Raw genomic sequence first — 72,089 nt, 5'->3', positions numbered from 1 at the left:
ATGGCAAAAGCAGAGGCAGTAATAAGGCAGAGAAAACATGCAGAAACTAAAAGGTAACAAACACGGGAACTCTTCTTACCAGATCTAATGTTGTTATTGACCGGTTTTCCTTTAAAGCATCTGCAATTTTTTCTGCTCCCTGACAATTATACACAATACACAATCAATATAATGACTATAATCATAATTTGTATTGTCCTCTTAAATATCTACCTTTGCCAATCTATTAATTTTGTTGTAGTAATTGTCACTGTGAATACAAAGTGAAAATGCATTTTCTCAAGTGTGACAATATGGACCTTTACTACCAGCTATTTATCATCCCCTACCTCTTGGTACACTTACATGAGAGAATGGAATAGGGCACGCATGGTTATGTCTGATTATAAATTTACTATTAAACTTTCTTTTTGCAGATACACAAAATATACATAATGCACTTGTAGTTTTGACAGTATACAAGGCAATTTATATTGGACAGTTGCGGAAAAAAATAATTTCACGAATCTCCAATATCATATATCAGTACAATACTTAAAACATCTTAAGGATCCTATTCATTGCGAGACCTCATGATGTAACACAATTTTGACAATATTGATGATACTCGTGAAATAGGTGAAAACTATAATAAAGAATACCTCATCACCAATGTCATTCATGTAAAGGTTCAACCATAACAAGCTTCTGCTCTTTCTAATATATTCAGCAACATGGAGCGCACCTTTAGATGTTAATGAGTTGTTGCTGATGTCTAATAGTGTAAGTTTCCCTAGAGAATAAATATTGCTCGTCAGTTAATTGTAAAATATTAAAGTGGAATCGTTGAAGAATAAATGACATATAGTCAATATCAGAAATTGGTACAAGCGAAGTTAACCTTTATGTAAAGATAGTCCTGTCATCAAAGAGCGGATTCCTTCATCTCCAATAGAATTTCCATGCAAATGAAGTTCCTGTCCATACAGTCAGAGGAAATCATGCTTGTTAAATGCAGCATATAGCTAGATAAGGTTCATGTGGATGCAGCAATATTTTGTCATTGTGATAAGAGTATACATGTAGAAGGATTAGCAAAGGGTAGCACTCAATCTTTCTTAGATATGCTTTGAAATTTGTGATTTTCTGCTAGGCAATTCATAGTAAAATCATGTGCTATCATAAGACAGATGTTTTGGATCAGGCGGCCAAGGCGGGAATTCTGAAAGCTATGCCAATAATAACTTGAACAGCATGAGTGTAAGAATAGTCATTTAATCCAAAAGAAAATAGGAATAGTACCCTTAAAGATTTGTTGCTCTCAAGTGCTTTAGCCAATGCATTAGCCCCCAAAGCACCACCGTAATTGCCACTTGAATATGATGATGTCAAAAGAATTCATAAAAGGAGGAAAAGAAAAAGAAATGGGCTGTTAAAACTTTACTTGTGAAACAGATCCAGGGAAAATTACAATATCAAAAGCATGAAGATTATAAATCAAACAGTCATTCCCTCAAAATTTCCAGCAGGGTGGATTGGGGAGGAAAATTTTCAGAAGACAATGTGACAATTTTTACTTACTTGAGATGAATATTTCGTATAGTGTTATGCTCAAGAAGTGCTCCAGCCAGACTTGAAAATCCCTACCTCCATTTCCAAGAAACATTAGAATAAGATTTGGACACTCAGGCATCTATAGCCTTAGAATAAGCTTAGATAAATTTCATACAGAATATTCAATCAAGTTGTTGTTAAGTTCAAGAACCCGCAAACTTGAATTTTTCTTCAACATTTCAGCAATAGCTTTTGCACCCTGCATAACACAGCAACCATTTTTTAGTGCAATGTAGGGGCATTCTTTGAATAATACTTATCACCAAGCTAACCTCATCACCCAAGTCAGCACTGTTTAGTTGGAGCTTCTCGATGCTGGAGTTATTCACCAATATGTCACACAAACACTGTAAAGTGTGAACAAGAATATCAATTGTCAATACTTTAATACAATATTTAAACCTAAGTGTATGACAATGATCAACAATACTCGCCAACAAATTTATTTTCCTTTTTCTGTTTGAGAGAGGATGGAGCCATGGAGGTGGGTAATAAACATATCTCAAACAGAGTCCTAATAATCATCATGGTGAGTTAAGTAAGCCATAAGCTTCTTGATCTATAGTCCAAGGTTCTTTAAGGCGTAAAGAGAAATGAAAATATAGTAGCAAATACAGTATTATAGAGGAAGATTCTGTCATAGGCTATTCCTGTTATCCTGTGTATGCTTGAAATAGGATCGCAGATAATCCAAGCTCAAACAGTAAGTAAATAGGATGGACGTCAACTTTAAAATGATCCATTGTATTCCTCATTTGCACTTGAATGGACTATTAACTTAACTAGCCATAACAAGACACGATGGATTGAATTTATACCAAAAGTGTTATAGTAACTTAAACAAACCAGTGAACGAACCTATTCAACAATCAAGCTTCCATAAAATATGTCACTTTTTTTTGGATAGTATACAATACCATATTTGATTGCAAACAGCCTAAAAAACTTGAGCAAAATAGCAAATACAGAGAGGTTACTTATAAGTGTCAAATTCAATTTACTGCACTATGCAATGATTATGAAACATTAGGAGGTAATATTGTGGTTAATTACTGAACATGTAACATAATGATAGATCAGTTGAAAACAAGGCTTAAGTATGATCTGGCAGAAGGAAGATATTTCAGGTACAGGATTATCATTGACTGAGCAGGTGTTCCTAGAAATGATGCCAACAAATTTAGGTGATTGTTTCAGGAAAGATGCTTCATGCTCTAGAATTAAGAAAGCAAAGGCATTGCTATCCTTAATTATCCAATTTATCCTGTTATGCCTACATGCGTACCTTCACTCAAATTATTATTAGGTTGGAAATTGAATAGTGCATTCAGAACCTAAACTAAGAGAGCACTTTAAGCAAACAGAGAGCAGGATGCTTCATAAGTGCTCCATGTCAAAAGAAGTATGTAAGAAGGAGCAACATCATTTTTATTATTAATAATAATACTGAGGAAATAAGTGTGTTCGCCATAAATAAATACACGAGCATAAGCATTCATCTAAATCTTCAGAATTTCATCATGAACAATGTATCAAAGCCTAACTAACTAAGTGGTAAGGAGTTTAGCCCCAAATTTAAAATAAAAGTTGAATTTCTACATAAGGTGGCCAGTCAGAAACAAAACCATTCATAAGATTTCACCTAACAATATAAAATTTTACATGAGTTAGTTCTTAATGTAAGTGTATGAGGGCACAGAACTTTTATAACAATTATCCAAAAATATGAAGACCTTTAAAATAAAAGGAACTGTAACAGTAATTAATCCAAATCCTGAATTAGGCAAGGTTATTAATAAATCAGAACAAGGACTAACCTTAGCCCCTTCGTCTCCAACAAGGTTTCCAGAAAGATCAAGAGTTTTCAATGTGGTGTTTGTTTGAAGAACACCGTCAAAAGCTTTCAATCCAGCTGTGGTTATTCCATTTGCAGCAAAACTCACTTCCTCTGCAATCTATATAACAAAATATAGTTAGCACATGCTCACGCAGACAGCACCAAATGCATCTTTCATTGCATTATTTTCTTATGAATCTAAACTCAACTTCCACCCAGTAAATTTCACTGTAAGCAAGATTTGGCTTATACAAATCATAATGGCAGTACAATTTTCCGAGCAATCTTATATTGTATCTGTTGAGATATTACATAGATTATTAAAATATACTAGGAGATATTGTTTGATTATGATTTTTTTTTCCTTGGCTGTCTTCATTTTCTTTCTTAGGATATCTCAATAATCTACGTAATATCTCAACAAATAATCTACGTAATATCTCAACAGTATCAAACTGATAATTTACATGCCTCTCGATTAATCAACCATACATGACTCTAATTAACTAATTATAAGTTATAACGTGTTTCATCCGGAAGAAATATAATGATATTCTAATATGTGTTCTACCCAATGTGTTGATCAGTTCTCTGTTTGGTTCATAGACAAAAAATGTGAACCTGTGTCCAATTTTACAAAGCGGGGCTCTGCATATGCTAATATAACTAACCATCTAACCGAATACATTCATAAAAACCCCTGGCCTAAAAGATTACAAGGTTAGATCAGTAATAAAAGAAAAGGTTAAGTAATTTAGGAAGCATAATTCATTTTTAGAAAGAATAGATGCCATGTTCAGCCTGTAAGTTACATAGTTTTAAAGGGTTTCACTGACTGATATCTCAACTTTCAAGATGACTTTTTGGACTTAGACCATCTCAACTGAAGTTGGTTGCTCAATTCAAATTTTTATTATATTTATCTGGGTTTTGTTATTACACATCACTTTATATTATTTTATGTAATTTTTGGCATATTTTTGCTTTAATCATGCAGCTCTCTCAATCCTTGCATCAGAAAGGAGTTTCACTCTCTCTCAGTTTCGGTGCATGTTCTGGGTTTTCCTGCTTTTACTCCCTATAGTACAAATTGGGGCCCGCTTTTTTTGTAGTCAACCATTGCTTAGACAGGAAATGGTTCTTGACACTTGGTCTCTCATATCAGTCTAGTGGTGCACCCATGTTATGATGCATTGATTAATAGTAAAAAATAAGTAAAGGAATGCTGATAGAGTTGCTCTTAGACCCAGTGACACTACTTACAGACGCACACATGCACATGCACACACAATCTAATCAAATCCCTTTCTTTCATATAATCTGTAACTGACTAGTCAAAGGTTGTGGATGGATAATTAAAGTAAATATTGAAATACTCCACTGTTAATTACATGGACTAAGCCGTGATGACATTCGGATTTAAGTTATAATTTAGGAATAAGTATGCATAATAATATCATTGCCTTAAAAGGATCAACATAAACTTAAGTTTTGGGTTTTCCATCATTTCATTGTGTAAATGTGCCATTTTGAAAGCAAGTTATTCCCCACATATTCATATTTGCACTTCATAGCCAACAGCTGATAATCAAACATTTAAAATCACAACTAACAACTACATACTGCCAGTAATATTATGTTTCAATGAAGGAAAAAAATTAGTTACATTAATGCTTATGTTTGGCTTTCAACAATGTTAACAGTAATTCAGCTGTTTAGCATATTTCTTCCTTTAAATAACTAAAGCAATGGATGCTCTAAATAATTCTGGCATGAGCCTGTCCAGAAGATAACATCATCGCATCACTTCCAAATTTCCAATAACAGTACTAAAACTGGAAGTGAATCTATAAGTAATAAATACACAAGCAACGATAAATGAAGTTGTTACCTGGTTGAACGCTAAGCTCTCAGCAAGGAAGAATAACCCTTCATCTCCAAAGTTGCGCCCTGCCAAATTAAATGTATGATAAATTAATTTTTGTTTTATTTATTCATTCATTTTGATAGTACCCACACTCTAAAATAATCATGTCAATGAGTCAACTGCAATAAAACAACAAATATCAAATGTGTTAGGAATGATTAAAATATGGAATTGCTTTGCTTCGAATTGAATTAATTTGATTTAGAAATCAATTCATATGTCTTGATCTTAATATAAAATTAAAAATATGGTTCAAATTTATTTTCCAATCAAATGTCATATTTGGAATACTTGAAAAATGAATGGAATTCATTTATTTAAGGGATTTACTTTGTTATCCTTATGAGAATATGAGGTAAAGTGGGTAAACTACTAGGAGCAAGACTGTGAATCAAATAATTAAAACTAAAATGAAATCAGATCCAATCAAATTTGAGTGGATTTCTGAATTGACACAAATCAAAAGGATTTCAAAATAAATCATGTTTTATTTCATAACTTTCCATACAAAGAATTTGATTCATAAATACAATCAATTTCTTAAAAATAAATTGGAAAGACAGAAAACAAAATCAGGAGACATGAATATTCAATTGAAAGGATGTTATTAATCAATAGAAGTCCAAAATCAACTAGGTTAGCCTGTGAAATTTTTTGGTATTCATGAAAATAAGGATCAAATTCAGTCCATGAATGGTATAATAACTAAGTTTAAAAAATTATCAATGAAGAATCTTCATTTATTGAACACAAAGGATATTATAAACCATAAACATATTTTTCATTTATCAACTTATCAATCCAGAGAGCATACCTGACATATCAATGCTTGGAAATGACCTCAGTTCTCGAGCAAATTCATTGAGCTTCTGTTTAGATTGTCTCTCAATCTTCGCGCCAAGCTGGGATAACAAATTCGTACCAGCAGCAAAAGACCATTTCACTCCTTGTGAAGTGGATTGACTTTCTGCAGTTGAAGATTTTAATTGCTTCTGAGTTGGACCAAGAAGCTTCTCCACTACTTTCCAGATAACTGTACGCTGAAAACAAATTAGTATCACCCCTATTATGAATCTAAAAAATAATGCATGCTTGTGATCACAACAAAAACAACCAAAAAGAGAAGAACCAAACTAATAGCAGTGAAATGCCGCTTAAATAATTAACATGAATATTTCAAAATGTCCACCTAACTAGAGTCAGATTGATACTTGAACGGAAAGAAGACATTAGAACTTTCTGTGTTTGAGAGGGGTCTGTGGATTAAGGGAAAAAAATGTTAAGGAAAAGTAAATTTGTCAGCAAAATTAACAGTGTTAGAAAACTTTAAGGACAATGCCACTCTAGGGATATACAAGGCCCCACACCTATGGATACCATATTAGATACTTCTCAAATGCATCGCTTACTACTTTTTACTCTTATGAATTTTGTGCCAATGCAAATGAAATAAGAACTTGATAATGTTAGCCTTCTATTATGTGTACAATGACCACTTTTAATTGCACAACAAATTAACTACTACTTTTCATTCATAATGCCTCATGATGGTTGTGTGTGTGTTGTTAAACTCAAGAGTTGAGTAAAAATAAATGAGTTCCAACTTCCACAATTCCAGGGTGAAAAACCAAGTCGCCACTTGTAAACTCAGACCGGATAAAATTAAACTAGACTCAGACAAACTCGCATAGACTCGGTCATAATCACGAGTCTGTATCCAAATTAGTGTTTATGTGAAGGGCAGAAATAAGCCCCCAAATGCCCAAATCGGCACAGTTTTGCTAGGGTTCATCCATTTTGTGTTTTCCCCGTCTCCTTCACGATACTTCTCTCATCTGCCTACCTCCCAATAAGCCTCCTCAATTATTCTTCTGCAGTTGCTCCCTCTGACCAGCCTCCAGTGACAACAGCTGCTCCTCCAATGAGCCTCCAGCCTGAGAAGAACCTAAGCCGACCATACCAGCAAAAGCTGCTTGGCTGCCACAAACCTGCAAGACTGCAACTGCTTGTGACGTCTGAAACTACAAGCAATGAACAAGGTAGCCTTTTTGTCTGAAATTGCAATGCTGGTTGAGAACTTCAGAATTTGAGATCTTTGCAAATTGAAATAATTGATCACTACGAAGGCAGAATGTTGGATATTTATTATTTTATGGTATTACAGCAGGATGTTATGATTAAGTTCTTTCAATAATAATTTTTATTAGGTAAGGTCTTATGAGTTTCCAAGATTGGGTCTGTAGATCTCCACGAGTTTACATAAGACTCTTGAGTATGAAAACCACGTATATGATATTGGATTGCATTTCCCTATCCTGAGCTGAATGATGCTTAAATTACACTACCCTTCCCTCTTATTTAAAAAATTACACGTCTTTCCCAAGAGAGAGGAATATATGCTACCCTTTAATTCATTTTAATGTCAATGAGCCTTCCAGGGAGTTTTTTTTAACTCTTGTTATAATTATTGGTATTAAGGACAGTTGATTTTGAACCTCGTCAACCAAATTTTGTAGATGATGAAATAAAGGATACGGGTAAAGAGTTCTAAAGCTGATAGCATTGGTGCATAAACCTCCAGTTAATCTTTCTAAAGCTCTAAAATTGATAATTTAGAGCTTCATATTCGCTGTTGGTGATATTGAAAGTAACAGATAAAATATTCTAGAAAAGCAAGTAGCTCACCACCATTAAGAGAAAGTGTACTACGAGGCGTAATAATAAAGAGAGTACTAAACGCTGTACCTCAGTTGTAACCGACACTAGTATGTAAACATATCCACGCGTCATAGATTAAAATGCAGGCAACGACATAAACAAATAAAGAACCATCAAATTCAAAACCAAAAAAGCGAAAATATGCAATGGATACCAAAAGTAAGGGCGAAGAACGCGCCAACGGAAGCAACAAAGTTGCCAATCTGTTTCACCGGAGCATTGGACAGTGGCGCATTAGTCTGAGACTGGCGATAGACTCTACGAGAAGCGGTGGCACGTGCCGGAGTTCCTTCGACGCTGGAAGAAGCCCTAACCACGAAGCTCCTGAACTTGGCGCCCGAAGAACACGCTCTCCGGCTCTTGAGAGTTGGAAGCCGTACTAATTGAGCGACGCCGGCGGCGGTTATGGCGAGCGATTGCAACCGCTGGTGATGGAGACGAACCTGCAGCGAAAGAGAGAAAGCGATAGGGTTCGAAAGAAGAAGAAGAGAAAAGAGGAACGGTTAGTTAGTTATTATTGATGGAGTTGGTCACCTGCGGATGAGAGTAGAGAGAAAGAGTGGAAGCGAAGGCCATAGGTTATGACAAATGAAGGAGCATAGAACAATAGAAGAATGGAAGAACCAATCACAGATATAATTAATGGAAATGCTTGGTATTGGGAATTTGGCAGAGAATGAAGAGAAGAAAGCGAGAGGCAGGAAGGTCTCACTAGCTATGACTATAATGAACCATGTCTCGCTCGTTCTATTCCGCTCTATTCTATCAACTCTACTCTCCCAGTCACAGTAAGTGAGTGTTTGTGTCTCACTCTGAGGGTGTTAATGGGCTAGTGGGCCACTATTTTAAGGTCCAAAACCAACTAGGCCGAGAATCCTCAGTTGTCCAGATAATAGTTTCATTTACATATCTGGCCTTATTCCTCTGGTATGTTGGCTGGATTTTTGTATCAATAAGTTGTGTACTGAATGTTATCAATAATACATAAGCTGGATTTTTCATTGTTCATATGAGAATCTACTTGTGATTATGAAGGTTCATATATTTACTAATTGGAAGAGTGCATGGAATGTTCGTATAATAAATGTGGGGAATTGTTCTTGTGAATATGGCTCTTCCAAATTCATCGTCATGATTGGGTGATTGGATACATTTTTGAAAATGTTAGGCCCAATTATTTTCTTCGTTTGAAACTGAACTTACAGCAATATCTCACTTTTAAATTATGTTCACATTCAAAATCGTAATACGTATATTCTAAACATAATTACTGATTGAGTTTAGCATAATCTTGATAAATAATTATGATAAAAAGTCTAAAAACATATAAGAACAGTTTACTATCAATTTATTTTAGATTTCAATAGAACTGATCTTGAATCATTAAAGGCAATTGAAATGCGCATCTAAATTAATTTTAAACATGACTAAGAACTTTTAATTTAAGACTAAGAACTTTTAATTTAAACGAGCTAAATTATAACAAAATTAATGTAAACTAAACTTTCATTTACAATCATATCCTATCAATGACATTTAGGGTTTCTAACTTGCCCTTCTGGCCACAGGCTGTTTTGGGCTTCATAATAGCTTTGTATATTATAACAGGGTATCCTTTGTCCTTATTATATATCAATCACTCGATGATAGTGTGATGTTGCCTTGTTAATCATTTTTGTTGGGCCACCTAATACTCTGTGTCCAAGCATGCATTAATAAATTCTGAATTATAAGGTATAGTACACATTTTTTAATATATTCTGAATTATTGTTTAAAAATTATTACGAAGTATAAAAGTATGAATGAGATTTATTAAAAAGTATATTGCTAACATTTTCATGATCATGAACCTGTGTCTTCAATTTGTTACTTTTTTCTTTACCCAGAAAGATGAGTGCTAAATGAATCAAAATAAGCATGTATAACGACCAAAACAAAGCATTTCTTTGTCGAATTTACTTTATTTAAATATACATGTCTAAATTTAAACAAGAAATATCATAGCAACTAAATCCTCGACCTTCACGTACAAGAAGCTGCAACCTTTGTTAGCTCTTGTTTGTTCTGTGTAAAACCAACTGGCATAAGCAATGCACCCTTCACTATTTATGTAACTAACGTTGGTTCAGAAAACAAAACAAGTCTCCAACTTCAATCAACAAATAGTATTATTAGTAGATATGGCTTCACCACTCAAATTCACCATGTTCTCAACTTGTCTTTTGGTTTTGGTTGCGGTTGTTGCCTCTCAATATGGAGATGGCGGGTCTAACTATGGCTCTGACATGCCTAGCAACATGCCAATGGGTCCTGCACCACACTCCTCTGCTAGCCTTAATTTTCCTACAGTGATGACTGTGTTCCTTTCTTTTATGCTTAGCTTTTTTGTAACCAAGGAGAGAATTTAATTTACTATCCTTATAGTTTCTCTTGGCTTATGGTTTTTTATGTTCTCGTTTTAGTGGGCATGTGTTGTGTTCATGTCATATGTTGGTTTCATTTATCTGTCAATTATGTTTGTGTACTTGAAACTATACTCATGTAATAATACAACTCTGTATCTTGCTTGCTATGCTATATCTGTTATCCAATAATGGTATTACTATACGTTTTCTAATGTCCCGGCCTTGGGGTTTTTGTAAGCAATTAATTGAATCGATACTAAAACTAGAACATCTGATTTATTATTAATGAAATTACTGTCATTTAAAATTAATCTTTAAAATCATAATCTCTGATGAAGCTGTAAGTAATCAGAATATCCAAGGTTAAGTGGAAATTTTATTCCTATTACACGTAATCCAATCTCTATTTATTATAAATGTTAAGCCTGTTAAGCCTTACCTGCAATTTTAACACACTTGTTAATTGAGTTTGAATCAAATAAATATACACGTGTTTCTCAAAATCTATAATCAATTACAAAATAAAGTAATCGAGAAAACTCTTAACAGTTTAGCCTTTTGCATGATAAAAGGGTATTTATGATAGCACTAATCAAATTTAAAAGATTAATTTTGTTATTTAACTTATTTTGTACATTCAAACAAACTTCCTCCTTACCGATATGCTTAGGTCGGTGTGATAAGCAAGTCACAGTTGCCTGAAGTTCAAATTCTGCACCAGAGTACAATTATTTGATGGAAATCAAAGACCAAAAGAAAAATTATCCATATTGTGGCCCGCAAAACATATTCAATACAGCAAGTGTTTTCATTTATCTATTTATTTTTTAAACTGCATATAGCAAGAGTTGACAGTAATCAAGTACACTTAATTTATAATCATTTTCGCCTTTGCATTTGCATCATACATATTGCAAAGCAAATAGAGGGGTTAGCTACAGTTTCAATTTGCACCACAAAATCTTACTCGCTTGTCTACACAACACTCCAAAAAATAACCATCACCTCACTGTGTGCAATGTGAATTCTTTCTTTTCCACCGTTTCACCATGACATGTGTCCCTTACCCTCCAATTCTTAAGAGAACCTTCAATATTACCGTTTCATCATTCATCCTCTTAGCTTTGAGTAACATCTTCTGCACAAAAATGTAACTATAAAGCATGCTCTTTTTTTTAATCTCAAATTTGGAGTAGATTTTTGGTACTCTGGTAGTATATATTCTCTAACAGTTACATTTTCTTATTTGATAACTTCTTTATTTTCAATTGAAAAAAGTTTTAAATCATGGAAAACTATCCTGTGAGCGTTCCTATAAAAGAAAATGAGAGGACTGAGTTTTTTTTTTTTCTTTCCAAATTTAACTATCTACCCAAGCACACGTTACTCACAATGACAATGGTCCAATTCATAGCCAACTTCAAGTGAACACACCATTGGGTTTTCTCACCCCAAACATATATAAGTGGACCTTCGTATAACTAAGAGTGGGAAAATGCACCCCTTCTCACTTAGAACAGAATTATAAGTGATATAAATCTCTAAAATAATGTTTTTTTGTACTATTGTAGGAGATATTTTTAGTTGTTTTCTTTATATGTAAGATGTATTGTTAGAACATGTATATATAAAATAGATAAAAATATAAGTATGAAATAAAGATGATACACAAAATCAAATTTTAATCATTCAAACACTGAAACTGAATAATTTATATTTTAACCTCCTTCCAAACTCAAATGGATTTTTATAGTCAATAATAAATATGTATTATTGGAACTTGCGGAGAAGGCTGAGAGTGCCGTTGGCCACAGACAATGCGTTGTGGGTATGGATACCGGATTGGAGGACAAGGCACTGTGGTTGTATAAGATTACATTTTTTTTAATGTTTTTCTTTTCATTTTTCTGTTACATCAATCATTTTACTTTATACTTCTTTCTTCTTATACAAAATATTGTACACACTTATCATTTCTCGAAAATGTTTGTTGAGAATGTGAACATATTGTTTTGTATTTACTCATGCCATGCACAAAGTTACTTAGGCTTGCAAGGTTGGGTAGGAGAGGTGAGGTAAGGCACAAATGCAAATTTTTCACCAAAGTAAATATTCTTTTTAGTTTAAAGTACATGCATCGTTTGAGTCAATCATATTTTCCTATTTGAGTTTAAAAAAACTATTTTTCAATATATATATATATATATATATAGAGAGAGAGAGAGAGAGAGAGAGAGAGAAATCTGATTGAAATAAAATAAAACATGTATCATTGAAACGAATCATTTGTAAGTAATAATCTTAATAACTGATTTGTTAAAATTGATCAAACATCGTGTTAACACTGCGGTTATATCAAGATCTCTTGCTCATGTCTCAAACAACAGCGACTATATCACTCGGACTCAACTTGGTTGATGCTGTATAAATACAAGCAAACCTTCCCATCTTGGACTAGCTCACCTCGACTAAATTGAGGATCAATGATGCTTGATGATGCAAAAGAAATATTAGTAACATAGTGTTAACACATTTTTAATTATTTACTAAAATTGATTAAAAATTATAAAAATATAAGAAAGAAACATTAATTTAAGAGTGAAAAAAATTAGATTGAAATAATTTTTGTAATTTTTAATAAATTTTAATTAATATTTAAAAGTATGTTAGAGAATATAGTATTAGCATTTTTTACTATGCAATAAATAAGAATTTGCAAGACCTATCCAACCAATTAGTACAAATCATACACCTAACTCCTAATTATCAAAGGGTTTAGCCATTTAAACTCTCATGTCCCGTTAGGTAACTTTTACTGCACGATATTAATCCAACAACTAATGTTAAAAATAATGATGAGAGCCTAAGACTTCAAGAAATCGCCATCTTTATAAGGGAAAGGGCACTAAGAAAGTACGTTACTCTCTCTAAGCTACACTCAGAACTTCCTTGCCCAAACGCGGTCTAATTTGAGCATTTGATTGTTTTTTTGTAAGAACTCCCCCATCATCCTCCTGCATTTGACATTAGAGTATCAAACCTTGTGTTTATAAAATACCCTCTACCCTCGAATTGAACAAAAATGAAGCTTTAATTTATTTTAAAGGTGCTAACAAAAATCAGGGGATACTAAGATTGTGAAAATAAAAGTAGCAATTAACAAAGATGACAATTATAAGGAAGGAGTATCAAGTTCCTTCTATGGAAGTATTAGTCCTTTTCTTTACATTTATGATTATAGGCATACATAATCATACTTGCCAGCACAATTTAATTTATAAAAGGGAAAAAAATTGCAACTAAGTCACACTGTTTAATGGCCCCCTCTTTAAATTTGAAACAACAAATTGTATCAATTAAGAAAAACCTTTGCCAGCTAATGATTTGGCTCCTAGTAGCGGGTATTTAAGTCTCTTTAATTGTCCCATCCAGATTGGCTGCATCTTTACTAAAGTATCAAATGAAGGGTCCAAATAACACAACACCTTTTATATTGTTGCATTAGGTTGATTCTACACCTCATAGATATTAAAAACGGATTGGTTGTGAAAAGAAATTTTAAATAACCAAGAACAATACCATAAACCCAACTTCAATTTCAACATTTAGTTAGACTACCATCTCACTACTTGTTTTGTCGCAATTTTTCTATGGTTGGACGGCAGCATCACTTTTCACTTTGTTGGCTGTAAATTATCTTCATACATCATTAGAGCTTTTGTGCAACGCTTGGAGATCCATATTTAACTTATGCCATCTTTCGGGCATTAAATAACTATTGAGATCAAACCACAAATGTTCCAGCTTGGCAACCCTAAATCAAAATAAATGTATACACAAGCCTCAACTGCCAATCATTGCCGCTGGTAATGATAATTTTCCGCAAAAAAGTCATGGTTCTAGGGAAGAATCGAATGACTTAATTAAATATATGAGATTAATCATTATGCAAATTGGTGACGGCAGGGGCAAAAAATAATGTAAAATAAAAAGCTAAACGTGAGAGATGCTTAAGGGTGAAAAGGTGTGCTGCAATAATTACACTTAGCCCAATTCCAGCTATTATAAATTTGACTTCCTGGCCCTATCCTCCAATACTTTGCCATTACAGCTAAACAAAATTACAACCCGCGCAGAGAGTTGATAATGCTTCATCAATAAATCAAACAATTTACAAGTACGAATCTGAAGATGGCTACTGAGACAAATTAAAAGGAAAGGAGGGAAGGGATTATACAAAAACAATGAGTTGTTGTCATCCTTGACACACTTGAGTGACAGATATTAACCAAACCATCCATCGACATTTGGTTGTTGCTTGGCAAAGCCTTCCTCTTAACTTGCACAGGTGCTGAACAATCAAAAGGGTGCAGGATCAACTGATTATAGTTTTACCGTGGCATTCAGAATTGACAACCAAATGATAAAATAATTCATTACTTATCAATACATGAGTGATAGAAGAACAACTTAATTCTCCAATTCTCACATTAGCAAGCCTTTCTCTTATCAACTCTTAAGTGGAGGTTATACCATTTCTTCTTATTTGGCCGATCTCTTGAACTCCTTTTTTCCCTTGCTTGGCCATCTTCTTTTGCCTCCTTGGAAGAACTTTTACTTCTGCTCTTACTAGCACTCCGTTTTAAAGGAGTAGTAGTGTATGATGCATGTATTTCATTTCTTTGCTTCAGTAGCTCATCAATCTGCACAAGAATAGATAGCACAAATTCAGTGGCTTCCATTTGATGAAAAAATTTTGTCTGAAGGAGGGGAATGTGATGCTGTATATAAACCCTTGTAATAGAAGAACTCACTGCTTGCATTTCATGTGCATATCTGCTTGTCATCTCTGTGAATTGTGCCAGAACCTACAAAGACTCAGCGTGAGATTTGATGAAAAATAATGTTATTACAACCATATGGAAGCTTGTATCAAAGTGCAAACCTCTCGATATTCTGCTTCAAACTTTGATATTTCTGCCCTTTTAGACAAAATTTGAGCTTCTATACTTCTTAAATTTTCTTTTTCTTCACTAAAAGGTGCAGCACACAGAGCTTCTATTGTATAGTTTGCACTTTTGAAAAAGTTGTCACCTAGAAGATATTTGATAGTCAATTCCTATAAAGCAAAATTATAGCCAGCAAACATAACAAGCAGCACTTGTCCACTGGGCATAAAAGTATGCATTTACCATAGACAGCAAATACATGTGTGCCAGCCTTCAATTCTGTTAATTCACATGGCTGGAACCCATCCAGCTTTCTGAAAAATGATGTATCTGGATCCTTAGCAGCAGCTATCTGTAGAGAAATAATTCAAGAACCAAATTTTAAAATGAAAAATGATAGATGGAATTTAGATTAAATTGTATCCTTTTACAGTAGCTACTCACAGAGGTCATTGTTTGATCCAACCGATAAACAGGAAACCCAAGAAAATACATTCCAGCAGAAGTAACCTTCCCTGTTTTTGCACTGTCTTCCTACAACAAGAAATGTCATAGAATGTTCAGAAGTCAATATGAAAAAAAATGCATGAAATAATTACAAGAGGCCACTAACATGCAGATCCAATGAATAAAACATCACATCAGAAATGATTAGTTCCTCAGGGGAAAACCATACATTATGTTGACACCCATACAGGAGAAAATGTATAATACCTGGAGTGCAAGACTTAAACCACCATTGTCTTCCTGATCGAAATATAATAACTGTGGAAAGAAAATTAATCAACACCACTGGAAAATATTATTTATAAACCTAACAGATTAATTTTTGAAATAATAAGAAATTATATGAAATCAAGTAAAACAGTAGTATACAGTATACACACACACATCAATGTTTTACAATGTAGAAGGAAAAAAGAAAATCTTTGAAAATGTAAAATCAGAGCACAAAAATTAATTACAGATGTAAGAGATAGTTCACTATTTTCCTGTGAAGATAGAGAATTATCCTCTCAAAAGTTCCCTTAGTAGGAATCATTCTAGTGCAACAGAATCAATCAGACCTTCCATATCAAGAACATCTTACAATCCCAAGTAAATCTTGGCTCATTAACATGCACTAAATTAGAAACAACTCCCAAGACCAATTTGTCTTCTAGTTGCATAGATTTTTTTTAAAACTCTTGGATAACATTATGATTTAACTTCCAATTCTCTCTTCTTCTTTTTTTTAAAAAAAGAAGCTTTCATGTATTTAGACTGATGACACCCCCCCCCCCAAAAAACCCCAACCATAAAACTATCTTAAATCTTAATATCATCAGGTTGAGCATAACTTATAAAATTTATTGAATCGCAGTGATGTAAATTCCAACCTTGAACTTGCTTTTGTCTGACGATTGAACTCGACAAACAAATCCAGCTCGCGCTTCCTCTTCTGTAATTGTAACTGAATAGAAGTGCGCACATTGCTTCTCAACCTGTCAGACAAAGGCACCAAAACAAAAATAAACAAAAGAAAAACATGACTAAAAAGGAATCAATGAATTAAAAAAACAAAGCAGCTCACCCTTTTAGATATAAACTGTCCCAATAGAAGTGGACGAATGGTCACTAAACCATTGAGTGCCTCTTCCAAAACAGTTGCAGATACAGTTGTCTTGATTGGCACACCAAGTTTGCTGTCATGAATGGAGAAAGATAACAATGAAGGTGAGGGAAAAGCAGAGAAGGGGTGGACTGAAAACGAGGAAATATTCTGTCTTCCTACCTAAAAAGTGCAGCAAACATTGTATTGACAGCACCCAAACTTGAAAGATCTAATTCCAACTCTTGGTTATCTGTTTCAACAGCCTACACTCAAACATGAAATATTTCATTACCAATTATCCATGTGAAGAGATTCAAGGCTACTTTTTTGGTATAAAAAGTTTTGAAACAAAGACAGTACAAAGTTGGAATCTTTAAAAGGCAATGAAAAATGTAAATCTGGAAGATGGATGATTCCCTAAACATTTAATGGCTCATAACAATAACAAATCTTATATTACCTCAAAGCCAGCTGAGTCGTACTGACGCCGTTTGTCGGGATCTGACAAGATATTATAAGAAAAGGTAACTTCTTTAAACATATCAGCTGCTTTAGGATCATTAGCATTCTTGTCTGGATGGTATCTGAAATGAAATAGATTTAGCTAATAAATAAATAATTTACCAAACCCCGTTCAGATGAAAAGAAGAAAGGAAGAACGGTCAAGTAGAGTAACTAGGTGCACCTGAAAGAGAATTAATTTATTCTAATAAAATTCCTTCAATCATTATGTTTTACATTAAGCTGTTAAGAGCTGGCATCAGATGGATGAAAAAACATGACGACATGATCAGACGCATTGTTCCTATTTTGTTTTCAGAAGGTTATCTGGACTTATCTAGATGAACAATTAGCAAGAAGGAAAAATAAAAAACCCAAGGTGCTCATTATAAACAAAATCAAATAAACGTACAAAATGGATGTTTTCTAAACCTCTAGTCAATGATTTGTAATCACCTTTCTCTTTTCTTTTTGCAGATTAATATGACCTATGTCATCTAAAAGTGATCTCAGGATCCAAAATATTCTAGCAACAAATAAAACGACCTTCCATGCACCTTCCACACATAATAGAATCATTTAACAATCACTAAGCTATTGAATTTAGATCAACAATAATAGCAACCATTGAGTACTTCAGCCAACGCCCAATAACAATACGGTAGCTACGAATACTAATTCGACCAACTATCCATACTAACATATTCGAACTAAACCCAACATATTCCAACTAAAACTAAAGCAATATCTTCAGCACGCTCAAAAACCAACATTAAAACAAACCCCCATAACCTGCAATAGCATTAACACTACACACTGAATTCAAATTACAGCGTTGCACAGTAAAAGACGATTATGCCCCAGAAATCCCAAACTCTCCCCAAATTATCAACAACGATGGAAAACATCACCGCGAGAACGTAATCCAAACGTACTTGAGAGCCATTTTACGGTACGCGGTTTTTATTTCTTGATCCGTGGAGTTGCGAGAGACGCCGAGAACCTCATAGGGGTCTCGCCGGAGCTGCTTCTCGCTGTCGTGCTTCTCCGAGTTCGACCGATGCCCCGGCATCCTGCCACTAAATGAAACGACCTCGTATTATGCAGTTTGGGCAAAACCCTAAAACTCAGGTTCCCCCCGAGACAGAGAGAAAAAAGTCTCAGGAAGAATAACCGAAATGGAAAGATTGAAGAGAGCGCGTTGTTTTCCCGCGCCGGGGGGTCACGTGGAAAGTGGAAGTTTGAAGGAACATTGGGAAGTTGTGGCGGTGAGATCCAGAAACTACACCATGGCCCCTCCAAGCTGGAGCTGAGCTTGTTGCGAAGAGGAGAGAGAAACAAGAGGACGAAAATTTGGAGGGGAAATTCAGTATTTTATTTTTAATTTTAAATTCCTTCTTTTTTAGTTTCGATGTAATTTTGAAAACGAATGCCGTTGCCGGTAAAGTACACGCGGTGCGTAGTGCGCACGGGGAGGTTGACGTTTGACAGTTCTATTTCAACTGACACCGGGAACAGATGTGGATATTGAATTTTCATTGCATTTTTGCTAAATAAATATACTACATAATTGTCTTTCTATAAGTGACCTCCTTCATCTACCATTGTTTCTATTTTTCTCTTTCGAAAGGAACATATTTTAGTGCAATTAATAATTTGATAGAGTTATGATACTTTAATTATTGGATATGGATTCTTTTTAATTGTTTGATTATCAAAATAATGTTCATGTTGTTTTATTTTATTTCTGGTGATATGTTGGCATTTTGAGAATAATCAGCATGAAGAAGTAAATTAATATCGATATTTTTATAAGTAATAGATTGACCTTTTTTAAATAGTCCTTTATTGGAATTTTTTTTACAAATTTAATTTTGAGATTATTTTTCAAATCGAAAATGGGGAATAAGAATCACATTTGCTTTACTTCTAAATGAATATTGTAAAATAATAATAAGCATTTTTCAAATACGATATTAGTCGAAGAAAAAATGAATAGGTAATTAGTTTAAGTAATAAATATACTTTTTTTTAACTAAAGTTTTGAATTCAAATTTTGTATACAATTTTAAAAACAAAAGAATCAGCCCAATTATTTAGTCATATAAAATTAAATTACGTCATTAGTAGCCATGGCCTATACCCAAATTAAGTCTAAACAGTAAACATATTATCAGTAAACACATAAGTCAACTAAATTCAGATTAAGAAGATATATAGATCAGTTTGACTCAAACTAATGACCTAATTCCAAGACCAACCGTTGAAAATTTTTCATACCGTGATCTACAAAACAGGAAAATCTTAAACAGAAAAACCAATCAATTTGAATTGGAAAAAAATATTGAAAACTTCACTTTATTTCTATAAATATTTGAATAACAACTAACAAATCAATTTCACAACTAATTTGATTTCAATCCAACTTTTACGGTAAGAAAGTTGTTAAACAGTACGTTTTCGTTTTCCTATAAATTGAAACTAGCTAATCAATTTAATAAACATTTTGATTCAACTTTTACAATAAAATTTAAAATATATGAATGTTTCATATTAATAAATCATGAATTATTATATTATTAAATTCATACATACTTGCTAAACAATACATTTATTTGGGATAAAACTGTATGACGCATGATCAGATTTTCGTTAGGTCTCTGTTTCTCTTTTTCTTTTTCTTTTTTAATTTATTATTTAACTTATGACACGTAGTTAGAATATATGAAACTTTTAGGCACCATATAATAATAACAATTCTCTTACGATAACTGTGAATTCTATTTCGAGTATAATGACAGTATCAATATTTAAGATTTAAGATTTTTCTAATTTTTTTAAACTACATGTATCTTGTTGATCCAGTGATTGATATTTAAGATTAATTTTAGCTGTTTGGAGTTCGTGATTTTCTTAAATCAAGCAAAACCGGCCGTTCCCGCGTGAAGCTTTACCAACTATGAACACACTTCAACTCTTCATATTGGATGTGATTTGGTGTCACATTTTAAAGTGTCAAGTGTTCTTTTCAAATTCCTACTTTATCGGCTCTGCATATTTTTGGTGAGCTGGTTGGGATTAGGTTTAACGAAACTATGCTGTTTATGTTAAGGTACATAAATTACAAGCCATATTTTACGAACATTACGACATTTTTTAAGAAAATTAAAAAATATATTTCATTAGTATACAATTAAGTTTCAAGATAATATTCGTTCGCATAAATGAGAAAATACATGTTCGTCTTTCATCATGAAAGTACAAAATTTAAAATATAAAAAGTTTCTTAAGATTTAAGAATTTTTAAAAAGAAATCACAATAAATGTGAAACATTATTTGTAAATGTATTTTGTGAAAAGTAACTTGACAATAAAGCGCTCTCCGTAATCAGTGTCTTGTTTTCGGTTTTTAGGCGAAGGGCACAATGTGAATTTGAGAGCATGCGTGGCCTCGAAATTCAACTGCCAATCTGCCATAAAGGAAGGGTGCGTAGCGCGCACCCAGTGCATGGAAAGATTGCTTCAGTACTGTTTAAAACATTTTTCTCCGCCTTCAAACTTTCATGTTTAAGCCAGCGAGGAAGGGTAAAAGCAGCTGAAGTGTGATGATGGATGATGGATGATGGATGAAAGATGATTAGCAATGGCTATCATCAATGCTATAAAGCTAAGCAATTGAGATCACAATTAGGAGAATGAGACTCGTAATAAATGTTGACATCAACAATATTCACAATTTTTAATCTAAATTATTCAATTTCATTATTTAAATCATTAAAAAAGATAGTAAAATAAGGGGGGGGGGGGGGGAAACACTTAAAAGATGTCCAACTTTAACGATGCAAACAATATTTTTCTGAATTTCTTTAGCCTTTTCAAAGAGAAACTTTTAAGATTTGAGTAATCGACAGATTTGAAGGACCTTGAACTTGGGGTACATTTATCAGACATGGTGGACATCATAAGTAATAAATTATTAGAGTCCCCACATGGTAAGGTAAGCTGAGTAAATATGATTGCCATGGTGCTCAAGAGGACAAACTATTTTTCGCTATGGGCACAAACTAGAAGGGGTTTGGATCCGAATGTAGAAAGGTCACTCTTTAAAGTTTACTCTTGTGGGTTCAAGAAATGACAGCTCAAAAGGTGTACTTGAAAGTGTATGCATTTGTAGGTGTTGTCAAAATTAACTTTAATAAGTATGATATTTCACAAATTGTTAAGGTAGTGTTTTGTTGTTAGCTAAGAGACTGTTGCATGTATCATAAAAAATTAGAGGAATCCATCCAATTACCTCTCATTCTATCGTACTTTAAATTAATATTTAAAATAATATAATTTTGTTTCGTTTTTTTTATTTTTTTTCACATCTCAGTATATTATTAGTTTTCAACGAACAAGAATGAGATATATAATGTGTTTGTTTTCTTGTGAAAATTAAGTTTCACATGTCTCAATCACGTTAAAACTGGAGTTGTGCGACAGCGATTAATTTTTGCATTGTGAAAATGCACTTTCTAACTTACAGAAGGCATAATCAATGAGATTAATTAATAATGTTTCGTGTATTTACACGAACAAGAGTCTATTAGCAATCAAAATTCATAAAAGAGAAAAAAATAGACACATTCATAAACCACTTAAAATAATATTACGCGAACACTTGTCAAATTCTTAAAATTATTGCATAGATAGGTTTTTGAAACTGTTGACCAAACAAATACTCCTAAAAATTGATACCAGTTCTTGTGGGTTGCATTTTAAATATATAACTTTGAAATAATTTCATTTAAGACAAACTAAAACACGTAATTCAACATTAAAAGAAGTATAAATTTAATCCATTCAAGCAACCTGGAGTTTACAAAATTAAATGGTAATAATTAATTGTGGTGAACTTAGCTTTGTTGTCTTGTCCCTTTATCTCTGTCATTCGTTAATCATTATTTTAATATTTTAAGCACTACGACTTGTTTTGGTTACATTTCGGCCCTATGACTAGGTAACCTAACCAATGGAAGTTTTGAACTTATCTAAAGTGACCACATACAGCGATGAAAATGATATTTTAACAAGTATATGAAAAAGAAGATCTCAATCACTGAAATTATCTGACGGAATAAACTTTGTTCTTTTTTGTTCGGATTTGAATCAATATTTATGCTTAAATATAGTTAATTTTGAAATGTTGAAACAAGGACAAAAATTGGCCCATAATTTAGAGGTGGGCTCCATTGGAGTGAGTTGTGATGGAAGCATGGAATCATCATCGCCTTCTTTGTTTGTTGCTCATTATGTGCAGCTCGCTGATTAGTCACCAAAATGGACATCTCAACCTTAATTTCTTAAATCACATTTGATACTAAATATTTAGCTGAAGTTGTATTACATTCGAAAGAGAATGAACTTAATTGAGTAACGTGTAAAAATAATGAGAATCACTTCAGTTTTGCTTACATGTTGATTAACTCATTCAATGCTTCAAAAGAGAAAAACTGAATGAATGAATTTGTCAGTCTGTTAAATCAATTAATCCTAATAATAAATACGAAGTAACCTATGAAATTAAAATCGTGAAGGAAGAACAGGATCAGAAGTGAGAATATGATCATAGTTGATGAGAGGGAAACAATCATTAAACAAATGAGATTTTAGCTTCAATCTTTTCCTGTCCAAAGTGGCAATCAAGTCCCTTATCATTAATAAATTAATAAATACATCACAGACTAACAGTAAGGTGTCGTTTTGCCTTTATTAGTATGACATTTATTTAACAAATCAAATATTGGCGAACATTAATAAATAATAATTGAATCTCGAAACAAAAAGAAAAATCATTGAATCTCACACACTGTTGCAACAAAGAACTAGTACGTAGTTTCACACCAGCTCTGTACATATGGAAGATTGGCTTTTTGGATACTTAATTATACTTCAACTTTTGTCTTCAAAAGAAAGAGTGAAGGAAAGCTATTGTCTGATAATATCAGAGACTACATAGCAATAAAATTTTAAGAAAGCTTCTCATTAAGATTGTCCTTAACAAAATTCCTCATTTTATCCATTCTAATATGATGATGTAGCATGTCTTCTTGAAGGTAACATTTTCACAATTAGAGAAAAAAACTAGGATTTTGAGAGAGACAATAAGAAAGTAAAATAATGAACATATCAAAAGAAGAATGACTTGAAAAGGCCATGAAAAAAATTATTTAACATCGATGAGGTGTGGGTAAGGCATCAGGGGTCAATCTTTGAATTGATACTCGGAGAATGATGTGCCAATCTACTTAAATTTTTCATGATCTACTTTTGTCTTGTCATTCTTCTTTTTGAGATAGAACATAGGGAGAAAAAAAACACTAGCAACAATATTCTCTTAAGATAGACTTATTTCCAGACTTAATAACAGTAACTAACATTGATATCCCAACATTTGTAAGGCCTTCTTTCCTCTATAGATGATTAATCTTTTACATAGACAATTTGATAGGGTCCATTAGAACTTTGTACTTCAATTTTTTCTCCTTGTCTTTGTAACACATACTATCAAGTAGTCCTGGAGTAACCAAATCTGGTAATATTCTGATCGTTGTTTTCTCTTCAATAGCTCCATAGAAAATTTCGAATTAACTTATGGTTTTCAATAACTTGTTCTTTCTTTATCTAAAGTGATTTTCAACATTTTTTCTTTTGTAAGACTAAAAACACCATGTTTAATTAATTTCTAAAATATTGAACCCGTTGAAATTAATTTTGAATTAGACCGAGTTAATGAATCAAGTCAGGTCATAAATATCCAAAGCAAACAGCTTGTAGTTTTGTGTACACATCCATTGTAACCCTTTTCATGTTTTATAAGCCAATGAATCTCCCAGCATAATGTTCTTTTCAACAATTTGTGGAAACAATAAACGAGACTTCTGATATTATATTACTGGTGTGATGAGCACACTTGCATTTAATATTGCCTTGTCCATGACTGAACTATACACACACTGAATATGGATGCAGGCGTTACTGGTGCTTCAATATGAAAATAGTGGTTCATGTTATTTCGTTGGCATCAGAACAAGCACTGAAACAGTGATTCATCGGTGACTAAATTCTTCTGTTATGGCCAATTTTCTTTAGTATTCAAATGTAAATTTTAATTATTAATAAAATAAACCAAACCTATATATCTTAAATGGAGAAGATCATATATGTTAAATGGGCACTTGTTCCCAAACCAATGGACCACGATATGACATGTTTCATTCTCAAGTCCACCTCCGCACACAAATGAGGCAGCATTCACCTTGAAAGAAGCAAAAAATTTCCCTAAAACGACAAATGTAATACTGGATTAAACGAAGACTATGCATGTAAACTCAAATGACGATCTTCCTATTGTCGGCATGGACGTCAAAATGGAAAAGCTTTTATGTACTTTTTATTGTAATTCACTTAAAATTAAATCTTACCACGCATATTCATATTTATATCACATGTTAACGTTTAGGCTTAATCACATTTTTTAGTCATCTATGTGATTTTAATTTTAAATAATTTTTATTTAAAGTCAATCATTACAATTAAATTATTATTTTTAAGGTAAAATTAGTATTGTGTTTCAACTCTTTTTTCATTTTAATCTTTTAATTTTTAAAATATTTGAAATGAAATTTTTCTGTTAAAAATATTAATTTCATTAATTTTTTATTATATTATTCATATGTTATTTATTATCTTTTTAAATCTCTCTTCTATATTTTCTATCTTTTTCTTCTTCTTCCTTTTAATAATATTTACATTTTCTTAGCAATGACTTAACCCTCAATGAATAATGGGCAAAACTTTTTTCTTCTCCCCCATGAGATCCGATCCTCCATGGTTTTTTTTTTTTTAAATTACAACTTATAGTTTAAATTTTTTAAATGAATTTTATTTTGCTTAAGTAATTTTGGCAAAAAGTAATTTTTATTTAAGGAAAAAAATGTTTAAGCTAAAACTGTAAAAAAATTTAAAACTTCATCTTTTTTCTCTTTAAATTACAAAAAATTTGGAGAATTGTAAAAAATATTTTTATATGTGACTATATTTTATAACTTATTTGAGTATTTGACACTAATTATTAATAAACATTCTAAACTTAAATTTTTCTAAAAACAATAGTTAAATAATTAGTAAATAAATTTTTTTATTAAAATCATCCTAAAATTACATGATAAACTATGATAAAAATATACTAATTAAAAATCACTTTTATTTTTAATTAGACTGAATTAACCTTTGTTAATTATCTATATTTGAGTGCCTTACCCTCACCCTTCGCACCGTCTCTCTAATATTACACCGTGGGTAAATTAGTATCACATAAATGAAAGGGTGATTTCTGTGTACAAAGAGACATATGTGCTTTTGCCTTGAAGAATTGGAGCAATTACTCAGAATGCTACTTACTACCTAAAGAAGCACTGCAATCCTCTCTTCCTCATTCGCCATCACATCCAAGAGACAAGGGAACAACACCTTAATTAATATCCATTAGTGCAACAGAAAATGACAAATGCTCTTAAATAATGCATCTTAAATAATATTCTATGCAGGAGTCTTCACTATAACATTTAACATTCTACTTTCAGAGGGGGGAGTGAAAGAAGAAGCATGCATGCATGCAAAAAAAATAAATTAAACTATCAATTAACCTTCCAATTTTCACTTTGGTTGTAGTGTTTCTTACCCATTACCGTATTAAGGATGAATTTGGTTTACCAGTTCGGCTGCAAGACAACTTTGGCTTTTAAACTTCAATCACATGTTAAGGAACTGATTCATTGTTACAAAAGTTACTCCCACATTTGACTGCATTTTCTTTTTGTTATTGTGAGTTAAATATATAGTACTTTTGAATTAAAATTCAAGTTCATGTCATTCTGCCAATAATAACCTATACAATTGATAATCAATAGATCATCAATTACTGTCATTATCTGTAAAAGTGTTAATTAAACTTGCGTTAAAAATTTGACCCAATTTTAGAATAAAATAATAAATCCTAATGCTATTTTTGTTATAAAAAAAAAAAAGGTATGGTTTTAAGACCGGCTAGGTTTTCAAGTTCAATTAACGATTACATAAGTACTAATAATAATAAAGGATTTTCTGTAATGAAATTTAAATTTTAAATAATTTAGTTAATATAATTTGAATTATCAATTCTGTAAATTATTATCGACAAAATGAAATCTAATTTAATTTTAATTGAAGTAGAAATTTTTTAATATTATATAAATATATAATTCATAATAAAAAATATATAAAAAATGTAAAAATTACATATTATAACGATAATGATATTAATAACAAGGTTCCCCAAATATGTCCCAGACCATATCAGAAGTGCAATATTCATGCAATAAAATCCAAATAAAATCTGGGCCAGGGAATGTTAAACAGCCCAAATGTTAATGTCAATTGGTCTGTAGCCATTTAAGTTGGCCCACTAGTTCTACGGAAAACAAAAGTTGGACCACTTAAAAAGGTCAAGTACTTAGAATTTTACTCCCTGAACTAGTATAATAGCTAGAAGATAGTTAGCACCTTTAAATATGTTAATTAAGATTTAATTTTTAATATTTTACTGTTCTTTATATCTTTAAGTAATTGTGATTTATAATTTCTATTTTTCTATAAATATTACTTTTCAATTACTTAATATCATGGAATATGTTTTAATTTATAACATTTATTAAATTAAAAAATAATATTAAATATATTTTTAAAAATAATTATTTAAATTGAATAATATTCGTATAATATAAATAAATCACTAATAAATTAGTAAATGAAAACGTGTAATAACATTAATGAACAAATATTAACTTGAGTCGTGCATATCTCTCCAAAGTACACACATGCATTAAAAAACTACAAGGTTGGGTTATTTCAATGCTTATGTCTGTTAAAAAAATTAAAAGCTATGCACTTCATTTATTTAAAAAAAATTCTTTCATGTTATTATATATAAATTAGAACTTGTGATCGAAACAAGGAAGTTATTTATTAGAGAAAAAAAAATTCACTCTAGCTTGCATTGAGCAATATTTTTCCTATAGGGTGGAGTGGAATCAAAGCTGAGAATGAATTTGTCAATTCAATTTATGCATACTTAGTCCTAATATATGTATAATCAATCATACGAAACACCATTTCTATTCAAAGGGGTTCGAAATACAATTACTTATTGGGTATCAAAATTTTAATAGATATAATCAATTTTCATGCATTATCACCATAAAAGCAGATTACGTAATATTATTTAATAAATTTAACATTTGTGCATCTGTTAACGCAATAAAATTTACTGAATGATATGTCAATACAAGTTAAATTAAAATTATAGAAGAACTACATTAGCAGTCCATCAACGACACTCGTACGTATAATTATAGTAAAAATAATCGACAGTGATAATCTCAGTACGATGGCACACACAATATAATTTGATCTACAATTATAGATAATAGCTTTATTCTGCAATTATTGACCACAATGAATAATACGTTGTAGTTATTGAAAAAAAAAACTATTTAATTAATTATTCCTAACCACGCCACTTAGTTTTGTCTTAGCTTCGTCGTTTGAAATATTTATCTTTTAAGATAAAGATTCTCATAATTATCGTATAATAATAAGTACACTGTAGTCTTTGTTCAAAAAAGAGTTTTAATTTATTTCCAAACTTCATTTTCTTTTCCATTGTTTAAGGATACGTGTGTGATCATGTGTTCTTGGATAACAAGCGTAAACAAGTATAATTATATAGAGATTATTAAAATAATTTACTTAGCAGTGCTGGTATGGCATGGAAGGCTCAGTGCGTGCCATAAGATACATAAATAACATATATAATTAGAAGTTAGTATTCAAAGTATGAATGATTAGTAAAGCCATCAAGAAATCAATATTATAATTTGGGCACCATTCCAATTACGACCAATCAAATGCATGGGGCTTCATTGGACCGACTAACTATATATTTTACACAGTAGTTTAGTGGATGATTATTACTCCTAATCAAGTTGATTTTTATTCTATTTGTATATTTTGTTATATTATGAAAAGAGTCTAGAATGGTAACGTGGGTAACAATTCGTATAAAAATGTGACTAAAATTGGAAAGCAACTTAATGGAATTAATTTTTTAAAAGCCACCCATCTTAACTTTAGCTAGGAGGAGAATAATTCAAACAAAGTATAAAATAGGGTTATCTAGCAAAAACACGATTAAATAAAAATCATAATAAAAATTGTTGAATAAGTGCTCATCATTCACTGTGGGATTAGTACTTTTTTTAATAAAAAGGAGTTTATCAAAATTGTGTAAATTTAATTTACTTTATAAAACAATTAAACTGATAAAATATATTTTTAATAAAAAGTTATTAAAAGTGGGGATCATATACTTATATTATTGATAAATAAATACAAACTATGCATGAACATGTTTATAATAATTTAGTGAAATCTAGATAAGAAGGTCATATTACGAAATGAAAATCCAAGATTTGCGTTGTGACCCAGCAAAAATATTTAATTTACAAGGGCAACTTGACCCGTTTCATTTGTCCAAACTCTGTTTAGAAAGTATTTAGAAAATCTTTAAAAAGAAAACAATTACCCAAAGAAACCACATTCTGTAATTTAATAATTGGATGCATTTTCTACAATCATCCAATATCCTAAATATGAGTATTTAGCTAAAGTTGTGCGTAGGGGTCTAAATATTGAAGTATACGTCCTTACATTTACACTGAGAAAATTCTAATAATAGTTAATGCAAAATTGATATGTGAATGTTCTTACTATAAAAAAAAGAGTGAAAGGTTAATATGTCTACACTCATTAATTTTTCTTACTTTATATTATTTATTGGTCCTCTAAAAGAGAGAAAAATTCTTTACTTATACCAACAAAATATATACTACTATTTATCTATATGATATGATTTCACTTTTGTATTGAAACATAAAGTAAAAAAAACAAAAACATATTAGAAGAATCTCAAATCATTTAACAAATCAAATACAATATTATATAGAAGGATTTGCAATGAAAGTTATTGACCTTCTTTACTATACAAATAAGATATGCATACATGTATACATTATACAATACCACAAAAAATAGTTACGTTAATTATTAATTACAATCCAAATAGACAAAATATTTTTTATTAAAATAAGAGATACTGAATCTAATTACAATAAAGATGAGAGATATACATCACACCATTTTAAAATATTAGTATTTTATTATATTTGAAGTTATTCAATTTTAATGTCAGACTGCCGATAAATGTTTAATTATAAAATAATGTTAAAACATCTTATATTAATTGAGAATGTGGGATTATAAGACTGGGTAATTCTCTCAGTTTATTAATAATACATAAAAAAATTATTAATAATGCATTTTCTATTTAATTAACTAATTGAATTTCTTCAAGTTTAAAAAGGGTTTTCATGCGCACATTAAAATTATAAACTTGAAATATTTTACCTCTATAGCTATACAAGTTAAATTGTCTATTAATACTTGATGTGATGATGTTATATAAACAACTTTCATCTATCTACAATCAATATCCTTTTTTTCTTTTGCTGGATTCCTACTATCAGGTCTGCTGCATCTATTTATAATAATATATTAAATCTGAAGTGTGAGTTATAGCATTGACAAACTCCACATATTTTATCATTATTATGTTGCTATGTTTAAATTTTTCGTTTTCTGTCATCTTCGACATTTCATTATCTTAATTAGCTTTTCAATTTTGATGCCTTTTATTTTATATGAAACATTATAATCTGCACGTATTCAAATATTATTTGAAAGAAGGGAAATAAACATTTGTGCAGTTATATAATAGTATTTTTTGACTAGTTGCTTTCCAATATTAATAATAATAAATAAATGTGCATTCATTTACCCAAATAAAAATCTTGTGCAGTCAAGCAATTGTTTTTTATCTCATGAACAATTTTTTCTTGTATAAATTAAATTCAACTATCCAGTATTCAAATATTATAAGAAAGAACGGACGTTATTGACTTTGTTTCTCTCCCTCAATATTCAAGAGCTTAATTTAAATTTTTTTCTTTAATTAATCATAGACTAATAAAGATTAAGAAATAATGCCATTCAAGCATGTGTCCGGCGGCTGGGTACGAAAAGGATTAAAGAAAGATAATTAAAAAGGAGCTTTATTTTGTCTTCTAGTGTTTGACAATAAAAAAATGTGTGTGATATGTATAGTTTTTGATCATTTGTGTGAGTGTGATAAGTTAATTTATAGTTAAATATAATTTTATATAGATAGAGTTAGGAGAGCGTCTTAGTATTTAATTTAAACGCTGACTGATTAAATTAAGGATGTAATAGGTTAGGTTTGTTCTGTAACAAACATTAATGCTACCAAAATTTTATTGAAGCAAACTAATCAAATCAAATTCTATGGTAAAAGCTTAGACTTAGGTTTCTTGTTCTATTGGCACATAGAATCTTAAAACAAGGCATTCTCCTTTATTTGCTCCCACCATATATCCCCATAGATAGCCCCAATTACCGTAAGAGTTTGTTTGTTATAGTTAACTCAGAGTCTTTTAAATTATAACTATCAATCTTTTTAATTTTGTAAAAATATTACTTTTGCCTTTAATTTTTTTTTATTGTTTTGTATAAAAAAATACCCTCTTAATCCTTTATATAAAAAGTAAATACTTAATTCATCTAAATTAATAAAAAAATTATTATACATCATAAACTTTAGGTGTATTTTAAAAATATCCATAATAATATGTAAATGGTCAAATTAATAACACATATGTTAAATGAATGAATAAATCTACTCATGTGAATAATGAAATAGAATTTTTAGTTAATACAAATGCCAATAAATAATTTATCAATTAATTTGTCTTAAAATAGATCTTTGTTTTTATATTTTGGAAAAATATATAATTGTAATATTTTTATATAAAGGACCAAAAATAGTACTAAAATGAATGTCACGTTTTATAAAATATAAATATTAAAGTAATTGCTGTTTATAATTTAAGATATTAAAATATTTATTTACTTTTTATTAAATAAAATTGTTAATTTACTCGTTAATTGATGATGAATGGAGAGGAGTAGGAAGCATTAAAATATAATAGGACATTAAAAAAAGAGAGGAAGATATGGTAAGCTAAAAAGAGTAGCCAATACAGGTTAGATGAGGATAAGCACTATGACCAAATGAACGATATTTTGAGCTAATCGGAAACAGTAAAGTCAAATTAATTAACACTAAGACGAAAGGAGTACGATTATTTTATTTCATATATTTTTCAAAATATCAAAGGTATTTGAAGTACGTTATAATGGAGTGAGATTCATCCCCTCTTGGACATAAGATGAAGCCGATCATGAGGTGTTTTTCAGTGGGATCCTAAATCTTACTTTGCATGTAAAGTACTAATTTACTATTCCTTTATGATATAATAATGGTTTTCTATGTTCTAAAAGAGAACTTAACGTTAGTCTCTACAAAATTACAATGTTTCTGACCTTTGTAAGGCTGAATACCTTGCTAGTTATTTTGATGTGCAAACTCCAACACCTATGTATGTGTGTGACCACTCCATAATTGTAAGCTAATTATATTTGTAGTATATATTAGATTGAGATTCACACTACTGTCTAAAGTCAAAACACTGGATTGAGAAGTTTAATTTCATTTATTAGTGAACTTGTTTTTGTTATACAAGCAATTACACATGGGAAAATTACAAGTTAAGTGAGATAATAATAGGATATAAGCAATAATGCACGTAGCTTAATTGTCACCAAAATGAAAAATTAATAATTTAACATAAAAAATCATTATTATTAAAATTATATTAGTCTTTATTGTCTTCCTTTTTCTTGTATCCCTGGTATTATCACCATGTTTCAGATTGAAAAATTCATAGTTTTCGGACTTGACAGCCTTATATAGAAACGTGAACTGAGAGGGTGAAGCAGTTTACATGTACCGTGAACGTAGAAAAGTGTATGTAATATCAAATGGCTATATGCTATAATAAATACATCATATGAATTGTAATATTGTATATATTGTCTGAACAATCATTAGTCAGACTCATTAGTGACTCAAGGCCAGCTAACTCTAATGAATTGTGAACTTTTTTTTTTTTAAAACTTTTTTCTCATTTCCTTTTCCCAGATGTTTGAGAAGTGATGCATTAAAATAATTCAAGGAAAACAAGGAAACTGTTAATTTAACCTATATGTCCTACAATAAGTCACGCCCTTCTCAAAGAGCTTCTTGTGTTTGACTGCAAGTTGAGGCCTAGTTGAAGATCTAAAGCTTTACTACGGCTTTGGTTTGAAGGAGGGAAGTGGCAAGGCTTAATGATGAAAGGACTATTATTTGTATTAGAGAAAGTAAACATACAAGTATCTTGTTGGGAAGGAGGGCGGGATGGTAGAGAATACCGACTAGATTTGTGATCATAAGAAAAGTTGGTATCTAAAACATTTGAATTGAAGCTAATCTGAGGTTCTTCACAAAGGGTGAACTCGGAATTATAGGAAGAGGGATCATAGAACCAAGGAGTATCAGAGCCATGGTATGCAAAGCCATGGTTGGTTTGAAAAGGTTGTAGGTAGTAGTTTATGCTAGCCTTTCTAGCTTGAAGCTGCAATCTTTTCTTCTTCATTCTCTCTTTCTTGTGGGCATTTTGATGACCTCCTAATGCTTGTGAGTTTGCAAATTCCTTGAAACAGTATTGGCACTCAAACTTTCTCTCATCCGAGTCTTTGGCTGAGCTTTTCTCTTGGACAGTTTTTTCTCCTCCTGATGAAACCGAGTTAGAGGAGTTCACACTTTCATCTCCTTCACCAGACTCTTTGACACAACCCTCGGTATTCTTGGATGGATTTAGCTCAAAGCCAAATAACCTGAGCCTTTTCTCCACAGAATTGCCATTATCACCATCCCATGTTGAGGAAAGATCACAAACATCCCTTTCCATTTCTCTTTGATATGAGAAAGAAATATTTTGAGGTAGGAAATGCACTGATTAGTTGTTAGGCATCTCTTCCTTTTATAGTAAGCTCCTATGTCCCAGCATGCATTGTATCTATTAAAATAACTAGTTTTATAGTACATGGACAGCATAAGGGAACCCAAGGGTCAATAGAATAAAAGATTAAAAAGAAAAGTCAGATTAGAGAAAGCCGTCTCTCATGCAATGTTTGTTATTAAAAAACTATTTCGTGTTGTAATAGATACACCTCAAACTTCTTAATCAAAAGGGATTCACTGTAATTTATTTAAGGTGGAATCAGATGGTCTATAAGCACTTAATACTACTTATAGTTCCACTTGGCTTTCTCCTTTATAAAAAAAGAGACATATTCCATGCCCAAGACATGATTAAAGTTATTAAACTAACTGTAGCTGCAAAAAGTCAAAGAAAGGGGGATGTGATCATCTGGAAGGAAAGGGGCACTAACTTCATAACATGTCTACTACAGTACTAAAATGCATATCTAATTATTTTAGTGACCAGCCAATGACTTTGTTGCTTCATGTATTGTCCTCTACCAAAGCTAATCATATATTATATAGATTGCCAAATGAATATTACTGTAATGGATGCTAAGCTATAGCTGAGTCCCATCTACTAGAGTTAATGCAATTGACGTTATTCATAAAATGCTAACATCTGTAAAAATGTAACTATTCAGCAATAAATAAAGCTTCTTTGTAATTATCCCTGCACCCGCAATCACATTTAAAAGACCCTTAATATGTTTTTCTTGACCATGTTATTTTTATATGAATGCTCTTGTAATAGAAAAGAAGGAGTAGAAGCTTAAAAAAGGAATATAAGAAGTGGGCAATGATGTAAGCATATATACTAATAAGAGTCTTCCACAAGATCTGGGCATATCTTCTTAGAGCAGGCAAAGCCTATATTTTATACAACTTATATTTTCAGGTGAATCAAGTCATGAGCTATAATAATATTCTATAAATAAACTAGGCATTTGCGTTGGACAGTTGTTCTAGTTGGACCCACACTCTGTTGCTTTTGGGACAATTTAGAAATCATTAGATTGTGTTTTATTCCATTGTCTCTAACTAGATCTTCCATTGGTTGACTTCTTCCACCAATAAATCTCTCATAATCATCAATTCCCACTCCTTTTTCGCTATTTATAAGCTTATTAAATTTTCTTTTCTTGCTTTAGGAGGAGAATTCCAAGTAGGCATGCTGTCATCTAGCATTTCACTATCCTAACATGTGGAATAAAAAGAGAGCATGAGGGAGAAGATTGGGTTATGGTGGCTAAGTGGGTGGGTTGGATGATTGATTGATTAATTTCATCTAATTCCATTTCATTACACGTTGGTTTGAGAATATCAAACCGTGGTCCCTACCCATCAGATAACACAACCTTGCTCTCCCCCCACTGGATGTTGCCCTTGCTTTTGGACAAATCTAAAGTGGTTTTCTAATTTTTTATGAGACCTAATAGAATGCCAAAACTGACTAAAGAAAACTTATATATGGAATTATGATAATGCAGTCATGTAAGATCAATTAAACGATAAAAATGTTTCTTTAGAGAAAGGACATACTAAGTTGAAATGTTTGCTTGATACAGTACACATAAATCAAATGCACTTGGGCATTAAAAGTTGATGCGACAACCCAGAAGATTCAACCTTGTTTCTGTTGCTAACTTGCAAGGCCCTAACTTAAAAGCTAATCCCTCAAACCCTTAGCCGTCGTAGATCAAGGAATTCATGTTCTAAAGTGATTGGACTTAAATTTATAGGATTACTGTGAAAAATGACATCATAAACCATTTTGAATGAAACTATTACATGTTAAGAACTTCACTAATTGACCCATGCGAAGGCTAAAAGGAGAATTGTGATAAAGTTACTCAACGGTCCAACCTAGATCGCGCACCATACACAATTTTTTCACCACGGATAATTAATTTCGGACTAATTGAGGACCAATAACTCTTAAAGGTATAGTATGTAAGTTCCTTCAAGACATTGTATTAGTCAGCATAATTTGTGCATCTAACCTTTAATTATTAAAGGGTTTAGACACAAAGTTTCGGGTAAATGTTCATTTCCATCATATTACCTTTGTCATTCGATAATGATGGAAAATCAAAACACGAGACAACATACACCTATATAAAGGGAGAGACACTAAAACCTTAAGTACATTCATTCTAGCCTTATTAAAAACTTTCTATGAGAATTCCTTCTAACGTAAGCTTTGGAGTCTTACAAAAATACTTCCCTTTCTTTGCGGCACCATCAAGCCATTATTGTATCCACAATCTAGAAAAAGAGTTTGCCAAGAGCTACCCTTGTTTCCATCTAAGGTTAAGGAATTGAACATTGGTCTTTATGAATTTTGTGAGGTAAAGGAATAGAAGAAAGAAATAATAGATATAAATCAAGTTTAGGTAAACTTACAAAGAAGGTATATATATATATCCCATAAGTTAAAAAAAAAAACTTATATTGCTTTAATTTTTAAAAGTTATAAAAAACCTCTCATTTAATTTCTTTAAAATTTGAAGAGATAAATTATTTTTAACTTATTAAAAAAATATTTTTTTTCTTCTACAAGAACTTCTCTAAGTGTTTATTCCAACTGGATCATGGTATATAATACGATTAATGAAAAGAGAGAAATAAGAAAAATTAAATAATATTAAATGAATGTTGACACTTTTAATATTTAAATGTTAAGATTATTTTGTCAATTGAGAGCACCGAGAAAAATATTTATAACTTTAATTTTTTTATGGATCTCATAGTTTTTTAAAATTATATACTATATTTTATTGGCTCATATAAATGTGAGATAAATTGTACAATTTATTTAAGAAAATTTTTAGAATTACTTAGAGTAAACAATTAATTGAATTGTTTGAAGTAATATAATAAGACAGAAAAGAATGATAACTTTTTTATTCTTCAAATATACAAATTGTGAAAAGAAAATTTTCAAAGTTACTTGATCTAAAGTGAAAGAGTAATTAAGTTATTTAAAACATAAAATTTATATAACAATACAAAAAGTGTATTAAATTATAACAATTAGGTAAATTCGGCTGTATGGATCATGTCACATTATAAAAAAATATATTATACTATATAAAATTATTTTTAACAATTCGTGAGAAGTTGTCATGAGATACTTTAAGATGATCTGGCTTGTGGGCAACGATATGTCCTTTCCTTTCAACGATTTCAATCGCAATTTATTTATCCATAGGGTAGTTAGGTTAAAAAGCAGTATTCCAAGGGAATGCAACATTGTCACAAACTGTTGAAACTCAATAAGTTAGCTAACTGTACACTGTTCGCCTTCTCTAGGTTCATGTCGGTTGTTTGGGTACAATGGCTACGACGAACTCTCGTGGTCATTCATCTCAAATGAACAGGTAAAAAAATATTGTTAGTTGGAAAATAATAAATTTCAGTTTTATTTAGTGGTGCAATTTCGCACAAACGCAGAGAGAAATATATAAATAATTAAATAACAAATTTTCGATGGCTTTGCTCCCACTAGATCAGAACCTGAGATAGCTCCGCTAAAGTAATCATGGCAAGTGGCAACAAGCTAAGGAATAAAGGGGTCAATGTTAAACTACTGCTAACCTAAGTTCCGTTTCTTTCATGCATTTTAAAAGGTCTTCAAAGAGAATAAACAGAAACAAATTATAAAAGCCAACGGAAATTAAAGTAACTTAGACAGCTTGGGTAATTATTTAAACTTTTTAAAAAAATATAATCTCCAATTAAACAACTCTTAAAACCTCATCTTGATTATTAAGGGATTTAAAATGTTTGTCGATAATCATTTTTTAATGATCGTGTATCTAATACCCAAGGAATAATATGGTCTACACTTTCAAATTCTTTAAAATGACAATTTTTTTTTCATTTTTAACGACCATCGTGAATTTAAGAATATACCATTGTGAAAAATACCTTCAATGGGCAGGGACAAAAGACAGATTTTGTATAGTGCCGTAACACCTGATGCACCAAAAAACATAAGCACAGTACTTGTTCTAGAAACCACACGAGATATAATTCGATAACGTGCAACCAACATTTTCTAAAGAAAGATTTACTTTTAACTACCAAAATTCATTTTCATTGGGTGGGTGCTCACCGACATGCGATGATGTCTTCCATTGTGAGGAAAAAGTAGAGCAAGTGAAGATCCGCAGCAAACTTTGAGATACGCTGTTGAGCCCAACATATATTTCTAAAAAGCAATAAATTATCAGTTAACCTTGCAGCAACTGTGTTTTCCACAAAGAAACTTTTGAGACCGAAAGCAAGACACGTTTTGAACAGGTAGTTGGAGACAATAGAAGGATAATGGCAAGTGTAACATGAATGTCTTGGGCTTTGACGATTTTGCTGCTCCTCATTCACATTGTCGTTGGAGATGGTACGCAAATTGGTAGAATGATGGTATGAAAAAAGATTCAACATATTTTGCTGACGCCATAAAACTTTACTCAATTGTTTAGACAAATGATACATATCGATAAACCTTGACTTCGGATAAATTGATTCAATTTCCTATTACTTTCAATTAAAAAAAAAGTACAAACAGTATATATGACAGATCAATATTTCCAACAAACGAGATTTTTAAGCCGAACCTGTTCTCGAATGCAAAAAAGCGATAGTCGATACAAAGGATACTCGAACCCCTGACGGGACGAGGGATGTTATATAAAAATTCTCAGATCTGTGCTTTACTATCACCCAAATTGTATGTATATAAAAAAACTGGTGATCCAACAATGTGTCAGTTTCGGCATCAAGCAGGATATATATCAATCATTGTTGACGTTTGTTACGAGGTAAGAGAGCGAGAAGAATTTTTTTCCTTGGACCCTGCAACCCAAGCAACCTCCATGAGACAAATATCACTACGTAATCGAATAGTGTACAAACAAAAACACAATCACAAAAAATGCCAGTAATACATTATTTTCAATAACATCTTCAATGCATTCTTTATTATTGAGAATTTTGTGGTTAAAGCAACAAGACATGAAATAAAGACAAGCAGAATACCTGCACTATTAACTTTCATGAGATTTAGATGGCAAAATATGAGGAAAAATTATGTCTTCCAGAAAAATAGCAAAATGCTAATAACCAAGAGAAAGAGAATTTATTAATGCAAAATTAAACACAATATAACTGTAAATTATGGATGATGGGTGAAAAATTAAGGATCATGAACTTAAAATCAATATATCGTCTAACATAACATCACTATAAAATGCCTAAATCCATATATTTAGTGTAACATTCACTTTCAACAGTAAGCCTCATTGAACACCACCTGAACATATGCCACATAAAACAGGAAGGAAAATTACCATAGGTATCCCAAGCTCTTTGAGGTCATTTTCTCCCATCTGCTTTAATGCAGTCATATCAACCTGTATAAATGTATCAGTGCATAAGATAGCCAGCACTGCCGTATTAGAGAAAACATACTTCTGTACTAATATATAAAAATCTCATAAGATAATATATGATCACTTGAGCACTAACACAAAACAAAGCTGGTTTATCTACAAGCAAGTTCAGCAAGAGTATGGCACTGTCTAAATGTTAATTGAAGCTAAAAACTTATCAATCACTGCAGAATAATAAGAACTAAGTTCAATTGCTGTTATTTAAGAGGTAAGTTTAAATCAGTGCAACATTCCCCCCTCAGGCGTGTTTGTATGTCAAGTTAAGAAAGGAGACCTGGAAGTATTTACAAAATGCAGGCATGATACTTCCCGTAATGTTTTAACAGGTAGCATTCCCTCCCAATTTACGCACCTTACATGAAACATGCACATTATGAAGCATGAATACAAAATGTCAATAACCATTAGAAATTACAGATAATCTACTATAGGAAACACTAGGTTTAATCTGAAATTAGAACTATAATTCTCGGTGATGTTATCATTATATTAAACATGGAAGAGCATTATACAAGTTAGTAATTTCTGGAAACATACTTCCTGAAAAATGGAAACAGAATAGTAGAATTCATCCATCAATGACAAAAAAATGAACCAAACCATCCTGAAGCAAAAAGCAAGAATTAAATCAAGTGGCAAAATACTCAATATAGGCCCAGAGGACAATAAATCTCTTGATTTATAAAATGGTCTTTTCCAATAATTTTCTAGGGTAGATTTCCTGTAGCAGACAATAAGTAAATAATTTTTACATATCATTAAACCAATCACAACACATGTCCTCAGAAAAAAAAAATACCAGGATAATATAAATAATCATTTACATAAATAATGAGTAACGTACTTCCTCAGCCTTGAAAAGAATGGCATATTTTCCAAGTCCCAGTGCATGCAACAGGCCATCCACAGTTTGGTGTGATTGCTGTTCATCACTCTACATGATAACCAGCAAAGTAACATGTCAGGATGTACTTTATACATAATCTATTCAGAGAATTTGACAGAAGAAAATTATGTGTTTTTACGCCACAAGGTTTCCAAGATCAAAGCATGGATTGAGCATATGTCTCTGGACATGTGCTATATTGCTATAAATGCATGTTCAATCCCCTAAACTCTAATTTGTGTAGTGTTGAGAATAACTTGCATTCAAGATGAAAAGATACCAAGCAAAACCATAAAATTATAAAAAAATTTAGATTTAAATAAATTCCATTAGTTAAAAGTTCTGTCGTCCAGACACCAATTTTAACTCTAATGTTGCTCCAATTGTTTAATTGGGAGCTCAACAGAACATACAAATCAAGCATGTTGACAAACAGTATCAACTTATAAAAGGTTGCTAACATTTCTCCATGGACAGCAGAGAGCAAAAATTTGTGCATAAGCAAAAACCAGACAAGCATAAGCATTAACGCAAAAAGTATTCACTACAATGTGTATTGATGGAATTTTTGTTTTGCTAAACAAGTGTTTCTCTAGTATAAGCCTTCTAGTTTTCAAAAACAATATTAGGTTCATTCATTATTTATCTAAAATGCCTATGCCATAAACTTAGGATGTTCAATCATATCAACAAGTCAAATTAGGTAAGTTAGAGGAATGAGGTATGATATAGAATTCACATCACATAATCCTAATACTCTGTAATAGTCAAATGATATGAACTGTGGCATATTTGTAAGAAAAGGTATCACTGAGACATTGGATCAACAATTAAAAGGGCCTAAATGTAGAGAGAATATTCTAGAAAGAGTTCGTTAAATGAGGTAGCAGGTGAGAAGCTTGGGATGCACAAGGAGGGTATTAGGAGGTTAGCAGGAGTGAGGGTAGTGTGCGTGATGAATATATAGTTTGTTAGGTATATTTTTTGGACATAAAATATTTTCTCTGAGGACCTTAGGCTCTGGTTTCCCTTATCTCTTCAGTTGTAATAGTTCTTTGAGCTGCTTAGGCTCTGATTTCCCTTATCTCTTCAGCTGTAATAGTTCTTTGAGCTGTCTTTTAAATTTCCATAAAATTCTCTTTTATTCAGCATGTTCTTCGGATCTCTATCATACTAGTCCAATAATGAGCATTCTTCTTTAGTCAAGTCAGTCCTCATGTTCAGAAACTAAGGGACTAATTTGACTATTAGGCATTAGAAATCAGAATACACATTTATGAACTAATTTGATTCACTACCACAGAAGTAATTTCTCTCATTCATTATTGGGTGACAAATGTTATATCTTTCAAGCACAGGGGCTGACTTTATTTACTCCTACTCTTTTTATTACAGGGTTGATCTTGTCACCACTGATTTAAAAATTATTAATGGTGTCAAACATGCGACAAATAAAGCCATTTGTGTAATCCATTGTAGTCAATAGGACGCTATAATGGAGCCACCTAGGATGCTACATGATTCCAGCGGTGGTTTTCAGCAGTGGCTTTTCATGCAGTATAGCAGGGAGAAACATTTTTAGCCCAGAAACAGCAACCTTTTTTGGGGTATGATTGTGATTTCTCCCCCATTTTCTAATGGATCTTTCGCTTCAGAGACATTATAGGGTTTGAAACACTTCTACCTCAGTCATTCACACAATCACAGTAGGTCTGATTTGACTTTTGACTTCCTTTCCTTCACACTTTACAGGTCCATTTTTTGTGTTCTGTTCCTTCTTCCTTCAAACTTCACAATTCACATTCTCCTACTTTTTATTGAATATGTTACACTTTATTTTTTCTGATTTCAACATCATTTTTCATTTTTTGATTTCATTCCTATATTCTTATTTCTCCTAGATTGATGGTGATTGTGTGTAGACTAAGACATGTTACTTATCACAAACTTCTGTAATTTTTTGTTTGAGTATTCATACATGAGGTATAAATTATTTAATTTGTATTATAATTATAATATTTAAAACATAGTAGTCAATCCCGAATAGTGGCGCGAAGCAGCTAATCTCAAAAACGCTAAAGAGGGGATAGCAGTAGCAGGATGACCGCTATTCTGAGTTTTAATGCACACACATACATGCTGAAAAATATAAAATTAATATACAAATTGGAACAAAACAAAAGAAAAACTCAAATTAGTTAAGGAAATAAATAATAAAAAGCAAAGGGTGCAGGAGCAGCCATTGCTTCTACTTGAAGCTTTGAAATTTGAAACAAAACAAAGTAAGGGAATCAAAACAGAGAAAGAAACAGAAAAAAGAGAGAGAAAAGAGAAGAAATGAAAGGAGAAATGAGAGGAGAGCTGAGGAGAGAGTTGAAAGGTGAGTTAAGGGGCTAGGCTCTGCGAGAGGGAGGGAGAAGATTCAGAAAATAAAGGGGGGCTGAAATCCCAATATTACCCCCCCCCAAAAGCCCCAAATGTAAAAAATACAAAGGGCAAATTCAGAATTTTTAAGCAGAACAGAATAGCAGCCACTACAGCCGCGATTTCCAGCTGCTATTCGCGGCGTGACAGCCGCGACATTGAACCGCAACGCTACAGGGTTGCCATAGGAGAACTGCGCCGCTCCACTCCACTACGCTGCGATAGCGGCCGCTATTGTTAACTATGATTTAAAATAGCTCCCACTTCCCCAATCCCTGTATAGCAGTTTTTGGGGCTGTCTACTATGCATCGTTATCCTAGATTGATAACTATGGTTAAAATCTTTATTAACTTGTTGACTTTGACTTTGACTCTACCTGTTTAATCAACACAAGTTCATAAAACAAAATAATTGTCAAACAGATAAAAAAGCTTTGACATAAATAGCCAAAAAAATTCATAAAACATTGAAATCTCATGTCTACTAATTTGTGGTGGTTCTACTCTCCCAATTTCATTTGGGACACAGATGACACACCGCAAAAGATGGAAATTGAACGAAGTAATTGAAAGGACAAGTTTAAAGTTTGTGCGATTTCTTTCTGTCTAGGATTACCAATATTAGTTTCTTCATCCACAAAACTTTTAAAGTTATATGGACAATGGCAAAACAGTCATCAGATGTAAAATTAAAAGGGTACATATAGGTAAAGGTGTATGGATTGACATGTTTATACCCCCATTTATATGAATGGATACGTTTGAGTTTGTAGGCTCAACCCAGATTCAACTCATTTACTATTCATGTCTGGGGAGTTAACCCTCTTTTGACCCATTCCTGTTTATGTTGAACCAGTACAAGATAAATACACAGTGGTGTTTATGTGCAGAGTTAAAAGTTTCCAACCCTACTATAAATTGCAAAGCCAACAAGTACTAGTCAATTAACATTTCAGAAGAGTTACTTGATTCCAAAACTCAAGCTTTGAGCTTCAGGAGTAAAGAACACAACAAGCATTATGGTAGATCATAAGATTATACCTTGGCGGAAAAGGAAAGCAAAACCATAAAAAAAGACTTGATAACAACAGAAATTGAGCGAGTAATTGAAGGGATAAGATGGGAAGGTAAAATTTCTATTTAAACTTAGAGGATTATTATATAGGATTTAATTGAAATTACTGATGATGTAAGTTTTTTTACACTCAACTAATCATGAACTGTCATATCATTGAAGATTGTTGACTTTTGTGATTGATAGTAAAAGTATTTACATTCATAGTGTATCAAAATGTAAACTCTTTTTATGTTTTAAAAATGATTAAGGTTACATGATAATCTTACATTTTATTCCTTGTTTAAAAAAAGATTTAGAGCAAGAACAATGTTTACTTAAAAAGAAAAAATTTCCTCCTCCTCCATTCTACTTTAAACTCCTCCATTAAAAGACACCCTAAATGTCCAGAATATCCCTTTTAAGGAAACCTGAAGTCTTGACACACATGCATGTGGGTGTAAATTCTCTTATTTTAAATTTAGCACATCTTTTAATTGTTATTTAAACATTGATATTGACTGAAAACAAGCATGTATTTTTCTACTTTGCAGAATTGTAACATGGTCAGTACTGCAAGGACATTTTTCTCCTCCACTGTCAATCAAGCATGTGAAAACAAGGGAAGCATTCTTATTTTCAAAAAGCTGGACTAGTCTGGGATGAAGATTAAAGAGGAGGAATGCAACAGATTAATGCAGAAACTAAACAAGAGCTGCAACTAAACTTGTCTTTCCTAGAATATGATCATTCCTCTGAAATCACCGTGGTTCTCACATAACGAATGGCAAAATCATTCTCATGAAATTAACAGAACCCATTATCTTCTCATAGTTAGTCAGTTCATCACTTAAAGAGTTATAACTAAACCAACATTCCAGCAATAAAACAATGCAAAATAATACAATTAATTATTTGACCACCACATCTCCTACAAGGAAGCTACATATGACCATCATCAGGATCTTCTCTTTATTTTTTTTGGAGTGAAAAACTGCCACCAGACTTTATGCCAAAGAATCAGATCATCATATTTAAGCATACATTCTCATTGGTGTCCAGACCAAGAAAATCTTTTAGAAGAACATCTAAATCAACTGATCAAAATCAGCTAACAACCAGAAAATCTACAACATTAGGCCTTAGACAACATCCAAAATGAAGGGCAAATCATATTAGTTAATCCTGGATAGTGGTGCAGAGCAACCAAACCCAGAAATGTTGTAGTAGGATAGCAAATAGTGGTATGGTGTTATGCCAAAGATAGCAGATGCAATGCAAGTAGCTTATAGAACAAATATGTTAATGCTCAAATTTAAAAAATTCAAAATTAAGGTATAATCAACAAGTTAGTGAAAAATAAGACTCGTTGACATTTTGATGTGCATATTACCGTAAAAATTACTGACACAATAACACTGATTGGGGCAATCACATCATGCAACAGTGTCTGCAAACAGGGCAGAAGAAGACAGAAACAGGACAGAGGAAGGAAACTGGCCAGCAAAGTGTACACAGAGGCTAACAGAGGAAGGTCGGAACAGGGATTGCAGATTGAAGTGCTGACCTACGCTAGGAAACAGCCAGGCATAGCTAGAAAATGCGTCACTGGCTGGGAGATTGACAGAAAAATCAGAAGAGATGGGCAACTAGATTTTGTCAAAATAAATGAATTTCAACCCTAAAATGGTTCTGAAAGAGAAAAGGACATGAAATCATAAAAGTAACACTAAAAATGACTTATTGATCTAAGAAAGCAGGGGAACAAAAAGTTGATTTTTACTGCCTGTTGGTATAGCAAACAGCAACGCTATCCTCCGCAATTCAGCCAAAATTTTGGCAGCTATCCATTGTCCACACAATGCTATGGGTTACCTCAGCCATGTTTTTGGCTGTTATCCATTGCAATGCCAAGTTCATTGTAGCAGATTCTTTGCCATGGCACAATTTCAGGTCAGCTTTTCAAATTATTGACAGTGCAAATTGTACAACATTTAATATATTGGATCAAATATCAAGTTAGTTAACGTGAACCATTTCTACAAGTCTAATTAGGTCATGTCAATAGGTTATATTTTCATAAACAATTCCCTAGCATATAGCAAAAAGGGAATAACAGAATCAACAAAGATATCCATCAGATGGTGATGGGAAATGTTTCTCCCAGTAACACAAAAGGAAGAGTTGAGAAAAAGGAGATCTAGAGATCAGAAGATAAGTAATATTCACCACATATGAAGCCCTTTGTGCAACACTGCTTGATGGAGGAAGTTGGCCAGGATGCGATGCTACAGGCTTGGCAGTTACTGGAGGTAATGTGGACATTGTGGAACGTGACATAAAAGATGCAGGTGCAGGTGCACTTACTGGAGGCCTCGAGGTTTCGAGAACATCCCTAGCTACATATGGAACTGATCTGACACCATCATATGACCTGTTTAATGGCCTTCGCCTGAGGTCTTGGACATCCCTCTGAGGTGAAATCCCCCTGGAAGTACTGGGAAACCCATCTGGTGATCTTCGCCTAAAATGATCCAATGTCCAAGGAGAGTATGAGCTTCTCATGGATTCCATTCGCAGTAAATCATCAGAACTTCTAGCCGAAGGAATTTGCCTCATCAAGCTTGCTTCCCTGGATTCTGGTACATGCTGCTTTGAATTATAGCTGTTTGGCATAGGGTGAACTGCCTTTGAAAGTTTTTCACGGAGGTCTGTATGCCTCTTACTGCCATTGCTATCACCTTGCCTAGATGCGCTTTTTTGCATGAGCTTCAATCGGAGATCATCTTCATAAATATACCCATATAAGTAAATTAAGAGAAACAACATTAGATATATAAAAACCATCGAGTAACATAAAGATGCATTGGTGGCTAACGGAGCTTACTGCCATCCAGTCCATTTTGCACACTTATATCTCCTCGATGACTGCAGACAATATGAACAGAAAAATTCATGAAAGCTTATTTCAATTGAACCATACAGAAAGGCAGCCTATTCTCTCTCTCTCTCTCTCTCTCTCTCTCTCTATATATATATATATATATATATATATAAAAACCCAAAACACATTCAATTTTTTATTTTTGTGAAACTCATACGCACACAGTAGCCATAGATACCAAAAAAACAAAAACAAAGAACACATACACACCGTTTATTGCTACCAAGTCCATTTCCATGCCACACAGAACTATCTGCATTATTTCCAATTCTGTCTCTTACAGACCGCTTAGTGCCAGCTGAGGGAAGAGAAGAGAAAGAAACATCTGCAGCAGATATATCCCTCTTCACAACCTAAACTCAAGTGTAAAAAACCAGGTCATGTACATGAATCCAAATATCCCACTCATGATATATCAGAGCAAAACTCTATATCCCGAAAAAGTAAGAAAATAAAAATTACACTGCATTCCTTTCCTAATAAACAAATTTAGCAAACAAAAAAGAGAAAGTAATAGCACAAAGTCATGCCAAACAGAAACTGAAAACAAAAAAAGTAAAATGTCATAATCATTGATAACTTCCCAGAATACTATTCGATCAAGCAAGTAGAAATCCGCACACAGACAACCAAAAAAAAAACAGAACCAAAGCTGCAGAAAGTACACAAATAAGTTTTGTATTAGAATAGATTTCAAACTACCTGACCGCTACGACCAAGAGTAATAGTAACACGACCCCTCGAAGTATCGGACATGTCGACAACGCAAACCCTAAACTATAAATTAAGCCAAAAATTTTGCAGCCACGACACGAATACACCAACTCGCACGCGAGGCATCAATAGAACCAATCGAAAATCGTGAGGAGTTACCCTAACCCTAATCTCATTACCGCGACTTGAAGCAGTAATGGAGACCAAACCAGGATGCTATATAGAGGAGGAACTCGTGTGGAGATTGCAGCGCAGGATTCAGGTTATTATTGAAGAAAGAGAGATGGAGAGGGTTACGGTGGAAGTGAAATAGCACGATGATTTTTGCGTTGATGTCGAAACGTTGGAGCACCGAAGGTGTAGTGGTGCTGTGCGCAGGGAATATGGTGGCTGCGTGATCGAACCAGGACCGTCTGATTTGCAGACCGTAGTGGTAGGGCTTGGCCCTTTAATGCTTACTTGTTTGAACCCTCGGTGGGTTTGTTTTTTCTGAAAGATGTCATGGTTATTGTGGGAAAGACCCCAGGCCCCAAAAAAGCCCAATATTTCTTCCCTTATAAAACCTTATATTATAGCACTTTAATATGTTTTTCTTTAATCCGGGTTTTATTTTTAAAAAGTAATTTAATTGTGTTGAAAATATATATCACTTTTAAAATAATTTTCAGTATTTAAAAGGCATGTTGAAGAGGCTTAGTTGAAGCTCACCAAATTATGTAAACTCTCATACTTTTCACTTCCTAATATGTGAACTCGTATGAATTTTATCTGAAAATATTTCTAAAATAGTATATTAAAAAACTGTGTTACAGTTGCATAGGTGAAGTGAGTGTTAGTAACATTTTTTATTTTTGAAACGGTGAAAGAGGATAGAAGATGAGGTAAACTGAATGGAATGTTATCGGTTATTACGATTTTGGTTACTTAAAATTAAACAGAATCAAATGGAATGTAATTGACTTTATTTCATTGATTAAATTATACTTCATTTTTTTATTGTTTAAATTACAAAGTATTTCTTTTTAATTTTCAAAATTCTTCCTTTTCCTCTCCACGTTTAAATCGACACAGCTAGAGAGTTTAAGTATGGAAATTTTTCAGGTTGTGTTATCGCTTGATTTTTCATACAAAAGAAGTTCTTCTTTTAAAAAAATGAAGAAAGAAAGATAACCTCCATTGTGCTCCTAATTAATGAAGCTCCCTCCAAGTGAACAAGACTTGAAATGAAATTAGAAATCTCTAACACCACTGAACAGTTTTGTTTTTCAACCTCAATTAACTGTTTGGAGGATACGTTTGAAGATCATTACCAAAGTGTTGGATTCATCAAGCGCATGATATTTGGCTTCAAGACAAATTCAATGATGAATTTTGCTTGAGAATTATTCGTTCTTTCCTACTCAGTTTCTTCCACACCAACCACATTAAGCCTATGCAAATGGTGCCAACAAGATTCAAGTAACTTCTTGGTCTCATGTCAAGGTAGAACACTCTACCCTACGGGAATGTACATGTGCACCTACATGCATGCAAGTTGTATATATGATTTTCTAAATATTTAATGTATATTTTTTATGAATCCAATAATTACTAGTTTGAATAGTTTAAAAATATTGTTGTAAAATCAGCATGAAGGATTGGTAATACGTACAATAAAGGAATGTACGTGGAAAAAGCACTTTAATGTTTAACTTAGTATGTATACGAACTGACTAACAATAAGGAATAAATCACACAACTTATGACAAAAAATGTGCCAATTTTACGATGCATGGATGCGGGTGATGTTCAATCGTGGTACATAAATGAGCCCATACGATATGTTAGCTTGATATATTCATGATTATGCTTTTTTTCGTAATAAATGTGTATGAAGTACGTACACACACACTTTATATATATATATATATATATATATATATATATATATATATATATATAATTTTTAAATAAAATGATTAAAATCCAACCTTCCTGTATATAATTTTTACCATAAATATTAAAAAGGAATAAAAAATTATTTATAATTATACGTATATGTGATATATAATTTCTTCATTAATATATATTCCATACTTTGAGGATAGCACTTCTTTTGTATTCGCAAATCTTTTAAAAGTTATATTATTCCATATTAAATTCATTCACATATTACCCTAATGACGTTCACTTCAGTTTCAGAAACTTGTTTGGAGTATATTAACAAGACTCAAAATGCTGGAACACAATGATGGCGTTACCTCTATTTCCTACCCACCTTAATCTGAGTTAAACTCATGTGATGCGCGCTTCATGAAAAAGTAAATGAATTTTCTTCATAATCATTAGCTAAATCATTTTTTATTCAAACAAGTCCTAAAGGAAAAAAGGGACCTAAAAGAAGCAAAACTATTGTTACCCGTGACAAAGAATAATAGTTATTTCCTAGCATATAACACACATGTAGGCACAAAACGGTGCTAAAAGAAGTATTGAAATTCTCTTTTATATTATTTTATTTTTGTTATATTTGTCCCTTTTTTCTTTTGGTCGAATGTGCTTAATTAGTTACTCGTATTATTAAGTTGGAAGCTCATAAAAAAATCCCAGGACCCATTTGCTTTCAAATCCATTCCAGTGGGCTGTGGGAGTTATAAGCATCACATGCATGGCCCCTCCTGTGCCTCTCTCACGTTTGTGGGCCGTGTTTCAATGATGATATTGTACCTGAATTCAAGTCAAATCATACCTTACACTTCCTAATTGAAGAAGAAAAATGAAACAATATAATTCGCAAGAACAATAGATGCTGATGCATTGCAAGTGATTATGAACCAAAGGGAGCTTAGCAGAGAGCTATATCGTGAATGGTTATTTGCATTTCCTCTCCCTCATACTGCAGTAAACATTGTGCCTTTGCCTTTGATCTGGTTAATTAGAACTTAATTTGCCCATAAGCATACCCACATGTGTAATTGTAGAGGATGAGAAACACATTAACACGGTAAGCTTAAGAGGTAAGCAAAAACTGCTAAATATATAGCGTAATATCCAATCCAATGAGCGCATCATTTCTCATAGGAAATTCAACCTTCAATAGAATGTCATGCATATGTACCCTAGGACAAAAATAATTAATTTTCTGGATATTTACAAATATTATATTTTCAGTTTATTCTCGTGTATGTATATTTCTGGATATTAAAATATATTTGATCATATATTGAAATTTATACGGTTAAAAAAGAATAGTTGCAGGAAATAAAAAAAAAAAAAACTGTCTAATCTTAATCACTTTTAGCAGAGATGGTTCTTTTCAACTTTCTCACAGCAAAGATAGCTACCATACTAGATGTCTATGGCAAACAACTTCATTCTCTAGCACATCGAAGCCGAAAACAGGAGATTAAAAAAAACAAAACCTAGTACGTATACAAGTCTTTACTTGGTTTCCAAATGCAGAATATGTGACAGAATATGGTTGTCTCCTTACGGACTAAATTTATATAATTTAATTGACAGAGTTGTATGATGTAGCGTTCACTTAGAAAATCCATTTACGTTTCTAAGGCCATTGAATTTTGTTTACTGATAAAAGATCGATAGATTTTCAAGAATTAGGCACCGGAGGAATGGGAAGTCATGCCATGATAAGTGTACGAATATAGTAAGATGTACATAATCAGGGGGAGACCTTGTAATCTTTTAGTAACGTACAATATAAATTGTGGATTATAAATAATTAATTAAAAAATTAATAATTTCATACAGCTTATTTTAATTATATATATATATATATATATATATATGCGCATGTATATTATAATAATTTTTATTATTATGTTTCTTATCAATAATTAAAAAAAAAAATCATACTCAAGTTTCCCTTATATATAATATATGCAACACAAGAAAATGAAAATCTAATTACCTGTATAAATACCACAATCCCTTGGTGCTTAACATCTCAATTTTTTTTCGATGAAGTTGTACCTACCGTAGTATCATCCATCGATTCGGATAATAATAAAATTAAGCATAATATTATTAAGATAATAAGGTCTTATATTAATGGGTTAAACAAATTAAAAGTATATAAATAAGAAAGTCATGACTTTAAATTGCTTAAAACATTTTAGACAAGTAGATCTCTTATAATTTAATCACTTTCTCTCACTTTTGCATCAAATTCATATTCAAAATTTTAATATAAAATAATAAAAGGTCCAGCAGAAAATATATATAAACTTGTAGCAAAGATTAAAAATATGTATATAAGGAGGAGAATCATAACTCTAAATTGCTTAAAACATTTTAAATAAAGAAGTGCAATTATTCTTCCTTATTTTTTATCAGACTCATTTAAAATTCTAATAAATATCTTAAACATTTTTAATGTTACTCTAATTAAAATTATAGTTTAATAACTTATATAATAAAGATAGACATTAAACTCAAAATTTATTAATAATGTGACATTTTAAGTTTATTTAAAAATAATACTAAAAATAAATAAATAAGTATACCTAAATTTTGTCGTGTAGATAATTGTTCAAAAGTCTTTATCGGCAGAATTGAGCATGCAATCCAAGCTAGTTGAATTTCAAAAGGCATATTTGAAAGCTGGCCAAAGACGGATCTGTAGAGTATGGCATGAGAATCCACACTTGGACAAATAATGATTGGCATTAAGTTGAATCCAACATAAAAGAAAGCTATGCATGGCATTTGCATCCATTTCTCATTAAAACAACACAAGGAGGGGAGAATTAGTCAAAGCAAGATACAATCGGTGAAAAGCTTCCTCAATTATGATTAGAAAATTCGTATGAGAATTTTAACATATGCAAGTACATGAATTGCCGAGTTGTACATGCACCATGCGAAACAAAGATGAAATATTATCAATATATATACTTGTTATTTGTTAATATACTTTTGTGTTAGTGAACTTTTTAAAAATTAAAGTACTTATCTAATAATTATTATGATTAAACATATTATAAATTTTTTTAATATTTTAAAAATTAATTTAAAAAAATGTATTAAAGAATGTATTTAAAAAAGTATACATTAACCTTCTTCAATGCGGAGAATATCTTCCATCAGTTACATACAATTCAAATGCGGGAAAAAAAACCTTAGCTTGCCAGCCTCATTGTATGATTTTAAACTCATCTGGTGTGGGATCAAAGATGAACATATCCATCAAAAGAACTTCAGCAACTGAAAGCACTTAATTAAATAATTTGATTCATCGGATTTGGGGATATGGTTGTCGTGTGTGTATTAATTTATATCACATGCTGTGTTCTATGTTCATGTTTTTCGAGAGTCAAGGAAAAATAAGTCCAGTGTTGGCATGTATTTTAGAAAAAAAAAAAAAAAAAAAAGAAGGACATGTCAACACCCCAAAAAGGAAAATAATACAAATGAAACCCTACTTCAAGAAAGGAACCGCACAGAGAGCATGATGATGGCTGGGGTCATGAACATTAAAGTCTACAACCTACAGTACACAAAATAACATAATTTGGAACAACCCAACTGTGCTATTCTTATGAAGAATAACATTTATTATCATACATCTATATGGAAATCCAGATCTATATCTCCAACTATATTCAAAAACTTAAATTGAAGCAACAAACTCAGTCTCCAAATCAAATTTACAAGTAAAAGAAGCCATAAAGTAATAGTTCTCACTGCTCAACAACACAACAAAAAGAAATAGAGTTATTTTTTTTTTTCATCATCATGTTATATATCTAGAAAAACCAAACTCGAGAACCACGTACGACGCTAGCTACATAATCGAATCCATATATAAATATATATATATATATATATATATATATATATATATAAATCTTTAATCACCTAATTAAATCAAACCAAAAGTTCCAAAGATGAAAAGATAAATTGAAACCATATAACATAGAGGTGCAAGGTGCATGATAATTGACCCGTAAAGGTTAATATTGCTTGATCTAGCAAACAATCGGACCACAACGCTTCAATTCCCCGAGAAGAGAAGATAGTAACATGAGAAGCATGAAAGAAGAAGATCACCCTTGAATCAAAACAATAGAGGGTAGTAGCAAGGAAATGGAAGCGGGTAGGGTTTCTTCTTCTTGAGTGAAGCCATCTTCTTGGTCTTCTAACCCTTCTCTCTATCCTTTCTTCTCTTTCTTGAGTTGGTGATGTTAGAGACGGAGGATGATGGCTTTGGTGCGGTTGGTGGGAGGTAAAAGATGCGGTGGTGATGATGAAAGCGAGGGTCTAATGATGAGGGGAAGAGGAGGGGAGAGGACATGATGATTGCTAAGGGTTGTGTGTGTTTTTGCGTTGAAGGAAGAGAGATAAAAATCCCAAAGTATTGGGGTTTGATACTTAGCCAAATTCTCAAGAGAGAGAGGGAGAGGGAGAGAGAGAGAGAGAGAGAAATATATATATATATATATAGAAGGTATTTTAATTAATTTGTGTAATTATTTCTTTTAGCTTCTTCTTTCACATGGATTTAATTATCCTTTTGAAGCCACCATGTTGGTACTGTCTTTTTCTCTCTCTCCTAACACACCGAAGAAAGGCTAAGGTTTGTAGCACAGCATTTGTTTTATACTTCATGAGATGGCTGGGTAAGGTTTGACTATGAGAAAGGAAAGGAGGTAATGGAGGTCAGCTGTGATACCTTTTTTCCATGAAAAGTTACGATGGAGGTTGCCATCTTGTGCTTGTATAGTAAAATTAAATAACTTTGATGTTGTATCTAGAATCTCACGGAAAAGGGTGAAAAAAAAAGAAGATAAATGTGTATCATTGACATGAAATGATGAAGGCCAATCCGTTAAGGATTAATGTACCCCAATATTACGCTACGTATCTTATTCTTATTTCTTTCACTAGTCCATAAAATCAGTGATGCCTTTCTTCTCTTCCCTGATTTAATCATTATGTTCTTAATGTGGGCTAACGTACTATTTTGCGATAGGATGGTAATATATAGGAAAATCATATATATATATATATATATATATATATATATATATATATATATATATATATATATATATATATATATATACATTATCCACACACTCATCTTTTGGGTATTTAGTGAATGAAAACAAGAGTGAAAGTGAAATAATAATAAAAATATATATGTAAGAATATAACAGTTGTAATATATAACTTTAGTATATCGATCATAGATAAACCAAAAATAAATAAATAACTTTACAAGTAAAGCAGTATTTTGATTTTTGAGTTTGGAAGTGACTTTCAACGGGAATTGTTTAATTCCACAATAAAACTCGAAACAGTAAACAATAAATCAAAATAAATTATAATATATATATATACACACACACGTGTGTGTGTTAAATTTCGTTAATGACATGTAATTAGAAAATATTTGTTGCATATTTTTTTTACACTCTTTAACATATTTGTTGAAATTAATTAACTTTTTAAAAATTTAAAAATAATCTTTAAAACGTGATTAATTTATAATGTAAGTGTTTCTAGAAGTGTATCAATCGTAAAATATTATATTAAAAAGCGCGTTTAAAAAAATATGTTGTGAGCAATTTTTTTATGATGAGTGTGTTAATTTTATTGGCAATACCTTGTATATCCATTAAAGACTTAAACATTTTTTTAAAAAATAATACTAGGCTGTATTGAGTATAAAAGCTAACTAAAATACATTATCATCCTTAATTCATGGAAATTTAAAATTAGTAAAAGGTGAAATTAAAATTATTTTCATAAGTACAGCATGTATTCCTTTTTTTAATTTGTAAAAAAAATTAGAGTAAGTCTTCATATCGAGTTTTCAAAATTTCGTGGATCATCATTTTAATTAGTCCTAAAAAAAAAATTTGATTATAAAACTAATTTAAAATGTCAACACATCAGTTGGTCTGTCAAAAGATTGCTGTAAAATTATAAATTATCTTAAACATATGAATTGTCATTGTATTCAATATTATAAATGATTAAAATAATGTCTCAAAGTAAATTCAATTACCAGAAAAAATAATTTGGTAATAAATGAAATTTTAAGAGATTTAATGATTTAGTGACTTAAATTTAATGCGGTAAGTTTTTCTATATTTAACGTTAATTTAATAATTGTTTGTTATCTTTACAAAAAATTAATGACTGATTAAAGTTTTAAAGAATTATCACATGTATAACCTTTCAAAGTCAACAGCTTAATTTTTCAAACATGTTAACACCTTCAAAATTGTCTTGGCATCCAAATGTGTAGGGTAGGGAGATGCAAAGTACTGTTTCATCATAGACATACAAAGTATTGCAAACTGATAATAAACTATTTTTTTAAGAAAATTGATGCAAAAGAATTTTTTTTATTGGGTTAAACATATTATCTTACGAAGGAGATATTCAAACAAATTTTCACTGAAAGCTTAAAATTTACCCCAAAGATTAAAGAAGGAAAACTAGGAAAATTGCTTGGACTTCACTATTCCCCCTATGATTAAAGTTTATGACAATGGTGATACATTCATGTGCATGATGTAAGAATGAAGATAATCCCTTTGTAATGATTAAGAAAATGACCCAATTACAAATATGATTACGTTGATGAAATTTATAAAGCCATTGCCGTTTTGATTAATATGTGGAATTTAAACCATGGTTAATGCCAACTAAGGTCACATTCTCATCACTGTGTTACCTCTTCGCCGGTGGTTACACCACCCACCTCCCGTAAAGTTAACCTGATTTCTCTGTCAATTTACTACTATTTATGCGCTTGGTACTTTGAATTTTAATTATAGCTCTTTTTTATTTATTTTTATCACGTTATTATTTGTACCTTTAAAAATGAGTGTCAACGTATAATATTTTTTAATTATTTTCTTTTTAATTTGGTAATATATATTTACACACGCTGGCTTCCGGATGAGAAATGTAGGTTTGCTTTCTGTTTATAGTGTTCTCTCCCCAACAAGGTCGATGATCATATGATCACTATTTTTTTGTAGCACTAAACAAGAATATACCAATTTCGTACTGAAAATTGATCATAATTAATTTTGTCGTTACCTGGATATGACTGTGAAAAAGGGTAAACGTTAGTAGAAGAAATATGAATTGAACCTTTATTCAAGTAATAATCTAGATACCAGCATCCAACTCGTGGATTGAAAAAAGAAAAGAAAAGAAAATTGTTTTGTTTAGTTCTCGTAAAGGAAAAACAGGAAGATCGAAGACACATGATAACACGTGTGAATGAAACTAAAGCAGGATTTTATCGTATATACAAGTTTTTAAAAATATTTTATAAAAATTAAAAAATGTTGCTATTGACTTAAAGGGATTTGATCATTCAACAAGTTACATTTTTAATATATTTTAAAAAATTATAATTATCACTTTTTAATATATTCATTCTAAGAAGTTAGTAGGTTTACATTAGTATATTTTTAAAAAATTACTCTTAAATTTATTGATATTCATTATTTCACTTTATTTCTTTAAAGGATGTTTTTATAAAAAGAGTAATAAATGCAAGTAATAATTGTGGAAGTCTTATGAAAAAACATAATAAACTTCTTAGAAGAGTCTTATATTTAAAATTAGAGATGATATTTCTTAAGTTAATTTTCAAAATCTTTGTCAATGTTGACAATGAATTGGAAAAATTCAAGTTCCTACCCATTGGAATGGGAAAATTCCATTAATTTACTCAACATAACATGCAGGTTCTAGGTGTGTCTTACAAAATGTATGATTTTAATTCGACTTTACATTAGTAACACTACATACAGTTTTTGTTAAGAATCTAAAGATGGTTGTAAGTATGCATTACGTATAGATTGGTGTTATAATCCAATTCTCAAACCCAAAAAAGAAAGTGTAGATATATGGAGCGCTTTCATAAGAAACAAAGGAAGAAAGTACCTAAACCAGAAAACACTAATAGTGTCTCTAGCTCTAAAATTTGAGGTTAATGAAGGTACTACTTTGTAAGGATCGATCCTTTTCCAAATTCGTTTTGGGTGACCTCTTTCTATGAAAAGGTCTATAAGTTTTGTGTGTAGTGGCCAATTAAAAGGCGCATATCTTTGCCTCCTAAGGAGTGCCTCTGACATTTAATAAATAAAAAGCTACGCAAAAAGGGGAGCACAAAGTTCAGCCTTCCTTCGTCTTTTCAGCTGAGTGGAGGCTTTGCCCTTTGTCCTTTTGATTCTTTTGGTGCTATTGCAATGCAGTGATTTTGATGTGCAAACCAAGAAACCAAAATACAAAAAAGATGATGCTATTAAAGTTATTTCCCACTTCCAAGTTTGAAAGGGATCGCATTGGAGAATCTGGAAATAGTAATTATTCAAATTTCAAAGTTATGTAAGACCAGTTAAAGCTAGTCTAGAAGGTTTGTTCGGCTTGTTTTACCTCTTTTCATCGTCTTTAATTGCCGTTAATGATTGGTTTTTAAAATATTTTTTTAATTTATGCAATATTGCACATAATAATAGCTTATATTTAATATTTTTAAATATAACATTTCACAGTATCAATACATTTAACTGTATTAAGTTTTATATTTTTTAATAAAATATATCATATATAAGTTATTATCATGAGTAATATCATGCAATTAAAAAATCATTTTTAAAAAATAAAGAATGTGACGAATCAGACTTTTGTTGTTATGTCAACAGTAATATCACGAGAAAAATATAATATCCAAATTTTTGTCGTTGAAGTTTAGAAACAATAATACTTTTATTAAATTTAATAAACCTTACATGATTAAGACGGGAAAGAAAAGTCAAGAGAAGATTTTTTGTCCACGTGTATATGCTTATTATCACTCTAATTTTTTTATTTTTATTATTGATATATATGATTATAAGAGAAAAACAGTTTAAATAAAAATTACAAGGTGTGGTAATTCACATATAAATATGACAATGGACATACTCAAAAGTCAATTGATACAACTAATAATGATTCATAAATAGAGTTTGAATATTTTCTTTCATACAAAATGAGATAGTAATTTTTTTAATAAAATTAAAGTTTAATTCACTTGGATTGACTTTCTGTCACATGAATTCAAAGGTAAGTAAAACTAAAACCCATTTTTCCATGAGTAAAAAATATGTGAATCAGTCTCAACCCTTTAATTCAGTAGGTTAATTCACTAAAAATATAAAAAATAAAAACTGTAAAAATAAAAGAAAAATACACCTCAACTTAACTTACCTAACACAGGTGAAAATAAATTAAAAATAACCTATGATATATACTTATGAGTCAAATTATTTTTAACTCGACTCATCCATAATATATACTGAACCGAGTTAGTTTATGTGTAATATAATTAACTCATTTTAACAGTTATAAATAGCGTTGTTAATCATTGTAAATAAAATATAAGTACTTGTTCTAACAGCTTGAGAAATTGGCATTACTTTCTGAATCTCAGGTTGCTGATTCTATTTTATAGGGCTTGTTACAATGTTGGGGGGTAAAGGATAATGTCAACCCATTTTCGTATGGCCATAATTATTGTGGCAACATTTTTGGGAGCAAAGAAGGAAGTCACCGTCTTTGTAAAAGAGGAACAGTGAGAGGGCCAACTGCCACCGCCAATGGCTCCTCTCTAATTAATATTTTATTGGCAGAAACAGTCAACAGAGTTGGAGTTTCAAATAATACAATATCTTAATATAGATTCTCTATTGACAAAACTCTTCGTCCTCTTATTCCACAAAAGATCACCACCATATAATTTTTCTAAGTATCATCATCATTTCATTATAGAGGTATCACCTAATGAAAGATCACCACCATATATTTTATAATAGCCTACGAAGTGTTGCAGGTGGAAGGACAAATTTTGGTGGATATGTTGTTCTTTCAAAAATTCGGTTAAAAAATTTGCCCCTTTGAAAGATTGTTCCTGTGCATGGAAAATTTCATTGCCTGTTCCCACCAAAATAAACTTGCGTGAGAAAGATATTAGAAAATAACTAATGACCAAAAGAAAAAAAAGAATAACCAGGACAGTAAATTATGTGTCTTTTTGCGATGAAGACTTCATTTTCTTGCAGATTTGCATATACCACTTGGATTCGTTGCTATGTCTCGTAGGATACCAAAATGTTCTTCCTAATGGAAAGCTTCATTTTCTACAGCATAATTAATGATAAAATTCAAGGGAAGAAAGGGGAAAGTAACAAGGATTGCTATCTTGTTTTTTATAGTATTGTATAAAGGATGGGATACTTCTTACATTCTTTATTTTATTTTATTGAAAACAACAGTAAAAAAAGAGAAAAATATTAAAAAAAAACATAATAAGTAATGTAAAGTGACAAGAAAGAAATAAATAAAAATATATTATTATTATTTAAAAGTAAATTACATTCTCCTTCGATAAAAATACATATATTATTACAACGCGCTCCTTTTTACTTTGAAACATTTTAACTTCTTCTCTTAAAAATTTAAAACACTTTACAATTTAACTTATTTTATGTTTATTTAGATACTATTAAACATTTGTATGACATTATATTTACTAAAATACCCTTTTAAAAATTATATTTTCTTTATTAATTTTTTAAGAAACTTAACAAGTTTAATGTGTTTTTCATGAAACACTGAGCAGTTGTTATTATTATAAGAAGTGTAAATGTTAGTCTTAATATTAAATAATGAATAAAATATAAATGGTATGGAACTTTAAATACCTTCAAAAAAAAAGATAGAGCATGTAAAAAATAGAGAATTTAAATAAAAACTAGACAACATGTAATTGATAAATATTATATATATTTTATAATAAAAAAGGACAGTGTAGAATTTGTGTATCATAAGAAAGCGTAGTTTATTCTTATTTTAACAAACTCAGAAACGCAGATCAGTGAAATGTAGAGAGGATATAATAGCAACACTACAGGAGGCAGAGGAAATTTGGAAAGATTGTAGAAAAAGAAAAGGGAATTTACTACAATGGTGGCGTAATTGGGGACATGAATGGGTCCCGTAAATGACAAATCCATGAGAATGTTGGTTAAGGTTAGTAAGACCAAAACGTTACGTAAGTAATGCTAAGTCAATGCACTTTAGTTGACTTATGCTACACATGCTTCGTTGTTACGTCGATTTCGCCAGACAATTTAGTTTTACTTTCTTGCACAAGGATTGCTACTCTTATCAATTTGCGTTTTGCCTCGGACAACCCTCCTCAACCAACTAAGATTGTTTCAATTGTAAGATAGCTTCGATTATTTTAAATGCAGTTCACAAAATGAAAAACAAATATCATTTACCCTTAATCTGTATTTAATAAAAATACTTGATAAAGTAACTTGAAACTTGTAAGTTAGTTTAAAGTTTATGAATTGTTAGCTAAAGATTCAAAGCTTAAAGTTGAGATTATCATTAATCACGCTATGTTTAACATAAAAAACATAAAGAATAACAGTTTAAGAGAACATCGTTAATATTTTTTTAATTGATTTTATATGTAATAAGTTGCAATATTTAGTTTATTAAAAATTGTTTTGTTTAATTTTTATTTTTTTTAAGAAAATAAAAAAATGCAAAAAATATTGAAAGGTAGAAAAATACAAAATGTCAAAAAAATATGAAGGAGTGAAAAAGAGTTAGATAAAGAAACTAAAGTTATAATTTAGGAATTTTATAAATGTATTTATTTATTTATTTACTTATTTAATATTATTGTATGTAGTAAAATTATTTTTAAATTTATTAAAAACTAAGATAAATTTAATTGATATTTATTTTTAAAATAGAAAAATAATTGCAAAATCACTAGATATTAAAAGAAATAAAAGGTTAGAAATAGTAAATGATTTAATTGAAATATACTACTATTAGTGTCAAAGAAATATCCATTATCAACCAATCACAAATCATTGTGTACTTAAAAATCGTTTACTTCTATAGTGTTATTTAATTGGTTGATAATGTACATATTTATCTTGATAATGTGTTAAAATTAAAAATTTTAATATAAAATGTTATAAAAAGAAAATTAATAAATATATTTAAGATTTAAATAAATTTTTTAAAATAAAAAATGCAATAAAAAGTAATATATTTATTATTTGATGAATGAAATACAAAACTTGATAATATTTAATAAAATATTTACAAACTCAGTTTTGTTTTTGTGAAAACAAATTCAGTTCTCGTATCTCAGTTAAGATTCACCACTCATTGGTACAATATCCATTCTTCCTAGCTTCTTGTTGGGACGTTCAAGGAACACTACAAACCCAAGTTGCCTTTGGGCCGACTTATATATATATATACTAACCAAGTTACTACCCTTCTTTTTATGGTCGAAACCAAGTTACTACTATCTGTTGACAACAAAAATATTGTTACTGTCTAGCTAGCAAGTTTTCAAGGTTAACACGGGTGAAAATTAAATAAAAACAAAATAAAAAATAGTAGACATTTTAAAATTTTAATATTAATAATGAAGGTTTTATTAATATAAATAAATTATAATAATGGGACTTTTAAAATAAATTATTAAAAATTAAAACATATTTTTTTATTGATATAAAGAGTTAGAGTATAAAAATTTTAAAAATGTATTTAGATAAAATTAACTAAAATTATAATTATTTTAAATTTTAATTTGTTTTAAAAATATCTTTAATTTGATATAGATTCTTAATATTTAAAATTTTAATCAAATTAAAATATAAAAAAAAAATCAATAAGTGGGCCAAATGTTTACATACTACAATAACGGTTGTATTCAAAAGGAATCAATAGATAGGCCATAGCCAAATGCAACTTGTGCAGTTAATACCAGGTTAATTATTAGTTGGTGCACATTATTACTAGTCCATATGATCCAAACCTTCGTGAAGAATAATTAATTAACGAAGTAATTAGCATCCTTTTACCATTGCATGTAGATTTTTTTATTCGTTATTTGCTGCAACCTGTGTCATATCAGTATATACTGTTGAAGAAAGCCAGTGATATAAGTGATAACTTTCAAGTAATTGGTAGTTTTCATGAAAGTTCACCTGCTAAAAAAATGTTTTACATGCTTGAAACAGAACAGATGCCTGGATGCACATATTTCACATGACAAATTCATGGTTCAATAATTTGAACTGCGGCATTATAGTTTGATGCTTGTGCTAATTTTCCTGAGAATTATGCATAAATTGCTCAGTGAATATGTCTACTATATGGGGTTTGATAAATTACACATTCCAATCATCCACTAATTATTGAACTTTGTTGTATCAGTACTGAGTGGAGTTAGTTGTATGGCTTTTTATTTTTTAAGGCGCAAGTAGTCCCTTTAATTTCTATGATCGATTTTGTTGCTTCCCGTGAAACATGAGGGCTAAAATAATCCTGCATAAGAATGTTATCAGTTATTTAGCGTTTTTCATAGCTTATTTCGTTATAATGGATCCTAGGTCGAAGGTTATGATTAAAGCATTTTATCTCACCTTCATTAAAATGTTATTAATTAGTAATTTTTTGTTTAAAACAAAGTTCACTTCTAATTGAAGAGCACTTTGTAATTATATTTGCGACGTGGCTAAAACGTACACGACACAGGGCCTAACGAGAAAGTAGAGCTTTTTCGTGGAACATAAATCAAACTGAGAATGTTAAATGTGTGTTTATCTTCTAAAAGAGGATTGTTTGATATTATTCGAGATATAAAATAATTCATGTAATTTAATTTTTACCTATAACATAATGTTTATAGGAGAGATGGTTTCTTAGCATGATTATACTAGTTTGAAGGGATTAGGAGTTCAAGATTAATCAAACTAAGGTGCTTGTGCATGTATTATTCAGATCCAAATTAAAGGATTGTGTGTAAAGAGACGTCTTAGTGATATGAAATCATTAGCTATTTGACAGGTATGTTTTACATCCTGTCTGCTGAAGTCCCATCTTGATGACCTTATATCATAATTAAGAATGGGATAATTTATTATAGAAGAAGAGACAGATGCGATTATAAAATAGTGTCTTCAGGACTTCTAACCTAACTCCTACACCACTTGGAATAAACTATAAGTAGTTCAAATCTACGATGATCATATGATAGAACATTTCTTTAACACAAGACGGAATAAATTAATTTCCAGTTGCCACAGGGATATGATAAAATATTGATTTATCAAATTAATCAAAGAGAGATTGAATGACAAGTCAGGTTACATCAGTTTTGCATCATCCGTTATTTGCTGACATGCCCTTGGTTATGTGAAGTCCTTGAGGTCTATTGATAGAAACCAAATTTCAAGTTGGCATAGACTTATTTCCTTGATTTCCATGTATATCAAGAGATCTTTACCCCTTCTGTTTGAAATCAATGGAGTGAGTTAGCTTTGAAATTTACTTCCAAAAAAAACTTGGCGGTTGTATAATTTCCTTGCTAGGCCAGTTTACCTTTCCAATTACATAAAAATTTTGTTTTTTCATGTTTGAAGAGATAAAAAAAAGAAAAAGAAAAAGAAGAAGGTAATTTACTAGGGGAAAAAATTAGATAGACAAACCGACCATTTTGAAGGATTAACATCAAAACAGGTAATACCCCTGGAGAGAAAGATTCAGAATTAGAACTTAGAAGATTAAAATTAAATATTATATTTAAAACACTTGGAAATGATTCTGTACATTGTGAAGATGTACATATAAAAAATGAAAGTGAGATGCATCCTGTGCGAACCAATTCAAGTTTTAATTAATTACGGACAAAAAGGAAAGCTATTATAGTATTTTAAGTGTTTAAGGAACCGTGTCAGATATAAATGTACAGTTAAAGTAGTATATCGTGAACAAACAAATTATAAGCAATGGTTTTTCACATAAAAAATGATAGCTTAACAACCAGAATACCTATCTCTATAGTAATAAGAATAAAGGTACTCTAAAATATATGACTCGTCGGTCTTGGATCATTTATTAATGTCCATTTAAGCGTGAGTACCCGTGGAGAGGAGAGTGATACAACTTCTATTACTATTATTTTTTTAATTTCAATTTTACTTTTACTTTACTTTATGCCTTTTTTTTTATCTTTTTTTTATTATATCACCTGTCACACGTTACTTTCTTTAATTTTCTCCTCTTATCATATAAAGACACATACAAAACATTGACTTTTACTATTGCTGAAGTGATCTAGCATATAAACCTAGTTGAAAGATTGATCAAAAGCTACATCATTGCAAGCCTAGTTTAACAGGTTGATAACAACTGTAATGTTCAATTATGCACATTCTTTTGCCCCTTGACGACATGCAATCATACCATTGTCGGAGCACCAAAATGTGAGAGTGAATGCGATCAGATCTGGTCGTACATGAAATTCAAGCCTTGTTTTCGTCGAGGAATTGATCGCAATGAATATAATTAGGAGTGTTCCTCTTTAGTTGACAAGGTTTTCATTAGAAGATGGAGTTGATAAGCTAAGTAAGGAATGGATTAGCGCGGCAAACGTGGGTCTCGCCCCCTCTTCATCAATTTTAATTCCAAAGAAAGTTATATATGTAAATTTCAATGTTATATATATAATTTATTTACTTTATTCTTTCTCTCGAACCAGCCAGATCCTGATTATAGGGGGGAGTGGGTGGTATCCTCCAGAACAAATTAAATTACTCGATTGATTTTGCTGATCCGCATTAGCTTTAGTGCTCCGAGAGATGATAAAATTATATATTAATCGGTCCCACAATTACCGAACTAGTTCATAAACAAGCAAGTTTTAAAGGTGAGTCAAAGGGATTTATATTAACTGTGGAACTTAAAACAAAGATTTTTTTTTTCTTGTTCCTTTTTCAATTCTTAATGTTTGTGAAAATAGTTGGGAATGGGAATTGAAAGCTTGTAGTGCGTTACAACCTACACCAACGAAAAATAAAAGAAAGGGGTAATGCAGCGCAAGTATGGAGCGTCTAGCAGAAGTCCGTTTCCTGACGTTAGGTATGAAAGCAGAGAAAATATTTAGATTCCATTATTTGTGGTCCAAGAAAATATTTTACACGTTACGGTTTACTTACTTTTTAAGCTATGGTTCGTATTAACAAACACTTCAGTAATTTTCACACCTCGAGAACTTGAAAAAATGTTAGTTATCAGTTTCTAGAAACTGCAGGTTGCACTTTGAAGTCTCACACGCCCAACAGGAAAGGACAAGTAACCATTCCCTGTGTACCTCAAAAACGCATATAATATTTGTCTCTTTGAGTCAAAGGAGGAACGGAGGTATATATACTGGATAGTGGGTACTATTCTATCTCAGGAAACAACGAAGTTAATACAAAAGTTATAGATGGAGTGTATTCATGGAAAATGTTTTATTGATATTCAACCTGTAACTTTTGTATAAATTTGGGCTTTGAGCTAGTTATTGAATCTCAATACTTTTTCTTAGTGTTTAGATTTACGTTGAATGACTTGTAAATATAAATTTAAAGCAAAAATTACAACTAATAACTTTAAAATAAATACAAGTATATAATATTTAAATGTAAATTCAAATATATTATTAGACTGGGAAGATTATATATATACATGAGAAAGTCTAAAACTAACACGCAAGAAATTTGAGGGTATGAATCCATCTCCAAATCTCCCTCTTCATTTTGTGTCAATGTAGTGAAAACGCTACGAGTAAAAATAGGGTAAAAAAATCAACTACCATAACAGTATGTGAACGTTTTCTCATTCTATTTAAAAATCACTATAGGGGAGGAAGAAAAAAAAGTAATAGTTACAAAAAGAATCAAATCAGAGGAACGCGAATTTGCCAAACTTGAATGTCACAATCCAGACCACCACTGTAAACCAGATAAGAACTAGTATTATCATCATCAGGACCACCATTATTAGAGTCAACAACCATAGCCAAACACTTCACAGGTCGTGTATGACCTTCTAACACCGCCAAGCACGAATAACTCTTCTCAACCCTTCTCCTCCATATCCTAACACTGTTATCAGCCGATCCACTACACACCAAATCAGTCACCACCACCAAACACAATATAGCCTTTGTGTGCCCTCTCAAAGCCCCCACCAACACCATATTATTATTATTATTATTATCATCATCATTCTCCCACACCAAAATTGACCTGTCACACGCACCCGAATACAACACTGACCCATCTGAGTTAAGAGCCAACGCATTCACAGCAGATTTATGCTTCTCCAATGTTCCCACAAGTGAATGCTTTTTCTCACCCTCATTCTTCTTCCACATCTTTATCTTTTTATCTGCGGAACCCGTGTAAACGACCCCATCACTGGACAAAACCAAGGCATTGATGGCATCCTCGTGTGCATTCCTCACAGACTCCAAACACTTGAAATCCGACGTTCGCCAGATTTTTAATGTTCTGTCCCACGAAGCAGAGTAAAGAAGAAATCCATCTTTGGACAAAGCAAGAGCAGAGACAGTGTCCACGTGATGCACCCACGTGCACTTCTTGTGCCGTCGAACCTCAACGTAGTTCTTGGAAGAAAACATCTTTGAAAAACGGTCATTGAACGTGGGAAGGGTAGCTATGCATTTGTACCTATGGTTTGGATCGCTGGTTTCGATTTTCCAAACCCGAATTTTGTGGTCTTGGTGAGCACTGAATAGCGTGTCGTTGGAAACTAAGAGTGACTTGATGGCTCCTTTGCTGGTTGCTACAACGTTGGTGGTGTTGTTTGAGGTTTGGAGAGCAAAAGGGTCTCTAAAACATGTTCTTATTTCGCTGCTGGAAGAGGCACTATAGAGGAACTTGCCGTGGAGAGAAAGGGAGAAGACGGGTGAGGTGTGGCCTTTGATGGTAGTGATGAGTTTATGGTGTGTGGGTTGGTGTTGTTGAGGATGATGAGAGGGTGGGGTGAGAGAGGGAACTGAAGGAAGACTTGGTTGTGAAGAGAGGGAGGATGAGGTTGATGATTCTGAATGAAGGTGGTGGGAGGTTTGAGGTTGTGGATTTTGGTGCTGTGAGTGGCAACAGGGACAATGAAGAAGTCCCATTGAGGTTGGGTTTGTGTTGGCTTTTCGACTCTTTTGTTTTGAATGTTATGCGGGAGATTTGAGGAGTGACGGGCTTTATAGAGACATGCTCGTGTTAGCAATTTGCAATTAGGCAAGGCCAAGATGTCAGCAGTTGACACCTTTATATTGTCCTTCCCTGCGTAATCTTATGAGTAATTTAATCCATGTTTGGGTCCAACTTTTTCTTTAGAAGAGTATTTTTTTAAAAGAAACTTCTTTTGAAAAATTTGAACGAGAAGTTCTTTTCACATTGTATACACTACTATCCATTACCCATAGATTTATAGACAATTTTTTTAGTTTTCTTATTTTATTAAATTTTTTGAAAAATTCGTTTGTAATAGTCGTTTATAGTTGGTCTGCCATTTGGCGCGAAATATTATAGATAGGAATTACAAACAAATTTTTCTGTTTGTAATTTAAAAATAAGAGAAAAATTTGGAGTAGAAGCTACATATGAAAAATTCTATTTGTAAATATTGCCGTTTTTACCAACTTTTCAACTAGCAATTTACAGATGGATTTTTCCGTCCCTATCTGTATTTGACGAATTTATAGACGGATAAATTCGTCTGTAATTGAACTTTTAAAACACACTGTTTCATTAAACTATTTATAGACAGATTTTTCCTTTTGTAATGTACGAAACACATAAATCCACACCTCCTCCTTTTTCTTTCTCATTTTGCATAATTTTCTCTCTCTAGGTACTTCAATTTTTTGGTCTTTGCGAGTGATTGGAGCATCCATTTGAAAGATAATTTGCTTTATTGTGTTCCTGGTACGAAACTATAACTTTTAATCGGTTTAGTTTTTTTATTTTTTGATCTATTTTAGAGACTTAAAATTTCTAATATAGAATTATAGAATTGAAGATTGTATGACTGGGGGAAGGGCGTAGAGGTCCTTCTCTAAACCTTATTATTGTGTGTTGTGAGATTGTTTGTGTTTGTAGAGTTTGTAAAATATGCATGTTGTGGAGTTATAAGGGGATGTGCTCTAAAACGGTTTAGGATTGTAATGTGTATGTTTTTTATGCATTGATTAATAGATTGTTACATAATATATAGATTATGTCTAAAGGAAATTTAAGATTTTTATATTAAGTACGTGTAAACAAATGTAAGAAAATATTCATATATTAAGAGATATTCTGCCAAAATTTACATTAGAAATTTGTTGTATTAAGTGTAAACAGATGTTAGGAAATATTCATATATTATGAGAGATTCTACCAAAATTTATATTAGAAATTTGTTGTATTAAGTGTAAACAGATGTTAAGAAATATTCATATATTAGGGGAGATTTTGTCTAAATTTACATTAGAAATTTGTTGTATTAAGTGTAAATAAATATAAGCAAATATTCATATATTAGGAAATATTCATATACAAGAAAAGTGCATAGAAGAAGAAGTGGACGAAGAAAATGGAAAAGAAGGTGGAATCGAAGATGCAAAGAGAGGTGCAACAACAAATGCAGCAGATGCATGCATACTTTGAGGTCATGAGAGCAAGCACCTCTACACCTCTTCCTCCTCCTCCACCAACTCCAACACCATCAATCTTCAGCTCCATACGTCATTCCTCTTCTGACTCCTCCTCTAGTACTAACGGCAATACTTTTTCAGAAAATGATCATACCGATTATTAGTCATATACAATATTGTTTTATTTTTTATATTATTTTTTTAGATGTTTACTTCTTTATTTGTAATGACATTTTAATTTTACATTTTATAAATAATTTCTGATTTAAATATATAATTTTTTAGTTTTATTATGTTTATAAATTGTGATAATTAGGAACAACGAGGAATAATTATGTTTATAAAAAAATAAAATAATTTTTTTGAAATTTCATAAATGAATTACAGACGAATTTTTTCATCTATAAATTATAGACAGATTTTTCTGCCTGTAAATTATCTGTCTGTAATTATTTACCGACGCGCATATTACAGATAGACTATAACTGTTTATAAATCTATCTGTAATGCTAAAATTTGTCTGTAATAATAAAAAAAATTGTCTGTAAATTTATCTATATTTGCAGATTTTCTAATAGTGATATATATATATATATATATATATATATATAAAACTTTTTTCTATCTGTTCTTTTGAGCAGTTTTTAACGGTGGAATTATTTACTTTCCTCTCTTCTCATCGTCGACACAAACACGCAGAAACAAATGTAACATGCAAGTATGACCTGCATTTTTATTTAAGAAAACATTATTATTACATGCAAGTTATAATAAAATTATTCTAACATTTCAATTACATGTTATGTGAAATGGTGGTAAAGTCACTTACTTGTTATAAATATTATGAATTATATCGTAAACGACTATGAATTACGAACTTTTTATGAATGAAAAATTAAGATCTTCCGTTACCTAATCAAACTCTTCTAATCCTAAATTTTCAATGGGATAAATCTAAAAAATAGTAAAATGTATTTATGTAACAACAAAGAGGACTTAGTCACTATATCTATTAATCTTAAGTAATTTCCATATAAACTTAAAAGTTAAGCCCACACTATATCTCAAATATATTAGTATTAAGTATTCAAAGTCTATGAGTAATTAATCATATTATTAATAGATTTAAGTATCATCAAATGAATCATAATATTAACCTATTTTTAACAAAATAAAAATAATCACAATTAATTATAACTCATAATAAATTTTATAAAAAATTCTAACATTATTTACTTTTTTTTCTTTTCTCATCGTTGAGACAAACATACAAAAAAAATAAAAATAAAAATTGTAACATGCAAGTATTACCTGCATTTTTATTTAAGGAAACGTTGTTTTTACATGCAAGTTGCAATAAAATCATTCTAACATTTCAATTACATGTCTTGTCATAGGATTTCCCATCAAATCTTCAACGTAGGTGCGTAGATAGTGTTTAATACAAAGTATTTAAAAACTCTATTGGATTATTTAAGGGATAAAGAGTTGTCGACACTATTTTCAATTATACTTACTACATATACTAAGTTGAATATTTGGATTAAAAGTATTTAATGGGACGTTTAATTCAAAGGAAAGAGAGAGAGAGAGGCAGATAAAGATAGAGAGATATTTTACTCAAATATGCTCTTAATTAAAACTTTGAATCGAGTCGTTATTATTTTTCTTGTATTTGGATTTTAGTCTTCGCCCAGCCAATAAGAAACATGTGTCCAAGTGGCTATTTAGATTCCTTGACCTTGAAACAAAATACGAAAGAAAGTCATGTCAAATTGGGGGAAAATGATTTACACTAATTAGGTCAAAAGGAGAGTAGCATGACAAAGTGGAGAGAGTATATGAACTATGAACAAAAGGGGGTATCCCTATTCCCTTTCCCTATGTGAATTTGATATAGAATTTGGGGGAGTGGACCCATGCCAGTTCTTCCATATTGAAGGCCCCAGAAGCTGCAAGTTGTGAAAAGCTTTCCAGCACACAAGATTGATTACAAGGTACTGTGTAGCTTTGCGGTGCCACTAGCTGGTTTTGCTGAGATCAAGCAAGATTATTCCACGCAAAAGGGTACAATGCAAGTTGGGAAATTTCCTCTTATTTTCTTGGTTGTTTCGAGTTTAAGGTGACGTGGAATATGGCTGTTTCTAAAACCAATCATATCCGATTGATATAAAGGCTGTCTGATGCATCATGATTTGTTTTATATATATATATATATTGGTTAGCTTGCTATTAATGGACATATGCGCTGTCTCCTGACGCGTATTATATATATATATATATATAGAGGCTCCACCAATTGCCCCAACCCAATTTGGATTTGTTATCTCGAACACATGAATCGTGGATTATTCTAAATTAATTTTAAATATTTAAAGATAATAATTTTTATTAAAAAATATATTTTTTATTTTTAATATAATAAATATTTCCTTTAAAAATTATACTTTTTATTTTTTATCGTCAGATTTAAAGGTTGATATTAGTATTTTTCTTATATATAGATTATACTAATTTATTGATTTCCCTTTTTGGAAATAACATGTGGAATTTCTTTCGTTGTCTGTAAAGAGTTTTAATTAATAACAAATTGAAGTTTCTTATTTGGGGTAATTGCTAGGAAATTTGCGAGACACTTCGGGTACCGGGAAGGAGCAAGCACGTGACATGATGAGGTACGCTGGTCTTTCGCTTTTGAGCTTTTGAACGACACGCAGATCAGACTATTAAATATATATTTTGTTAATCACTGCCTTTAAAATACTGTTTAAGAAATAAATAAATAATAATTTTTTTAAAGTATATTAAGATACATTAAAAATTATATGATTATTTTTGTAATTTTTAATTATTTTTTTATTTTTTTAATTAATACTCTTAGAACATTAGTTAGCATTTTTCATCAAATGTAGATAATTACAAGTTTGTGTAAAACCAGTGTTTTGTTGATTGGAGGTATAAAAATGAACTAAAAATTTGTACCCATGCTGCTAATCAAACTGAGATGCCAAGTTAAAAATAATTTGTTAAAATCAAACACGAATAGTATGGATAAAGAACAAACAGGGCTTAATTACATTTATATAAAGAGTTCGAGTGTTTGATCTTGTGCATTCTAGTTTTTTTAATTATTTCCTATTTTATTTAATTTTATTCTAATTGTTTGAAAATAACAATATATAAATGTATGTATAATATGAAATTGATATTTTTAAAATATTATTTTAGTTTTTATAAAATATCAGACAGTCTCTGATAGGTTAAAATCCAATACCTTAATTTAATAACGATTTTAATGTACTAATTACGAACCATTCATGTTAATAATATGAAAATTTTCTTAAACTAATAATATTTTGACGGCATGAAAATTTAATTTTAGCGTGATGAAATTAATTGAA

The 72,089-nt window shown here is 31.3% G+C and overlaps 5 protein-coding genes across 13 annotated transcripts in view; all 5 read right to left on the bottom strand.

Annotated features, from left to right (window-relative positions):
• Window positions 1–8,848, bottom strand: part of LOC113868751 (NLR family CARD domain-containing protein 3) — a 10,173-nt gene extending 1,325 nt beyond the window's left edge. For 2 of the 4 annotated variants that reach the window (XM_027504613.1, XM_027504615.1), the window contains exons 1-12: window positions 8,610–8,808; window positions 8,230–8,518; window positions 6,172–6,390; window positions 5,322–5,380; window positions 3,411–3,548; window positions 1,866–1,940; window positions 1,709–1,792; window positions 1,561–1,622; window positions 1,282–1,351; window positions 881–956; window positions 642–772; window positions 80–139 (exon numbers count right to left, since the gene is read on the bottom strand). In XM_027504613.1, the coding sequence (XP_027360414.1) occupies window positions 80–139; window positions 642–772; window positions 881–956; window positions 1,282–1,351; window positions 1,561–1,622; window positions 1,709–1,792; window positions 1,866–1,940; window positions 3,411–3,548; window positions 5,322–5,380; window positions 6,172–6,390; window positions 8,230–8,518; window positions 8,610–8,651 (1,305 nt within the window). In that variant the 5' untranslated portion in view covers window positions 8,652–8,808. Of the gene's footprint in view, window positions 1–79; window positions 140–641; window positions 773–880; window positions 957–1,281; window positions 1,352–1,560; window positions 1,623–1,708; window positions 1,793–1,865; window positions 1,941–3,410; window positions 3,549–5,321; window positions 5,381–6,171; window positions 6,391–8,229; window positions 8,519–8,609 lie in introns of all 4 variants that reach the window. The other 2 variants (XM_027504612.1, XM_027504614.1) reach the window with 2 other exon arrangements.
• A 5,514-nt stretch (window positions 8,849–14,362) lies between these two features.
• Window positions 14,363–18,913, bottom strand: LOC113868905 (chaperone protein dnaJ 16). 2 transcript variants are annotated; one of them, XR_003505433.1, is made up of 12 exons: window positions 18,461–18,886; window positions 17,485–17,608; window positions 17,205–17,287; window positions 17,004–17,115; window positions 16,810–16,914; window positions 16,145–16,195; window positions 15,875–15,964; window positions 15,674–15,782; window positions 15,427–15,575; window positions 15,296–15,349; window positions 14,922–15,184; window positions 14,472–14,832 (listed from the first exon to the last, which is right to left on the bottom strand). XR_003505433.1 is itself a non-coding variant. In XM_027504892.1 (11 exons), the coding sequence occupies exons 1-11, from the start codon at window positions 18,595–18,597 to the stop codon at window positions 14,972–14,974; spliced, it is 1,227 nt and encodes a 408-aa protein (XP_027360693.1). In that variant the 5' UTR covers window positions 18,598–18,913; the 3' UTR covers window positions 14,363–14,971. The 2 variants fall into 2 exon arrangements, 1 of the variants encoding a protein (XP_027360693.1); XM_027504892.1 differs by having other exon boundaries at window positions 14,363–15,184; window positions 18,461–18,913.
• A 13,938-nt stretch (window positions 18,914–32,851) lies between these two features.
• LOC113869797 (zinc finger protein GIS) lies at window positions 32,852–33,593 on the bottom strand. The gene has a single exon (XM_027506273.1). The coding sequence runs from the start codon at window positions 33,590–33,592 to the stop codon at window positions 32,861–32,863; it is 732 nt and encodes a 243-aa protein (XP_027362074.1). The 5' UTR covers window position 33,593; the 3' UTR covers window positions 32,852–32,860.
• Window positions 33,594–38,145: 4,552 nt separating this feature from the next.
• LOC113868983 (ankyrin repeat and SAM domain-containing protein 6) lies at window positions 38,146–47,519 on the bottom strand. Of its 5 annotated transcripts, XM_027505037.1 has the most exons (8): window positions 47,133–47,519; window positions 46,641–46,783; window positions 46,374–46,414; window positions 46,101–46,272; window positions 45,716–46,010; window positions 39,967–40,056; window positions 39,021–39,083; window positions 38,146–38,526 (listed from the first exon to the last, which is right to left on the bottom strand). In XM_027505037.1, the coding sequence occupies exons 1-8, from the start codon at window positions 47,184–47,186 to the stop codon at window positions 38,470–38,472; spliced, it is 915 nt and encodes a 304-aa protein (XP_027360838.1). In that variant the 5' UTR covers window positions 47,187–47,519; the 3' UTR covers window positions 38,146–38,469. The 5 variants fall into 5 exon arrangements, with proteins under 5 accessions (XP_027360838.1, XP_027360841.1, XP_027360842.1 ...); XM_027505040.1 differs by having other exon boundaries at window positions 38,147–38,526; window positions 45,716–46,272; window positions 46,637–46,783; window positions 47,324–47,518; XM_027505038.1 differs by having other exon boundaries at window positions 38,148–38,526; window positions 45,716–46,272; window positions 46,637–46,783; window positions 47,133–47,517.
• An 18,155-nt stretch (window positions 47,520–65,674) lies between these two features.
• Window positions 65,675–67,219, bottom strand: LOC113869899 (protein JINGUBANG). The gene has a single exon (XM_027506416.1). It carries the CDS (start codon window positions 67,174–67,176, stop codon window positions 65,926–65,928), a length of 1,251 nt encoding a protein of 416 aa, XP_027362217.1. The 5' UTR covers window positions 67,177–67,219; the 3' UTR covers window positions 65,675–65,925.
• Between the last annotated feature and the right edge of the window lie 4,870 nt (window positions 67,220–72,089).

Source organism: Abrus precatorius, unplaced genomic scaffold (assembly GCF_003935025.1).
Source record: "Abrus precatorius isolate BTA unplaced genomic scaffold, Abrus_2018 Scaffold6, whole genome shotgun sequence".
Taxonomy (NCBI): domain Eukaryota; kingdom Viridiplantae; phylum Streptophyta; class Magnoliopsida; order Fabales; family Fabaceae; genus Abrus; species Abrus precatorius.
The sequence above is the reverse complement of the archived record's forward strand: the minus strand, read 5'-3'. Positions and strand labels throughout refer to the sequence as shown.

What these genes read in the sequence shown, in the direction of transcription:
- LOC113868983 (XM_027505036.1), bottom strand. Translation starts at nt 47,186, where the DNA reads ATGTCCGATACTTCGAGGGGTCGTGTTACTATTACTCTTGGTCGTAGC. An exon ending in GGACTTGGTAGCAATAAACG is followed by an intron (nt 46,415 to 46,640) that starts GTGTGTATGTGT and finishes TATTGTCTGCAG; the next exon opens with TCATCGAGGAGATATAAGTG. An exon ending in AAGAGCTTGGGATACCTATG is followed by an intron (nt 38,527 to 39,020) that starts GTAATTTTCCTT and finishes CTTGGGTTGCAG; the next exon opens with GGTCCAAGGAAAAAAATTCT.
- LOC113869899 (XM_027506416.1), bottom strand. Translation starts at nt 67,176, where the DNA reads ATGGGACTTCTTCATTGTCCCTGTTGCCACTCACAGCACCAAAATCCA.
- LOC113869797 (XM_027506273.1), bottom strand. Translation starts at nt 33,592, where the DNA reads ATGGAAAGGGATGTTTGTGATCTTTCCTCAACATGGGATGGTGATAAT.
- LOC113868905 (XM_027504892.1), bottom strand. Translation starts at nt 18,597, where the DNA reads ATGCCGGGGCATCGGTCGAACTCGGAGAAGCACGACAGCGAGAAGCAG. An exon ending in ACGACTCAGCTGGCTTTGAG is followed by an intron (nt 17,288 to 17,484) that starts GTAATATAAGAT and finishes GTTTGAGTGTAG; the next exon opens with GCTGTTGAAACAGATAACCA. An exon ending in ATGTTTGCTGCACTTTTTAG is followed by an intron (nt 17,116 to 17,204) that starts GTAGGAAGACAG and finishes CATTCATGACAG; the next exon opens with CAAACTTGGTGTGCCAATCA.